Source organism: Botrytis sinoallii (genome assembly GCF_014898435.1).
Source record: "Botrytis sinoallii strain Bc 23 chromosome Unknown BSIN_013, whole genome shotgun sequence".
Classification (NCBI taxonomy): domain Eukaryota; kingdom Fungi; phylum Ascomycota; class Leotiomycetes; order Helotiales; family Sclerotiniaceae; genus Botrytis; species Botrytis sinoallii.
In genome coordinates this window covers 1732677-1804765 of record NW_024066040.1, presented here as the reverse complement: position 1 = coordinate 1804765, position 72089 = coordinate 1732677, and the positions used below count along the sequence as shown (strand labels likewise).

The following is a 72089-nucleotide window of genomic DNA, read 5'->3' as shown; positions in this document are numbered from 1 at the left end:
TATCTTCATCCTCATCTTTATCTTCGTTTTTAAAATAATGAATACACCTAGTTTGTTGTCTACAAAAAACGAAGTTCAAACACCCAACAATCTTAGAATAAATATTCGAACTATCTCTGCTGAATAACAATAACTTGCAAATAAACTTTCAAATATCTCCAACCCCGATCTTCGAAATTTAACACTCAATCTTTCTGAGAATAATAATTATATTTATATTATTTATATAATATTATTAATAATTTATTAGAGTTACTTTATAATATATAAATTAGGATGAATACAGATCTAAATAACAAGTATATAGTCCTAACCAATATACAAATCTATTTATAAACCCAAATACAACTAAATATAGTATTATAAAATCAACTTTTCCAATTATTATAAAATATATTAGTCTAAACCTTTAACTTATTTGTTAATGTTTGGTAATAAATCTTCAAAAACCTGAAAATCTTTAAAGGAAAAAAGACTAATATAATAGTATAATAAAATAAATATTTAACTTGAAAATAAGGATTACAAATCTACTGAATATCTGATACTATTGTATTTGATACTGAAAAAAAGAAACTTTTGCATATAGCCTTCCTTATCGAAGGATATACATACCAAAAACAAGTAAAAGATATTGATAATATTTTACAAAATAACTTAATTTATACAATTACTAATTCATTTCTCAAAAAGCTTGATAGCCTTTATATTATAATCGACTCCAAATGGAAAACAGTGATTTAGTTTGATAAATTTAAAATACTGGAAAAATAAGTCTTTATAATATTCTATAACGTGATTTATCACCGAGTGGGCCATATCACCGAGTGGGCCACTTTCACCTCAATTCACACCTTCAAACCTATATTATTCAACAACGATTGAATCAATTGATTAAAACTATTAAGAATCTAATAATCTAGGATCTATTATATTATTTTAACAGATTCTTATATTATAATCTGTCTTTCCGTATTTACTACAATACTGAATAGAAAGTGCTTCCCTATTAGAATTCCTTTCTTTTTGATACTCGTTGTATTAAATCTGAATATCAATTTCTTGCTGAAATAATATATCAAAAGCCTCTTGTTCAGTAAGTACTCCTCCTTAATATAATTAGATTTTTTTCATATATCAATGCTTGCTTAATACTTCATTTGCTTTTCGAAGTATACAAATCTCTATACTCAAAAGTATATTCTTATAAGCTAATTTCTTTATATCTTTAGTTAAAGTTAATATAATCTCGAATATAGGTATAGAAGAACTTGATTGATATCGAGTTATTTGAGATTTCATTAAAGTTGATTGAGAAAGAGCTTCAGTTGGATTATAAGGAATTTGAGAAATCCATTGATTTAAATCGAAAAGGGGGGGGGTAGGTATACGAATTCGAATATCCAATTTCGAAAGCATAGTATTAGAATCAAAGGGTATTAAACCTACTCCTCTGAATTCTGATTTCATTATTCTGAGAAGTGATTGATTCTTTGTATCAGCTTTAAAAAAGTTATAAGAATTCAACCCTTCAAAATATGATTAATATATATATCTTGATAAATTTATTAATTTGATTACTATATAAACATTTCAGATTTCTTAAAAAAGTTTAACATCAAGTAATTGAATTACATGATTTGACTACAGTGGTAGACTTAAGTAATATATATCATTCTCTTTATAATATATCTAAAAAGCTCTTGCTCCATAGCTTTCATACCCATCTAGTATCAATATTCGATATTGCCTTGTCTTCTTTTCTTCGATTCTTACTATACTTATCGAAATATTTCATTATTCTAAACCTATCTATTGTTTATTCCATCCATTAGATATAGATTTAATAGTTTAATCTGTAGGAAGATTGGTTTCGGTATATCAATTAAAGACATAAATTTATCCCTAAACTACTAGAAATAGGGAAATAGTTTCACTCTCTCTATTTCATATATTATTGCTATAGCCTATTCTCAATTGCCTGATTATATTGATTTACTTCTGCTACATCTTTCAGTATTATAACAACTATTGCTACAGATATAATCCCTATTATAAAGCCTGTTTTTGTCGAAATTGTAGAAATCGCTATCCAAAATACTGTATTTCATTTATATATTTATAACCACTCAAAATCAATCTTTAATAAGCTTAGAATCTTTATAGAAAGCTCTTTGGAAATTATAAATATAATTAAAAACGTATCTTTAATTCGATTCGATATTATATAAATTAATATACCTAAAGCTTTCCAATATATTTTGAATCTCTCGATTCAAGAATATAATTCGCCATATCTTCTATATTCTTGATATTGAATGAAAATCCTCTTAAATCCATATCAAGTATATATTCAATAATCACATCCTCTTCCAATTCTATAATTTTATAGCAATTCGCTCAAATCTCTATACATAGAGTTAAACCGTTCATTCTATAGCTAATCGTTGTGCAAAGTATATTATATAGCTTAGCAACCTTTCGAATACTTAATTTTTTATCTTTTGAAAAGCTTCGATGGCTAAAAGTAAACGTGCTTCTTTATTCGTAGATTCCTAATAAATGGTTAATAAAATGCATATTGAATATAAAGAGTACGAATTGAGGTGAAAGTGGCCCACTCGGTGATATAGCCCACTCGGTGATAACCACGTTATACAATTGAAATACTTAAATAATTAATGTCACAAGTTTGATTAAGAAATAATTCTTGTTTTAAAGCAAAAAGTCTTTAAAGAACTAAAATTTATGATTTGTATAGACGCAAGTCCCTATATACTAAATGATATGAAAAGTGAAAAAAGAAATTCACAATTTAAAGCTAGAATTACTGAGAGAATAATTATTATAATATAGGTTTATCAAAAAACAACTATAATCAATCTCGATTCAATATAACCCCTCTTATACTTACTACCACTCCATATAATAATTCTATAAAACTCAATACAATCAAATTCCAAAATAAGTATAATAATATAAGGAGGAGTATTATTTCGGCCTTTTATTATTACTATAAGAAACTAAATTATTCTGTTTGGAATTGTGATGTAAAAAAACAAACTGATATATAATAAATAGCTAGAGGATACAATATAGAACCTTCAAGAAAGTATTAGAATATAATTGCAATAATACCGGAAAAGGAAATCAACAATTCGGCCAAGACGAACAATATCGAAGTAATAGTAATTACAATCAGAATGACTTTCGGGAATATGGACTATCAACAATAGTCTTATACACAATAATAGTTTAATACAGTCTATAACTATATCGAGAATAATTCTTTAGCATCTTCAGAAAGTGCTTTTAATATCTCTTCACACAATAATATAACATTACCATTACCATTCAACAGTATATACAAGTTTCCGGGAAATGTATTATCTCTACAATAAATCGGCTGTGGAGATTATCAAGAAACAAGAAATGGATAAGATATACTATAGATAGTATTGAGCCATTACAATTCAATATAAAGATCTTCAAATCAAAAGAGTTATCGATACACTTATATCTATCATTATCCCTATAGATTTTCGAAAGATCAACAAGATAATGGCTCTGATTGCATTGATCATCGTCCTTGCAATTGGAACGATCAGAATGATTTCTATCCCTACCACCTCTATCACCACCTCTATCGCCATTACCGCCGCCTTTACCATTATTACCACCTCAACCGCCACCCCAATCGTCATCATTATCCGGATTATCACCATCACCAGGTGATCCTGCAGAAGTATCAATCAATGGAATTCTAGAGTCTGGTTCTGGTACTAGTAAAAATGCACATAGGACTCGTATATCCCCAGATTGGAATAAAGCTGGTTCTTTATGTATATCAAGAAGAATAATCGAATTACTTATAACTTTGCTGGATTTTGATAAAGTTAGGTAACCAGCTAGAATACTATTCTGAGATTCGATGAAGATTCGATTTGTAATCTCAAATCGAGTTTGATAGGAAAGTGGGCCCATTTTATAGATATGAATGATTATATTTCATTAATCTGATATTCCAGAAACTGATTTACAGTCCAATTGTAATACTCTTTGTAAAGAAATACTTCTATTAAAGTATTATCGAGATTTGTATTTATATTAATATAAACTTTATAATATCACAAGATCTTACAAAAGTTATATAATATTAATTTATCAATACTTCTGAATAAAGCTTATTGAATAAGCTCGAAATCGAATATAACTATATTCTGAAAAGATACATCAGTAATCCTTATATTCGAGTATACAGCTATTCGAAAAGAAAGTATTTGTTGATCTGATGCTTTATCCTTATCTTGAATATATATCCTTTATAGAACTGTTTAGCTTTATTGAGATCTTTTGGAAAGGAATAGTTTTGAGATTCTTTTTTTGAACTTCAAATTCTTAATAGTTTTTCTAAGTTTTTTCTTTTTTCAATTATTGCTTTATTAGGAATATAGAGATTGAAAAAAGCAGGAGAATAAAAGGAGTACTGGTTATATCTTTGTAGAGAGAAGTCTTGAACTCCTATTGTAAAGGATCAGTGTTGTTAGTTGTCATATCAATAAATCCTTCTATGCTGGTGAATTGATTGAATGGAACAGGTTTTTTGCTAGTATCGGGTTTCTTGCTAGCTTGCTTAAAGCTAATACTAGCGCTTATCCAGAATATTATAATACTGATAACAGGAAATAAAAGAAGTAAAAATAAAAAAGTATTTCGAATAAATAAGTTAAGTAATTTGTAATATCACTAATTAGTATTAATCAATAATGAGATCAGGAATACAAAAGATATAATTCCCACTATCATTAATAGGCCCCTAAATGTCTGTATTGTATTCTGTTTAAAAAGCTAGCTAATAAAAAAAAGTAATAGGCCTTATATAGGCACTACTGAAAGAGCTAGTCTCCTTCACATTCGCCTAAATACCTTTGATACAGTAGTCATTATATTGAAGTCATTCTTTTGAAGTGAATTCCCTTGTTCACACAATAAGAATACGGATATACAAGCATAGATGATACAAACCAGCCAAAGACATATTCAACAGTAATGAACAAGATTGCAGAACAAAGACAAAGAAAACCAAACCCAGTGAGAAAACCATTATTACCCCTTTCGGTATTATTATTAATAATTCGAGAATATAAAACAAGCCCAAACATAAAGGATATTTAATGATTATATACCTCGAGCTTTGTTTCTTTTTATTAACAAAATAACATTCGTGTAATGCAAATCATCTGGAACAAATTAGATTAGGCTATAGCACCCAAATATAAATTCGATTATATCTTTATAAATAACTTTATTAAAAATGAATAAAGTTATAAAAATATACTTTAGGGATATAATAACCTAACAGAAATACTTTTATAATATTATTATACTTACATAACTTTGTTTGAGATTACTATAAACCGACTTACCTATAAAGAATCTCTAAGGTTAATATATTAAAATTCTTAACAAGAAAACCAGACCTCAATAATAAAGAAATACAAAACATACTCCCTAATTAGCTTCGAAATAAATTACTAGCTTTCCTTCCTTGAAACACTGAGGTATTATTATTATAACAAGTTTGGGATTACAGAATCAAACTAATGTCAGGCAAAGAACCACCTTATTTCAAAAACTGATTATTATCACCATTAGAATTTAAAATAATTCAAAAGTAAATTAATAATAATCTTTTTAAAGGATTTATTCGGAAATCAAAATCTTGTAATACAGTACCATTCTTTTTGATAATAAAACCAAAAGATAGAATCTATATCTATCAAGACTATTGAGAATTAAATAATATTACAATAAAGAACCGCTATTTTCTATCTATTATATAAAAACTCTTAATACATTATACAACACTAAGGTTTACTCTAAATTAGATATTATATTATCTTCAACAAACTATATATTATAAAAAGAGATAAATAGAAAACAGCTTTTATTATACATTTTGAATTATTTGAATCCCTTATTATACCCTTCAGATTATACAATACATCAGTATCTTTCTAGTATTATATCAATTATATGCTTTTCAATAAACTCACACAAATATTATATAATATACCTTAATAATGTTCTTATTTATTCCAATAATAAAACAAAATACAGAGAGTATATACAAATAATTATTCAAAAACTCATTAATACAGGTTTATAGATCGATATCAATAAATACAAATTCGAAATAATATTCACACAATATTTAAGCCTGATTATTACTATAAATAATATTAAAATGAATATCAATAAAGTCAAAGCAATTATATCTTAAAAGTAATCCTTCTTGATAAAAAATCTACAGCGTTTTCTAGGATTTGTTAATTTCTATTAATAATTCATAAAAGACTTTTTAAAGATTTGTTATTCTTTAAATGATTTATTATATAAGGATATCTTTTGGGTATAAAATCAAATATATAAGAATACTTTTAAAACACTAAAATAGACTTTTATAATTATATCTATCCTTATGTATTTTGATTATAATAAATATACAATTTTAGAGACTAATATTTCGGATTAGGCTTTTAGGGGAGTGCTTTTTTAATATAATAATAAGAATGTTTTGCAATTAATAGTTTATTTCTTATTAAAATATTTAATAATAGAATATAATTACAAAATTTATAATAAAAAGCTTTTAGTAATAAATCAAATCAATAAAAAAATAATAATCTGAACTTTAGAGCTTATAATAGAAATTCGAGATTCTTATAGATTATAAGAATTTAGAATATTTTATTATAATAAAGACCCTCAATTAATAATAAGTTAGATAATTCAAGTTTCTATTTCAATACAATTTTCGTATTATATATAGACCAGATACTAAAGCTATTCGTCCGGATACCTTGAGCTGCAAACGGGAAGATAAACCAGATTTTTCGAATTCTGATAATAAGTGGCTGAAGAATAGAGAAAGAATAATCTTATTAGTATAAAGATTCAATATTGATTTATATAAAGAATTGATAGGGGAAATAATACTAGTATTTATAGATTTAATAATATCTATGGGAGATAAGCCTATTAACAAATTGATTAACAATGTCTATATGAAATCCGATATAGCACAATAATTGTTAGTAGCAATTAGAGATCTATATATACAAAAATAGCCAGCAGAATTCCAAAAGACTATAAGAATTGCTATGCAGAATTATGGAATATCCAATAATAGGATATATTATTGTAACAAGCTTTGAATACCGCCTAATAATGAGCTGAAAGTACAAATTATCTATAGAATATACTCTTCCAGTTTAGTTGGTTATCCTGGATGCATCAAGACTATTGATATTATCTTCTAAACCTATTAATAGCCAAATATATATTAGGAGATCAATATATATATATAAGCATATACATTGTATATTCATACTAAATCATCAAAATCAGCTCCACCAGGGTTCTTAAGGCCTTTCCCAGTCCTATTTCGAGTATAATCTGATATATCAATCGATTATATCATACCTCTTTCAAAGAGTAAATATTATAACTCAGTATATAAGTATATCCTAATAATGGTATTTATTTATTTATTTATTTATATTAATTAACGTCTGTTTTGGACCTCCCTAAGGGTATTTAGACGTGCTAAGATAAGGAACTATTTGAGCGGCGTGATCGTCGCGACCGAATTTAGCAATTTAACTTCAATGCCAGGGGCTATTCGCTCCTCTGCGGGTGCGATCCGCTTCTGTTTCCAGAAGGGAACGTCTGATCCGGGTTGTTGTTGAGGCAGAGCTTGGTTCCCGGGTGGATAGGCTCGTTGTGGGCTTCGATCCCTATGGTAGAGGAGGAGAAGCGAGAGTGGGTTGCTATTTGTTTAGCCGAGCAGCAGGGCTCTTGTGTTATATATTGGGTTTGCGGTTTTTAGGGTGTAGTGTATTCGAGTGATCAGTTGAGTGATGAGTTTATAAGGGATGGGCAGCAAGCTTTGTTGAAAAGCCTAATAATGGTATATAGATTAACAAAAATATATTATTTCATTAATATAAGAATCTTGATTACAGAAAAAACTGGTTAGTATATTTATTAGTCGGATATATATTCTACATAGCATACCAAATAATATTATCTCGAATCGAGGCATATAGTTCGTATCAGGATTCTGGATACAATTATCAGAAAGATTAATAGTGACTTTAAAACACTCTTCAGCCTTTTATCTGTAAATGGATAGGCAAACGAAGTGTATCAATTCAATTCTCGAGTAATATCTATACACTTTTATCAACTTTTATTAAAATGATTGAATAGAATAGTTACTATTAGTAAAGTTTGCTTCTAATAATATAGTTTCGAAAACTACAGAATATTCTCTATTCTTTACTAATTACAATTTTAACCCAAGTATTGATATAAAGTCAAACAAACCCTACTCACCAGAAATAACATTAACTCAAAAATGTGAATTCTTTAAGGATAATAAAACGATAAATAGAATAGAAAGGATTCTAAATCAATTTTAAGTACTTGCTAAGCAAGCTATAGATATATATGAGGAGTATGCAAATCGATACCGAATCGATTTGTTCTGATATTATATAGAACAGAAGGTATTCGTTAATTTAAAGAATATAAAGACCTCTTAAAAAACAAAGAAATTAGATAATAAATAAATCGGATCTTATGAAATTATTAAAGTTTATTTATGATTTTGTTTTATTCAATTATTAGAGAATATACAAATCTTCTCTGTTTTTTATTACTCTTTATTTTTATTAGTATATGATAATAAATGGTTCTCGATGCAATCCCAAATCAACAAAACAGAAACTGTTATTATACAGGATAGAGTTCTTGAAAGAAAAAACGGCAAAGAGGAGCCAATCTAGAAGTAGGTATTCAAAGGCATTTTAGATAATCATAATAGAATAAATATTATTACTTAATCAAATAAAGATATTATACTCCAATTTGATAATCAGCCTCAGATTTTAAAGGTAATGAAAAGATTATAGCTCATTATTATCATTTATACCCAGAGAAACTAGATTCACCGAAATGGGTACTGGAAAATCTGAAGGCTAAGGCAATTTTGATTCTTAAACAAGAAGCTATAAAAGAATTTGGGGAGCGAAGATATTTATTATGATAAAAGAAAGTATGATTTGTATAGTATACTTTCTTTCAGCTTGTTTAAAACAAGCAAGTTTTAAAAGGAAAGGTATTGTTATAGGTTCATTAGCGTAGTATATTAGCGTAGTGGATACTTAGTCATCTTTGCCATTATATGGCAAAGTTACATCGTATCACTTTCAACCTCTTTGTAGAATATCATATATCCAATCTAGTACCTATCCCTTGCACCGTAATAAGCAGATTATATTATAGTATATAGAGTTATAGGAACTCTATGGAACTAGATGTTATATATTATAAAAAGGGGAATGATAATCTAGAAAAGAAACAAAGATGAGAGAATAACTTATACTTTGAATATAGAAAAGTAGAATACCAAATAACAAACTATTAAAGCAAAAAGATAGGAGATAAATAGGGAAATTTCAAATCTAAGTTCAACAAGAACCAACTTAATACTATTTTCATAATTCAAGAAGATACAATCACACCTGATAATTCTGATACCTTTATTTTTGAAGAGTTCTAGCAATTATATTAAGAGTTATTACAAAACGAAGAGGGAGAAAATGCAGTAGATCTATGGGAACAAAAGTATTTATAAATCCTAACACTTTTTGTAATCAAAGAAATTCATCAAAGAAAAGCAGATAAGAATTTTAGGAAGAGATAGAAACCAATCACGCTATGCTATATTGGATTGTATGCTATAATGAATTCTACAGAATTCATTAATTAGATAAAGAAACAATTGAATGGTTTCCCAAGAAAAGAAAGATAAGGAACCAATAATCCAATGAAACAAATAAAAAACAAGTTATCCAGTAATTGAATACTATAGAACAAATAGGATAGATATATTGTAAAATCAAAATAAATAAATAAATATAGTAAGCTATAATAGATTTAGGGGCTACAGGAAACTTTATTATATTAGAAACTGCAAAATACTTGGGAGTTTTATTTTAAAAGAAATAACAACCCTATTAATTACAACTAGTTAATAGTCAATTAACAGAATCTAATAAGAATGTTTTATAGGAGATATAATTAGTATAAATGAATATAATCTAATACTTAGAGGTTATACAGTTTGATGTTATACTATTGGGCTAATAACAGATTATTTTAGGGATGCTATAATTGAAGGTACACAATTCTAGGATAGACTAATCACAAGAGATAATGATATTCAATTAGTGTAAGAACAATTATAAGGATATATTCAAGGTGTTCGCGAGATAGAATATATGCCAAAAGAAATTGAATATGAATAATCCCGGTGATATAGAATATCTAATCCAGGGTTCTTTATTAAGAGCAAAGGTTAATATACCTTCTCTATAAATATAAAAACCAACGATATAACAGGAAATTGTAATCAAGGTAGAAGAGCCTATAATATCAGAATAGTACAAAAAATATAAACATGTATTCAAAAAACCAGGAATCCATAAGACTTTACCAGAACACAAGCTATGGGATTATGAGATAATATTGAAGGAAGATAGAATGTCTGTATATATCTCAATTTATTTAATATCAGCTGATAAACTGAAGATGCTTAGGGAATATATCAATAACAATTTGGCTAAGGAATAGATTAAGGAATCTATATCCCAAATAGCAAATCTAATTATATGAGTACCCAAAAAGAATAATATTAAGAGACTAGTTGTAAACTATAGAAAGCTCAACACACTTACCAAAAAGGATCGATATCCACTTTCATTAGCTATAGAATTAAAAGATCAATTAGGCGGAGCTACCATATTCACTAAGATGAACCTGCGCAACGAATACCATTTGATCAGAATGAAGGAAGACAAAGAATGGAAAACCGCTTTCAAAACAAGATACAGATTATACGAATATCAAGTTATGCCGTTTAGGCTAATTAATGTATTAGCTATTTTCATAAAATTTATAAACAATATATTATTATTATACTTAAATACTTATTATATATGCTATTTAAACAATATCTTAATATATTCAAATAATGAAAATCAATATATTAAGAATATCAGTAGTATTCTTGAAAGCTTAGTCAAGATAGATTTGCTATATAAATCAAGCAAATGTGAATTTTATATTAAAGAAACAGAATTCTTAGGTTCATTATATCAAGCTAAGGGCTTAAGATAAGCAAAAATAAGATCAAGATAATACTTGAATAAAAACAGTTAAATATAATTAAGAAGTTATAGTTCTTTCTAGGATTTGTCAATTTTTATTAAAGGTTTATTAAAGATTATTTAGGGATTATAATATCCTTAATCAATTTAATCAAAAAAAATCAAGGAAGTTTTAAATAAATCGTTGATTTATTTATTTATTTATAGTGATTAATGTCTAATATCTGATCTCCCAAGGGGTATTCTAGATGTACTAAGGAGCGGGCCTACGGGCCGCTAGCGTTTCAGCTGCTTATTTATTTATTTATTTATTTATTTATATTAATTAACGTCTGTTTTGGACCTCCCTAAGGGTATTTAGATGTGCTAAGATAAGGAACTATTTGAACGGTGTGATTGTTGTGACTGAATTTAGCAATTTAACTTTAATGTCAGGGGCTATTCGCTTTTCTGCAGGTATGATCTGCTTTTGTTTTCAGAAGGGAATATCTGATTCGGGTTGTTGTTGAGGTAGAACTTAATTCCCGGGTAGATAGGCTCGTTGTGGGCTTCGATCTCTATGGTAGAGGAGAAGAAGTGAGAGTGGGTTGTTATTTGTTTAGTTGAGCAGCAGGGCTTTTGTATTATATATTGGGTTTGTGGTTTTTAGAGTGTAGTATATTCGAGTGATTAGTTGAGTGATAAGTTTATAAGGGATAGATAATAAGCTTTGTTGAAAAGATTATTGCTTTCTAAGAGTCCTTTAATAGTTAGAACAAATCTGAGTGTAGAATTCTGAGTTGGTGATCAGTTGAGTGAGCTTGTTAGGTGTGTGTAAGAGTTTCTTGATATATATGATCGCCTGTTTGTTAGATTGTATTTCTATAGGGGCAAGGGGCCAGTCTGAATGCTTTAGATTGTTTATAATGCATTTAAAGAAGTGATATAGTTCCTTAGTGCTACCATATAAGCAGTCTAGCTTGTTGTTTTGATGATCAAATCGCTGATGATAAATGGTGTAGTTGCTGTAGCCTGTTTTCATAGTTATCAATCGATGTAAGACTGCTTTTGGTAGAGTTAGTTCCTTTAGCTCCTTTATATTGTATCTAGGAGATTATTTTTTATAGCTAGCGGAAAGAAAAAAGTTCATCTTTTCTTACCAGGTAGATTCTGCGTGTAGATATTTTTGACGGATAATTGTTCGGACCCCACTGATTATTGGTAGCTTGTTGATTATCTGGTCTATAGGCCTAATTGTATCTACGTTTGCTAAGCGATCTGCTTTCTTATTACCTTCGATCTTCATATATCCAGATAACCACTTTATTCTAACATTGAATTATTTTATTACTTTATAATACTTATAGAAGGCCTATTGTATTGTGAGCAGTGCATTTCCGCATATATTTTAGATAACTGATGTACTGTCAATATATATCCAGATCCAGCTATTCAAGGGATCTTTAAGCATAGTGATTAGATACTCTAATCTGCGTTATACTTTTATTGCTTCTATATCGAATATATGTGAGTCGCTTTGGATCTGCTTAAATCCGGAGGTTATTTGAGTATTATTGTGATATATTGTATATCTGTAGTCAATACAATGTTTACAATCAATGATTTGTTTTGATCCGTTAGAGAAGATTGTGTAGTTTTCGGGTAAAAGTTGTCGTCATTATTCTTTGAAGGCTTGAGCTGCTTCTTCTTTGGTTAATCCTTCCGTTGGATCCGTTCTGCAGCCACTCGAGAAGTGCGGGCGGCAGAAATGAATTATATTATAACTACTTTCTAGAATATATTATAATACAAAGTAGGTTCGCTACACCTACAGACGCTTTCCTGGCTCACTTATAATAAAACCATTAGTACTAGGCTTTTGTAGAATCTTTTGACTACGTTAAACCACCTATTGCATGATTACCTTCGGAAGTTCCGGCCAGAACCAAAACCATTCCTTCACGTCTCCATTCCTGTTTGCTCCTTAAGCCTATCTAATATCTCTATCATACCCTTTGCCCTATAGTATCCGATTATAGACTAATACACACATCCGTTCTCTCGAACCATATAAACAGTATCGCTATCGCTGTCATTATATATTATACCTTACAGCTAATAACCGTTTCGCATTACCTTACCGGATCTCTCCTGTACAACAAGGCCGACTATGTCTCGCAGGCTTGTTATTTCAGATCCCTAGCCAGACAGCCCTTCTATAATGTTTCCAACCCATTAACCAAAACTCTGCTTGTAAAATCTACTCCCCTAATATATAATTTGTAGTCGAAAATAGAGTGCTAGAAGCGTATTGCATATATATATTGTAGAATTAGCCTCTGCCTGAAATCCTTTGCTACTATAATACCGATCGAGCATTATCAAATATAACTTGCTAAAAATATCCTTCCTATATCGAAACTTTTTTATCGCTATACCGCTCTTATATATTCGAAAATAAGATACTAAAAACATTCTTCCTCCTACTCTATATATACTCCCGTCAGCCCCAATAAACACTATCCTAGCCTTTGTATACTTCCTATTACTCCCCTTATCATTTATAAATATCCAATCCAATATATCCACAGATCATATATATTATTGGGTTATGAAAATTCTACACACTAATACCCTAAAAGTGTTCTATCGATTTTCGTTTATTAAATTAAGGATATCGGCCCTACTCCCAATACAGGCTTCAGTTAGACTCAGCTATATTATAAAAGCTTCATTATCCACTATTTCAAGAGCTAATTCCACTTTACAAATATTCTGCTACAATATACTCTGGCTCTGCTTTCTACATAGATTCGTAAAGACATAATTCTATATCAATCCCACTCTCATCTCCCTTCCACCGTCGAATAGTTTTCATTTCCGTTTTACTAGTAATCCTCTGTTCCAAGCATCTTCGCGATTACCCTCTAATAATCAGCTACACATACCTTCGCTCCTAATACAACCTTCGATTAATATACAACCACCACCCAGCTCAGCTGACTCTACTTAGCTCTCCGATCGCACGATCGAAGGTTCGTAGGATACACCACATACAGGTGAGAGTCATCGTATCCCTTTCAGCTGCTTATAGTAGTGTAATGTTAGCTAATCAGGGGCTTGTTGCCTTTGGTGTTCCCCTGCTCAGTATTGTTTATGGCGATCCTGTGGCTGTTCTGTCTAAGGGTTTGTAGTTCTGTTTTAGAGGGCCTTGTTTTATATACCATTAGGATATCAACGGATAATTAGGTCGATTATTGTTGATCGGGAGAGTGCTCGGAGCGCTTATGGCTAGTCGGTGTGGGTTTTAGATTAATTGGAGTAAAGAGCTTATCCTTAGGGTATTAGAATAGATTGGAATTTGTGTAGTTTTGTATAGTTTGAGTATATCCTAATATAGAATCTAGATCTAATAAGAAGGTCAATAAAGCTATATTGTGTTTATAGAACGCGATTGATATATACTATCGCATCCTATTCGAATCGAAGTTGATTTGATATAAATGGCTAATTGCTGTGTATTTGATTATTGATTAAATATTGAAAGAAATATAGTAGGTTTTTTTCAATCTTATATATATAGATATTCATGCTATTTTTGTGATTGAATTTGATATGATAGGCTGTAAAGTTACTGTATCCAGTCTGCATCGCTATAAGTCTGTGTAGTACCCCATAAGGGAGCTTGAGGCTTTCTGACTTTGAGATATCATATACCGGTTTCCATATATTGTATATTTCGGAGATCAGGCCTTTTTTTTCCTTTTATTATTTGCTTTCGAAACACTAACATTTGGTATATAGGATAAAGTGGGAGCTGCTAATTATAAGGAGATAGGATGGATCAGGGTTAAGTAGTTTAGTTATACTCTGATTAATGAAGTAATCGACTACCTCATTATTCTTAATCTCAATATGCCTAAGGGACTATTTGATTATAATATTGTAATATTGTATTGTTTGATAATATTTGTGATATGTTTATTGAGAGGAGACAATAGCGTTTCCTTATATTCCCTAGATTATTGAGATACTATTAATATATAACTATATTCGTTTTTAATAGGAATAATTAATAATGCTTAGGAAACATTCTAATCCCCATTATACACTAATCGCCTTAGTGTCAAAAATATGCGATTATTTGTGTATACAATCATAGCCACTATCAATCTGTTATTTGTTATGGTAGATTGCAAAGCTGTATTCTATACAATAATTGTGTTTGTTATATTATTCAGATCTATCTGAAAATATAGAATAGTCCTTTTTAGAGGATTAAATCCCATTATTTCTTGAATACTTTTGCGATATCCTTTTTGTTTATATTATTTGTTGGATTAATGTGATATTCGGGAGAGAAATGAGATTGTAAGAGTTTGGGGCATTCGATGGTAAGGATTGCTTGTTTTATTCTTTATAGTTTTATATTAGAATCTTTTAGAATATTTATATTTTATTCTTTCTTTTTAATATATAGCTTTAATCGATTTATAAATAGATATTATATATTTATTATCTAAAATTGAAATACAAATCTCAATTTGGCTTATTCTAATATAACAATTCCAGCTGGGAGATTAGCTTTTATAAAGAATGCGATTATCGGGATTGTCTTATAGATAAGTAAAGCTTCCTATATTATATTGTGAATCGTTTTGCTGACTAGATCGATATGTTTTTTGATCCTAATGCTGATCGGAATATAGTTTGCATTTGAGTGTTGTTTGTATAGCCCATCGAATTATATTTCGAAATCAAAAAGGGTGATGGGGAATACATAGGTAATGATTGCTTTTCGTAGGTAGGCTGCAGATAGTCTGTGGGCTGTATAAGCTATTAATCGGATATGGGATATAATACATATAGCTTTTGCAATATGCGTTTTGATATATTATAAAAATGTTAGATACCAATCAAAAAAGATATCAAGCTAGTATAAAATCAATTATACTTTGTTAATAAATTCTAAAAAAATCAGCATAATAACTAAATCCCGATTTATCCTTATAACTAGATTTGCAATTTTATATTTTCTTGATATATAAAGTAGCTCAAACTTTTCTAAAGCGAAAAAGACCTTATTCTGATTTTCCTATTATAGGATATATCAAATAGTTCAATAAAGTATATATATATTTGTAAATAGATTTTTAGATATATAATATATAGCTATATTATTAGTATATCCGAAGTACTATATTTTATCTTAATTAAAAAGCTTAGCAAGGTAAAAGGTATACAGAATAAGGGAAAGTGGTAATCCCTAAGGGATATTGTATATAATCGGGAAATCCTATATTGTGATTCCCTCAAGCTTTATATATATATATCTCTCAGTTAGGAATAAATCAACAAGTTGTAAGAATGCCATAAACCAATCCTGCTTCTTTATATATTATAGAAGCCGTCTTTTAAGGAATACATTATAAATGTCTTATACATCCATTATTATTAGTGTAATCATTTTGCCAACTGCTAAAGCAAGCTCGGCATTATGGATAAAGACAGCTGTAAGATTAATACTGGCTCTTTTCAACAATACTCTATAATACTAAGGGCTGATAATATTATATCTCATAGTTGTTTATACAATTTGATTAGCAATATATCTTTCTAGTTCTTTTCCAATATATAATATCAATATAATCAGTCTTTACGATCTTGAGAATATCCTATCCTTCTTATCAACCTTAGATAGTATAATTATTTCAGCAAGTTTCCATTTGTTAGAATAATAATTAAATCTGAGGTAGGCTATGAAAATCTTATGTATTATATTCTTTATACTAAACTAATATATCTTAAGAAAACAAATAATTACTCGATCAACTCCGGATGATATACTTCTAACTTCTATTATATATTTTTCTATTTCCTCCACAATAATCGTTTTTTTTTATAATAAGATTATTAGCAGTTCTATTTCTGTAAAGGATTATACTATAGATTGTCTAATGCTTTGAAGCGATCAAATATTATTATAAAAAATACTTCGGCTTTTTCTTTGGTATTAGTAATCTTTTGGTCTTCGATTATTAAAGGAGGGGCTTTGAGGTTTACTTTTAAAATCAGCTTATATTAGTTTATGACTTTATATAGTTCCTAATTATCCTATACATCATTTAAGTGTTTAATTCAATAGGCTCATTTCGATATTTGTACAACTCTTTGTAGATTCTGTTAAGTAATTGCTATTCCGTTAGTAGTTTCAGTTTTCCTGGTTTGTATATATATTCGGTATATTTCCTTACATTTGTCAGTTTATTATGGGGATGATCGATAGGATTTATGGCCTTTCTACCCTATAGCTATTATAAAGATGCTTAGTGTGCTTATGAGTCTAGCGATTAGTTTATCGATATTGTAGGTAAACCGGAGATCTGGGTTCTGGAGGTTCGCTAAGCGGTTGGCTATTATGCCTATCAGGCAGGGTAAATCTGAATTGTGTATTTGGATGTATGCTTGTTTGTATTTAGAGGTTCCTTTGTTTGAGATGATAGTGATTTGAGTGGTGTGGTTGGAGTTGTTGTGTAGATTGTTATTGATTATTGTTATAGCGATAGTCAGATTGGAAAAGGTTAGGTCTAGAATATGTTCCCTCGCATACATAAAGGCATCAGGAGTCCCGATATATTCTATTCTTTGTTCAATAGTTCATTATATAAGTGTATTATCTTGATTAGTAATTACTATTCTGAATTCTTATAGATTATATTTAATATTAAAGTTATTTCTAATAATTATACTAATCCCTAAAGCAATTTCTAATTTGAATATATATTTTATTATTAGCAGATCAAGCAGAATATAATAGATATTGAGAATCGAGTACTCATTAATATTGATCTAAAATAGGTCCCTACTTCCAGTCTACTTTATTTATTTAACCTTCAAATTGCCTTCTTTTCATATATAGATAATTACTTATAGCTTATACTTAAAACTATCAGCTACTCTTTAGATATTAATCGATTAATATTGATTATATATAATATGATTTTGGATTATCAAGTTATCATACAATCAGGGTTTTTGGATATAGATAATATTCATATCAGTTTTTTTAGTGATCTATAGAAAAGTAATATAATTGAAGTGTTTATACCCTATATTTGCTTATACAATTATAAGCCCCCTTTTTTTTGTTAAGTTTATATTAATTATATAACTTATACAGAGGTAGTAGCAACTTCGTTAGTATTTGATTTACTCCTTTTGTTTATTTCAGAATCGGAAGGTGAAAAGGCTTTTTCAATTATAATTATTATATTATAGTTTACCTTTTTGTTAATATAATACAAAGGGTTATGGCTTAAGGTATGAATCGGATTATTAAAGGGACTCTTCCCTGATCAAACCTGTTTAAATAATCAATCCACTAATTGCTATTTGTTTTTGTAGGCAATAATACAGATCCCTAGTATAGGGAATCTAGGAATAACCACTTAAGGCTGTTTAGCTAGTATTGGAATAGGTGCCTTTCTCTTGTATACTTTCTGAATCTCTCTTTAATCAGTAATCCTGACTTCTCTCACTTATCAATAAGTAAGCCTAATCAGTTTTCCATTGACTGATTATAATACTGTTGAATAATTATTGTATACGAATCAGAAGGGTTTTAGGCATTCTGTATATTGAGCATCGTTTTAGTATTATTTATAAATCTTTCTGTTGGTATATTTAGTAGTCAGTTCATTGTATTTAAAGCAGCAAGCTAGGTGATAATATATATACAGATTATAGTATAACTAGTATCTGTTGAAGTATTATTATAATTAAAGATATCACAATTTATCAAGAAGCTTTGAGTATTTATTGATATTAAATAGCCGGAATAGTTTTATTATCTTTTTAAAACTAATAATCCAATTAGCCTTTTTTGTGAAAGGGTTTATTCTGTATTTAGAGATTTTGTATTATATTGATTCCTCTCCTGTTTATACCTTAATCTCTTTTTGAATAATTATATCTAAGAGTGTTGTAAGTGTGTTCAGTGTATTGTGAAAGATCTGAGGTACAATATAATTATACTAGGTCTTTGTGGCTTGAGTATTATTTGTATCAAATATAATGATTAATTATATGCGATTTTCGTTTTATAAGAGATTCTTATATTTCTTTAGTATCTTGCATTCCAGAATCTACTTTGTCCTATTGCAATAGAGCGAGGGGATCAGTTCAAGTCTTAATTCAGGAACTACTTCTATAATCTTCAATCACAATTCGAAAAGGTTATTAGCGATTATCTATTGCCTACTTCCTATTTTTATAAGGATTGTGTGGTTATTTTGCTTTTATTATTCATATTCCTGTATCGTCTTTATCGTTTTGGGTATACTCGTTTTGGCGCCCTTCGGTGTTTGAGGCGCCCCCCCAGTTTTGAATATATCAGTATAGGATTTAGCAATTCTCTTTGGGATTGCTTTTGTAATTAATATAGGGATTCTCTGTATAGGCTTGGCTTATCTTATAGTCTTGATTATATTATCAATACATACAGATTTCAATATATCGATATAGTTTAGTTTTGTTTTGCTTAGGGTTTTAATATATATATCAATCACACTCGCGATTTTTAAGATTACTTATCGCTTTCCATTTTTCTTATAGAATTGATTGGTTATTGTTTTGTAAATAGACTATATATCATTATCTCTATTCGTTTCAATTATTGATATAATTGTTATTATTATTATTAGAGCGATTGGATTGCGATTCGATATGTTTGGCGGTGCGATAGATTGTTTACGACCATACATTGACGGTATTATGGTATTGTAAGATTCCTTTAATATGATTTATTATGTAGTAGGATATGATTGTATAAACAATTATATATCTTTAATATTGAGGTGTTGTTGTCTGATTGAATAAATCGTTGAAGTATAAAAAGTATTCGATATACTTAAACAAGTAGTAGCAAAGGAGCCAATATTATTGATATTCGATCCGGAGAAACCAATCATAGTAGAAACCGATTCCTCTGATTTCGCTATAGGAATAGTTCTGAGTTAACTGGATTAGAATGAGAAATAGTAATTAATTATATTCTATTCCCGAAAACTATTATTAGTCAAATTAAATTATGAGATATACAATAAAGAATTACTGGCAATAATAAATGTATTTAAAAAATGGTAAATATATTTAAAAGAATCGAAATATATAGTACAGGTATATATAAATCACAAGAATTTGATTTACTTTATTATAACAAAGTAATTAAATAGATAATAGGTTAGATAATCGGAGACTATGGCCAATTACAATTTTAAAATTTCATATGTCAAAGGATCAGAAAACACTAAAACTAACACTTTCAGCTGAAAACTAGAATATCAAGAGAATAAGTTATACGAATTATATATTATATTCAAGAAAGAAGGCGAATCACTAGTTTACAATATATTACAGCTTGCAGTTATATATATATTGGAAGACAATTATCTTAGGATTAAGATCCAATTATATTATAATAAGGATACTACAGCTATACGTATACGCAAGATAATAAAATCAGGATTCATAATAGAAAACGAGATTATATATTTTCATGGAAAAGTATATATTCTAAGTCAAATGATTAAGGAATTTGTAATGAAACAATATAGGTTGCTGGTATATGGATATTAAGGAATTGTAAGGATATTTGTAAGAATACAGGAAATCAGTTACTTTTCACGAATGAGAATGATAGTTGAAGAAGTTATTGGAAATTGTAATACCTGTATACAAAACAAGTTATCACAATATGTTCTGTATGGTTAGCTTTAGACTCTAGATATATTTTCTTAATTATGAAAGTCTATTATTTGGGACTTTGGGGTTAAACTGCTATTTTCAAAGGATTCTACTATAGGAATTGAGTATAACATGGTATTTAATATAATAAACAGATTAATGAAATTTGTTTATATAATATTATTCAAGGAAATATGAAATGCTGAGTAACTAATATATATATTCCTTAGAATTATAATAAGTATATATGGAGTACTAGATAAGATAATTTCAGATCGAGATAAGCTTTTTATCTCGAAATTCTGGATTATTTTGTTAGTACTTATGGGTATCAAAAGAAAGCTATTGATATTTTTTTATTTGCAAATAGATGGTTAAATAGAAAGAATCAATTAGATAATAGAAGTATATCTTAGATGCTATGTAAATTATCGATAAGACAATTAAATAGAACTATTATTTATGGCATAATTTACATATAATATATCAGAAACGGAAACTACGAAAATCACTCCAGTACAAGCTAATTTTGAATTTAATTCATAAGTATATAAAACCCTGATATTATAAGAAGTTACGCCCTAAAAGAAAGCGCCCAAATGAGGGCAGCCTGAATGAGAAGACGCTCTTCAACGCCGCACTATCGCAGCATACCGGTATGGATATCGATATCGACCTGAATAAGTAGCTACTCCTTTCGGTATCGCAACACCAGCCACCAAACAGCCACAGCCCAATCTATACAGATCGGCTGGGCAAATGTATAGAAGAAGATAGGAGTGTATATCGCAATACTGCAAATGGTATATAAATAAGACTTGGAGATTCTATATATACAGGAACCCTCTATATATTCTGGAACTCGAACCCAAAACCATTCGGGGTACAACCTCTTTGTATTAATGGATAGCTAGGATAGCCTGGATGGCCCCGAAAGAGAAAGGGAGAGATCAAGAATAATGATGTATGTGTGTAAAAGTAAGCGACTATATACTTAATAAAGATATATTCAATTATGCCGGGATTTTCTCTGGATAAAAGTGAATGGTGTGCAGATTATTAATATATATTGATAGCTAGGCATCAGGGAGATGGTGGATCTAATAGTCTTTATAATATTCCCTGATTGTATAGTAGTAGGTGGTGATTTTAATGCCAAGTATAATCTATTCGAACCTGGTATAGCTTTGGCCGGTCAAGGAGTTCTCCTTGCAGAATGGTTCATTTCGAATAAAATAGACTTTATCGGGACCCCAGGAGTCCCTACTCACGAAACAGGTCACATGATTGATTTGACCTTCTCTAATATCCTTTTCGCTAGTATTGTTATTGATACTAATCTGAAAAGCAGCTCCGACTACGAAATACAGGTAACTACAATCCCAAACCTTATTTCATCTACTACCAAGCCCTTTAGTTGTATAATTAGTAAGAAAGGCCTTTCAATCTTTTTAGAGATTATAAAAAACAGAGTTCCCCATTTTCCAAGCTCAGTGAATATGCCTGCTGGGTAGGTTAATGAATTAGTAGGAATGCTGAATTCTTTGTTTGAATCGGTGATTCGCTTAGCAAGAAAGGAGAAAAGCGTCTTCGGATACTCTACCTCCTGGTGGACAAGCAAATGCAGAACGGCACATCAAAACTATAGAACAGCCAAAGCTGAAGGCATCGACCAGGTGGAACAATGGCAGTGGGGATTGATAACTATAATCAGAAAAGCGAAATGCCAATACTAGCATAGGATTATTAACGGGGTAAACTGCAACAGAGATTTATACAAAGTAATCGGCTGGTACAAGCTTGTTATCAACCTTAGAGTGCTGCTTTTGGTTGTCGATGGTGTGGTGATTGAAGATATTGCGGAAAAAGCCTGGGTTTTATAAAAAGAGATCCTCAAGCGCTTCGATAACAGCAACAATCTCACAACAAACCTATTCCGGCTAGACTGTATATCTAACAAACTTCTATAAAACACGGAAATGTTCCTCGAAAAAGTAGAAAAAAGCGTTATAGGAGTTTCAAGCACCTTATCGGGGCCCAATCAGGTTACTGTTTGCTTTTTGAAGGTTTGTTGGGATTTTATTAGACTGGTGATCGCTGGGATCTTCAATAGATATCTGCAACTTAGTTATTTCCCAAATAGATGAAAATGGGCAAAGGTGATAATAATCCCTAAGACTGAAAAGAAAGATAAATTATCAGTACAATCCTAGCGACCAATAGCCCTACTCTTATATATCTCGAAGAGTTTGGAATGCATAATCGCTTAATGTATCTTATGGATTGCAATAATAGCAGACATACTCAGTCTCCAATACGGTGGAGCGTTCTCTAAACAAGCAGTAATGGATCTAGTCACTTCGTTTGTACATAATATCGAAAAGGCCTTTGCCTGCAAACAAGAAGTTATAATAATTATACTGAATGTACAAGACGCGTTCGACACACTCCTGCTGAACAGGTTACTGGAATGTATATGCTAGTAAGGGTGGCCCCACTCTCTTCTATAATTAGTTTAAGTCTTTCTGAGCAATCGTTTAGTAAGAGTTCGACTGGAAAACACAACCACAGAATATAGTCACATCAAATGCAATACCCTGTAGGGCTTTTTATTCTTATTTATATTATATATTCTGTATTTTACTAAGCTTTTAAATCAAGATACTAAACTACGCTTCGGGTATATTAACGATATCTATATCTACTATATATTCAAGAATGTTTGTAAGAATGTTGATTTTCTCAAATGCAATCTCTACCAGATTTTCCAGTAGGATAAACAAAACCGTATAGTGTTTGTATTGGAAAAGCTAGAGATAATATACCTCTTCCAAAGGAGAGAGGTATACACCCTGTATCTGGAGGTAAACAATAAAATAATAATCCGCCCAATTAGCAAGATGGACAACAAAACTGTTCAATCAGCTCTATGCTGGTTGGAAGTCTGGTTTGATCGGAAGCTTACCTTCAAAAGACATATAGCAAAACGAGAAGCGAAAGCTTGTAAGGTTGTAAAGCACATTAAAAGGCTCGTATAGATACGTTATAGCCCATTAGCTACAGTGCTATGTAAGGGGGTAATCACCTGCATCCTTCTCTCTACCCTCTATAGATTCGAGGTATAATATATAAACCGAACAAAGCTAAACCAAGTAGGGAAAGCTGTTTATAGTATAATAGTAAACACAAAACTGAGCAGTTACATTACCAAAATCGATCAAGCAATCATTCTAGCAATAAAAGGAGTTCTACCTGTTTAACACACGACTTTGATTATTACAATCCTGAGAGACTTTGGATTATTATCCGGCAAGCTAACATTTGAATAAGTATAAATAAGATTCGCACTCTGACTCTATAAGGTAAACGAAAATCACTCACTAATGATTTGTTTAATACAAACATTTTAATACAAAATAAACAACACTAATCTCTACAAACTAATCGAATTGATTCCAAAAGCATTAAGATTAATACTCTCCCTGTTACACTTTTCCATAGAAAGCCGTAACAATCCTATAGGAAATATAAAGAAAGAAATAGTCATACTTGAATTCATATAATAATAGAATTGTCTACCTAACAGTCATATCACAGTCTTCTCGAATAATACTGAATAGTACCACCAAGGGTAAAAGATAGTTGGTTATAACTACACAATCTACCAGGAACAATTTCCAGTAACATCCAGTCATAAGGCAATCAATCTGTTTTCACATATCTTTGATACTGAGGTAGTAAGTATTCTAAAAGGTTTGGAGTGCATTGTCCGATTGGAGCTGATTGAGCAGATCACTATATATATTGATAGTACTTCAATTATTTGGTATATCAAAGGCAATGTCTTCGACTTATCCTAATGGGCGTTTCTGTGCTATCATGAAATTATAAGAAATAGGCAAGTGGTAATCCAATGGTTGCTTGGATATACTGGAATCCTTGAAAACGAGAAGGCCGATCGCTTGCTAATCTGGGTGCTTACAGCGATCGTATCAAAAACGATAATTCATTATTCTTTACTATCAATAGAATAAGCTTAATAATCAGAATCTTCAGATAAGGGGCAAAACAAAAATAGTGAAAGCGAAATGAGGTTACCCTCGCCAATCGATATTATTGCTAACACCTTAGTTATCAAATCAAGAAACCTGAGAAACTTGTTTTCCCTCATTTTATTCTTTAGTGACTGGTAGTGCTCAGAATCGGATATAGGGATTTTGCATTCTACCATTGACACTTTCAGTACAATAATACTATTTCAGAATGCTCCTGCGGATATAGCAAAGAGCCTGAGTATCTAATACTCTGTTAACATTCTTATATCCAATTCGATAATTGGCCGAACAAATCCAACTCAATTCTACAAAACACAAAAAGTACAATCGACTATCTCTTTTTTCTTCTGAAAACCCTAACAAACTTCGCAATCTTCTTAACAATTACCAATCACTTCGAGCAACTACATTCAATCTTTTCAGAAATCCTTTGATCTTCCACTTTCATATTGCCAATCAAGATTGCACTTCCTTCTAAAACCATTTTCCCCTTTCTATTACTGTATACAAACTGTATCAAACAAAAACTAATAATATAGGGCCCTCTAATCAATCACAAATCTAAACTATCTAGTATAAAGTAGATTGAACAACACTAATATTATAAACAGAAGACAAACAGCAAGAACGTATACAACACTCCTGACCACTTCTCCCCCAACCTGCATTACAGCTGTAAAAGAACGGAACGCGTAGCTATACCGGCACCCCCGCTAGCATAGTCCATCCCTAATACCCCCTGGGAGGTTGTAGCGAGCCCCTGCAGCTTGCCCCCTGGATGTAAATTAAAATAAATAAATAAATAAATAAATTATAAGAAGTTAATGCCGAATTAGTAATAATACAAGTCAAATAGCTAAAAGATCTTTAAAAGCAATTGGCTTTTAATTTAAGATTTATATCTTTCAGAATAATAATATATTATAATACAAAATATAATATAGAATCTATGCTTAAAGAGGGAAATAAAGTTTATTTATTATAACGAAATATCGAAATCAAGAGATCAAGCAATAAACTCAATTATAGGAAATTAGGATTATTCAAGATTAATAAAGTAATAGGAATAGTTAATTATTGATTGAAATTGTTAGAGTAGATAATAGCAATGAATCAACTAGGCGTAATGTAGCACAAAGACTTTTCATTAATTTCTCTAAACTATGAAAATTCTACAATTTATAATTGTACGCGGGTTGGCGTCAGCCCGGGGTAGGCCCGTAGGGTTACTCACATGTCCTCGCCAGCCCTTACACGGATTGACTGTAACAGAGCCCTCTATTTTGCATGTTGCACCCCGAGATGTGTATATTTACCTCCCGAAATCGGTTTGTATAATACAAGAAAATGAGGCGTTGTATGATTGTGTTTGGGATGTATTTCAAAAGAAAATAAAAACGTTATGAAGTTACAAATAATCAATAAATAATATTTCAATGCGTTTATTGCTCTCATCAATAAATCATTAAAGGTCCTATAAGTTTCCTTTACTTTTCTGAGTACATTTTCCCTTTTAATAGGTTATTCTTTACCCGTTATCTTTCCGATCCTTGTCTCATTATGGCCGCTCCTTAATCTGTCGGTCCCTAGACAATTGTAGCTCGGTTTACAGCAGGCCCTGTTAATCTAATTATTCCCATATGTCTTTATTGCTCTAAGCGTATTGCGATCTCTGTCCCTAAAGATTTCTATCATTACGATAAGGATCCTAATTCTCTTTATAGTTATTGCCGTGTCCAAAAGAAAGTCTGCCAACCGATACCTCCGCAATATATTCCCGATGTCAATCTTATATATCAAACTCAAGCTTTTTGGCTAATTACTCCTACCAGTAATCAAAAGGAACAGAATGCTGAAAATGTGCTGAGGCACCGAAGTGAACACTACGTCAAGAGTGTAGAGGCCTTTTTGTGGAAGGAAAATAAGCAGGGTGGTATTAAAAAGCTAGAGTTAGTAGAGGCACTATCTCTACTTGTCGTAAAGAAACTAGATCAAATAGATAATCTCATAAAGCGTTTTGTGAACTCCTATCGAGTTATTATCAATTACCCCTTATTCCTTTATAGAGTTGTTTTTTACTGACATCCTGGATTCTAGAATAATTTGTTTGTATTGGATACTGTTGTTTTGGGTTCTATTCTGAAACTAATGTCCACAGTAGATTCGGATAATAAGGGCGAATTCCTTGCTCCAATTGTTCACCCCCACGCTCTCATCACTCCCCACCCCGTCCCCTACTCCCATAAAGGATAAGGCTTTGGATGCTATAAACATAATAATTGGTTCGGAAGGCTGTTGATTCTTTTATACCGATACTAAATTATTGTTTTGTTCTTGTTTCCGTGTTTGTTCCTCGATGTACAAAAAAGATCGAATTAGATACCCCGAGAATTCCCTTTCCAATCCTAATAAAAACAATAAGGATAATATCGATAATAGTAATAGCACTGCTTTTCTTCACCAGACCACCAATACCCCTCAACACTTCGACGTTCCCCGTATCTCCCAAAGCAACATCGATATTATTATTCCTTAGGTAAAGAAGTATGTTTCTGGAGGTTCAATAGCTTCCACCCGTCGATCTACAACCGGGAGATTGATCTTTCAAGTTATCCTTCCTTCTTATAAAGCTTCCCAAATAGTTTTGAAACAAAAGGCAGCATCGGCTGCTGCCGATTCTCTATTTGATTCTTGATATTAGGGTCATAGTGTTTTATAAAAGTCTAAGGTTCCCCTTATGAATCGTAACGTCTATACTAAAGAGTCTGACACCCATACAGGTTCTCCTGAAAATATTCAATCCCATAAGCACCAGCAGGTTACCGACAACCAGCCAACGGAAGGTCGATTGCTTAGTGAAGCCCCTATAAAAGTAGAGGAGAAGAAAAGTGAGGATGAGAATGAAATTGATATACCTTCAGCGGAAAAGGGTAAGCACAACAATAGCGATATAAATAATACTATCTTCAGTACTCTTCTTCCTATACCAAATCCTTTCAATACATAAAATAAGAAGATTAATTCTTGCTATAGGACCCTCTCAACACATTAATGTAATGATATCTTTACAACAACGTCCCCATACTAGTTAAAGACATACCCTTACAAGGAACAAGGTTTTATAAAAGAAATAGCGACAATCCCATATGCTGAATATCAACAAGGATTTAGTTAATATTAATTCTGATACCACAAGTTGAAGCCTAAAGCATTTAAGAAACATTAGGATGAGTTGGTACACTTAACAGTAGCATGCGGTATGCTGGTGAGTAAAGGGTTGTGTCCTTATTCTTGTTAGGGTAGGAAACAATAAAGGAAGGAACATTGTGAACAACTTCGATTTGCTAGTAGTTCGCTTGTAGATACACAGTATAACCCTATTGTTTTGTAGCTTTTTTCCTTTTTTCTTTCGAATTCTGTATTAATAGTTTTCCCTTTTTATTATATTCCTCTAATACTTCTTTTGTATTATCCAAATCACGGAATACTTCCCACATATCTTCCACTAGCTGATAGCCCTTCCATCGAATTAGATACTGAATACCTCTACCCTTCTTTCTATATACTATGATTTTCTCTACTTCGTATTCCAAATGATTGTCTATCTCCTCTAATAGCAATAGGTTAGCAGTACCCTGTTGTTTATATTATAATTCTAGTAAGGAAATATAAAAAACATTGTGAATCTTATAAATAGATGATAGCTTAAATTCATATACTTAACCACTGATTTTTATATCTATTATTCGAAAGGGACCTATAAATCTATTCGAAAACTTCTTTTTAGATCGAAGTTGCTTGATATTTCGGATGCTTAATATTACTTTATCCTTGATATTATATCGCTGAGGTACTGTGCTCTCTGTATTCTTCGATTTTCGGTTTATAGCTGCTTACCATAGTTCTCTCAATTTATCCCTTTCTTTATTAAAGGAGGCAATTCGCTTGTGTATAGCTAGTGTTCTTCCTGTGGTATTAGTGTTCTTGCTGATATAATGGAATGTTGATAGGAATCTGTATATCGCTTAGAATGGATTTGTATTTATTGTACTATACCATATAGTATTATAAGTGAACTCTACAAGTGATAATAGTAAAGCCTAATCGTTCTGCTAATAATTAGAATAACAACTGATATAATGAATTAGATTCTGGTTTTGCCATTCCGTTTGCCCGTTGGTTTGAGAATGAAACGCGATAGAGAGCTTGTATTGTATTCTAAAGTAAAATAGGAAGCTACTCTAGAACTTGCTCGTGAATTGCAGTTCCCTATCCGAAACAATACTCTCTAATACTCCGAAGTCTTTGAATACATTCTGCATCAGTGTTTGTGCGAATTCCGGCGAAGTGATCGCTTTATTAACAGATATATATCGGGTAATTTTCGTGAATCTATTGATAACTACTAGAACCGCATTGTAAACATTCTTGCCTAATTTCGATAGAGATAAATCTGTAATAAAATCCATAGTTATCTCTTTCCAAGGTCTATGGGGTATGGAAAGGGTTTGCAACTCGTTGTAGGGTTTATGCCTTTTAATAACAATCCGCTGGTATATCACACATATTTTAATATATATTTTTACATCTTTTCTTATTAAAGGCTAAAAGTATTTAGATCTCAAGATTTCTAGAGTTTTAGAAACACTCTAATATCTCCCTGTAGGATTATCGTAATGGGCTTCTAGGATCTCTGTTTTCAAAACAGAATCTGGCGGTATATAGGCGTTCCTATTGTATCTAAGAAGCCTATTGGCGCTTATTTGCTAAGGTAAGGCGATTCCAGCGAAGTGTAGTTTTTGATTCAGATATTCTTTATTCTTTATAAAATTATTATTCGCTTAAAACCGTAATAAAGCATTTCTTATTATCTCCGATATTGGCTCAAATATTATTTCGTCTTTTATTAAAACACAAGCTATCCGATATGGTATCAACTATTTACAATCAGCTTCAACTAGTAAACTTGATTGTTTATGGAATGGTAGGCCACACTCTTCTCTTTATAAAAAGCTTATAATGTTATATAGGGGCTTTGTTTTCTTGACAAGGAAATTTTGAAACAATTTTATAATCATCAATCTATTCCTCAGTTTATTCTAAAGAATTGGAAATATATCATTAATACTCTCTATATCGATAGCATAATCGGGGCGGCGCGACGGTCTATCTATAGGATTCAATTTTCCCGCTCTGTATATTATCTCGAAATCGTATATAGCCAAAATCTCCGTTTACCTTGTTTATCGATTATTCAGGCTTTTCTTTGTTATAAAGTACTGGAGGCTGTTATGGTCCAACTTAACTACGATAGTATATCGACTCCTTATCACATAGTGGCGTTACTATACAAAAGCAATATATATTGCTAATAATTCTTAATTATAAATGAAATATCGCTACTCCGCTGAATTTAGCTTTCTCGAATAGAATGTAATAGAATGCCACTGTTGAACCGGTGTATCTTTGATCCCTTCCGAGAAAAGCTGTAACAATACGCAACTCAATACAAAGATCGAAGTATTGGTTTCAATCATCATACAAAGTAAGAAATCGAAATGCCGAAGAATAGATACCAATGTAAAAGCTCTCTTCAATACTTCGAATGCCTTTTATACTTCGTCAATCCACTTGAACTCGATTACCATTTTCCCTTTCTGTATTCCTTTTATCAATACAGTCATACCGTGGGCCATTGCCAAATAGGCTCTGATAAACTGTTGATAAAAGTTCGTGAAGCCAAGGAATACTTATATATTCCTTAGGCTATTAGATATTAGCCATTCGTAATAGTTTGAATATATCCAGATTCCATTGTAACCCCCTTAGTTAAGATAACGAATCCTAGGAATTCGATTTCGTTGGTATAGAAAACACATTTCTTTAACTTCGCGAGAGCTTATATTCAATAAGACATGCGAATACCTATCGGATATCCACTATATATATAATTCTATCTTTGGAATAGATTAGAATGTTGTCGAGATATATTATATATATATTATCTGCTAATCCTATTAACGCTTGATTAATATATATCTGAAATATTACAAGAGTATTAGTAAACCAAAGGCATTACCTTATACTTATACTAGCCGTATCGTATACAAAACGCTATCTTCTATTCATTGCCTGCTTTTATACAGATACGATGGTATGTATCTCTCAGATCTAATTTAGTGAATATAGCATCTTATCGAAATCGGTCTAAAGATTCACTAATAAGGGTAAAGGAGTTCAATCCTTTTTTGTAATCCGATTAAGCCCTCGATAATCAATATATAATTAATAGTCTCCCCTTTTCTTTGAAACAAATATAATAAAAGCTCTTGCCAAGCTAATGAATCTTTTTATCTATCCTTTCTTTTGATATTCATTTAAATAGTCTTATAGTATTACTAACTCTTTCTTTAATAGAAATAGATTAAGCTTTATGGAGGGATTGAATCAGGCTTGAGGTTAATACAGTACTCTATAGAATAATATTTAAATAAAAGGACTACTTTCTTCTTTAAAAAAAGCTTTCTTATATTCTTGAAATTCCTCTGATATCTTATATAAGGTTAATACAAGTATCAAACAGTTCCCTTTTATTTTTGGGTGTGATACTATCTTATTCAGAAAGATTGTGAAGATCGCTTTGCTTTCTTTTATTTTCCAATAAAATCTTTTATAGAAATGATTTCAAGCTTGTTCAAGGTACAGTAATATCAGAATGATATCGATTTCCAATCGATATCGGGATTGACTGTTTATAACCACGGAAAACCTAGGATAATATCTATCCATAATAGATTCAGCACCGCTGATATAAAACTATAAGTATAGATTCTCCTTTCCCCTTTTTTATCTTTTACTTCAACAAGGAATTTGTGATCTCTATACAATATAATTACAGTATTATTCGCTGATACAAGGAAAGTGCTTTTCTTGATAGAAATCCAATCCCACTCAATATACTTGCTTTACTATATAATATTAGCTTGCACTCCCGAGTCAATAAGGTACTAAAACACTATCGATTTACTATTGTTATTAAAGATTGTTGTGATTGTGAAGATTATCCGCCCTTCCTTGTATAAACCCAGCATCAATGAAATGCTTATTATAATTACTAAGTCTAGATATTTCCTATACGGATAGTTTCAAATAGATATTTTGACAATTAGATTCTTTATACCTCCTTTTACAATATCTGTATACAACATTGTTTTAATAGGTCATAGCGTAATACCCCTTTTATTAGTATTTATAATATATAGCATTCCGAATGCGATCTGTATATAATATCTCAATGGGATATTTCAGAGTCTTAGAGGATTTTCTTTGAAAGGATTGGTTGAATTCTTAAGCCTCTAATTTAGCAGTTAGGATCAGATTGTTTTCTAGGTAAAGTATTTAAAAGGGTTTCGATATCGAAAGAGTAATTGGTTATATTTACAGGATTGCTATGGCTCCCCTGTATCTTTTCCTCGGAACAATTTCTTTATACTTTCTAATTTACAGATTTGTTTTATAAGCTTACTGTGCGATTTAGATTGTTATAAGGATTTCGAGATTTTTCTAGCTATATTGAATAATAGATCTGCTAAAAGCCTCTCGACCCGAATACTCTCCGCTTCCTACTCGATATCTTCTTCAAGGCCTTCTAGATAGATTACAAATACATTCACAATTTCTCCTTCCCTTTGCCTTGTATACACGATCTTTTGGATTGCTTATCACTACCTAGTCCCTTTGTCTATAATAGCATTATATATATACTCCCTAAAGTTTTCCCAGTTTATTTCTTTATAACTCGACTCGCTTATATATCAATGCCAAATCACCAGAGGCTGTTTTTCGAAATATTGGATAATATATTCTATCTTCTTCATATCAATAAAGAAATGATATCCATTATTATTTTAAATATAATTTCTACCTAGAAAAAGAAAGTTCTTAGCTTCCTCGATATTCTTTCCTTCATATGTTTTAATCTCTACAATTTCGATAATTTTCCTGAATTGAGATTGGTAACCTGGTAGGTTGCATTCGGTATGATTACAGATCGGTTATACTCGACCGGAGTAATTATATATAAGATATAGTCCATAGCCACTCTGTGAGTTTCTCTCATAGCTGCCATTTCTTTTTTTATTTCTTGAAATTGTTGAGTCAACAATATATCCTCACTATTACTAAAAAAGTATAATAGAATCAAATAGGCATTACTGCTGATACCCTACAGAAATTGATTGACAATTTCATCGGATTAGTCTTGAGTTGTACTGCAGACGTTCCGCTTTCCCCTTAGGACAGGTATTCTTCTTGTTAAAATTATAATAATACTGATAGTTATTTGATTAAGAAATAGTTGATGGATTATTCTATATATAAAATGAAAAGAATTGTTAGAATAGATTAATAGCAATGAATCAACTAGGCATAATATAGCACAAAGACTTTCATTAATTTCTCTAAACTATGAAATTCTACAATTTATAATGTGCGCGGGTTGGCGTCGGCCCGGGGTAGGCCCGCAGGGCTACTCACGTGTCCTCGCCAGCCCTTACGCGGAGTGACCGTGACAGAAATTATTAGATATAAACAAATATCCATTTAGTATTCTATATATCCTTACTCGAACCAATACTATTAGAAATACTAAATACATTATTTACAGAAATTAAATTAATCAACCCAAATACTATATACAATGTTGAAATAATATTAGACTACAAATACATCAAAAACAAGATCAAGTATTTGATTAAATGATTAGATTATCTATATTCAGAAAACATATGGAAACTTACGAAAAATCTCAGTTGCTTTGAGAAGGTTATAGGCATTTCATCTGAAGTATCTATATTTGCTAATAAAACCTCAAAATCCGCTTTAAATAATTTAGATAAAAAAGAATTAAAGAAATTGAAGGAAAAGGAATCAATAAAAGCAGATATAATATCAATATTTACTATTTCTTTTTCAATATACTTTTTTTCAATCTTTTCCTTTTTTAGTTTTTCTTTTTTCTTTGTTTCTATTAGTTTATCAAGAGTTTGTAAATTACAACAAAGCATTTCAGATTTATATTTCAATAGGAAACATTTCTGCTTTTACAATCACAGGATTTTAGTTATAGCTTTTTTTCTCTTCTTGATCCAACCTTTTTTTCTATCAAAACAAACTTTTCCAATCACTTTCAGATAGACCTTGAACATTGTATTTTTTGCTATTACAAATGTATTTATTGTATCACAAAGAATCAAAAAGCGAAACAATATATTTATAACTAGTATGCTCGTATAATGAGTATAAAGACATTTCGAAACCTTTTTATTCAATAAAACAAGCAAAACGGATTTATTCTTTTCTTTTATCAATATTTAGAGAAGGTATAATAAAGAAAGGAAATACTATAATTATTAAAGTATATAAAAGGGAAAACATATTAATATAAATACTTGGGATAAGTATTAAACTAAAAAGGGAATAGTGTTACAACGGATAATAATAGGCTGTAGAATCACCAATTTATAGGCTATAATGGTATTATAAGTCTCAGTAATTCAGTTGCAGTATATTAGGGGACACTAGTCATTTAAGGAAAGCCTTAAGCATATATATAGTATTAGTTATAGGAGCAACAGGACGGGGTGGACCCTGGGATGCAAGACGCCAGAGGAATGCAAAAACCTCTTGCGAAACGAAAATCGCATACGGCTGATCATCGCGTTTGGTGTGGATGATACTCAAGCCGTGGAGATCTGGTACAATTATGTTGTATCTCAGGTTCCTCATAATATACTAGGCATGTTCACAACACTTCCAGACACGATTATCCGAGAAGAGATTAAGATGTAGGCAGGAGAGGAACCAATGCAATATAGAGTCTCTAAGTATGGGGTAAACCCTTTTACAGGGAAAGCCAATTGGATTGTTAGTTTCAAGAAGATAGTAAAATCATTTTGGTTATTTAATGTTAGTGAATACTCAAAGCCTTTTGATAGGTTGCAATACCCTCAATTATAATAGTACTTTAATGGGTGCTAATTATATTGTAATCTGTATGTGTGTTATTGTTTGGTTCGCTGTTTTAGGTGTAGTAAACTGATTGCTAAATACATTAACAGAAAAATTTATAAGCAATACCAAAATAATACTCAATGTGCGGGATACCTAAAATCCTTTTAATTTGTGTATAGCAATTGCTCAGTGGTATTACGATTAATTAATAAAAAACTGATCAGGTTTATTTACTGATAAGTGAGAGAAGTCAGAATTACTAGTTGAAAGGAGACTTAGGAAGTATACAAGGGAAAGGTATCTATTCTAATACTAGTCAAACAACCTCAAGTGGTTATTCTTAGACTCCCTGTATCAGAGGCTTGTATTACTATTTATAAAAACGAATAGCAATTAATAAATCAATCATTCAAACAAACCTGATTAGGGGAAGGCCCCTTCAACAGTCCAATTTATATCCTAGGCCATAATCCTCCGTATTGTGTTAACAAAGGGGTAAACTATAATGTAGCAATTATAGCTAAAAAGCCTTCTCACCTTTCGATTCTGAAATGAGCGAAAGGAGTGAGTCAAATGTCAACGAAGTTGTTATTATTTCTGTATAAGTTGTACAATTAGTGTGAATTCAATAGGGGGAAGGGGGCTTATAATCACATAAGCAAATGTGGGGTGTGGATATTTCAATCATATTATCTTTTTACAGGTCGCTGGAGAGGCTAATATAGATATCATTTGTGTCCAAGAACCCTGATTGTATGATAACTTGGTAATCCAAAATCATACTATATATGACTGATACCAACTAATCGATATCTGGGGGGTGACTGATGGCCCTAAGCGTGGGTCACAAGTGATTACCTATATACAAAAAGGAAGCAATTTGAAGGTCAGATAAATGAAGCAGATCGGAAGCAGGAATCTATTTTGGATTAATGTTAATAGGTACTCAATCCTCAATGCTTATTGTGCTTTACTTAATCCACTAATAATAGAATATATACTTAAATTAGAAATCGCTTCAGAGATTAGTATAATTATCAAAGGTGACTTCAATACTAAATATAATCTGTAAAAACCCGGAGTAGTAATTGTTAATCAAGGTAATATATTTGTATAATAAACTATCGAATAGGGAATAAAATATATTAGAATCCCTGGTACCCCTATGTATACAAAAGAACATGTTCTGGATCTGACCTTTTCCAATCTGATTATTGTTATAATGGTAATCGATAATAATCTATATAGCGGTTTCAATTATATTATTTAAATCATTATCATCTTGAACAAAGAAATCTCTAAATACGAATAAGCATATATCCAGATTTACAATTCAGATTTACTCTACCTAACAGGTATAATAGCTAACTGCTTAACAAATCTCCAGAACCCAGATTTCTGGTTTATCTATGATATTGATAGACTAATTACCAAACTCACAAGCACACTGAGCATTTTTATAGTAGTTATAGAGCAGAAAGGCCGTAAACCCTATCGATTATTCCTATAATGGATCGATGAGTGTAAGGAGACATATTGAATATATACATAAACCAGGAGAATTGGAATTGCTAACAGAATAGCAATTGCTCAATAGAATCTATAAAGGGTTATGTAAGTATTGAAACGAGTCTATTGAATTAAGTGTTTGGACAATATACAGAATAATCAGGAATTATACAAAGTTATAAACTGGTACAAGCTGATCCCAAAAGCAGGTCTCAAGGCCCCTCCTCTAGTAATTAAAGACCAAAAGATTACTAATACCAGAAAAAAAGCCAAAGTACTCTTTGCAACAATACTCGATCACTTCAAAGCATTGAATGATCTATAATACAACCCTTTATAGAAATAGGGCTACCAGATAACCTTACCATAAAAAAGAACAATTACCACAAAGAAAGTAGAAAAATATATAATAGAAATCAGGAGCATATCACCCAGAATCGATTGAACAACCGTTTGTCTCCTCAAGGCATACTGGCCTAACACAAAGAATGTAATACATAAGATTTTCGCGGTTTGCTTTAGACTCAGCTATTACCCTAATAAGTAGAAACTTATTGAAGTAATTATACTGCTCAAGGTTAATAAGAAGGATAGAATATCCTTGAGATTGTGAAGGCCGATTGTATTGATATTATATATTAGAAAAGGATTAGAAAGGTATATCGCTAATCAAATTATATGGATAGCTATAAGATATAATATTATCAGTCCTCAATATTGCAAAGCGTTGCTGAAAAGAGCTAGTATTAATCTCATAGCTGTCTTTATTTATAATACTGAGCTTGTTTTAATAACTAACAAAATAATTATATTAATAATAATGAATATACAAGGCGTTTATAATGTATTTCTTAAAAAACGGCTCTTATAATGTATGAAAAAGCAGGGTTAGTCTATAATATTCTTATAATTTATTGATTTATTCCTAACTGAAAAATGTGTGTGTGTAAAGCTTAAAGAGATTATAATACAGGATTTCCCAGTTATATACAATATCCCCTAAAAATTGCTACTTTCCTTTATTCTATATATCTTTTATCTTACTAAGTTTTTCAATTAAGATAAAACATAGTGTTTCAAATATACTAACGATATAGCTATATATCATATATCTAAGGACCTATTTATAAATATATATATACTCCGCTGAACCGTTCAATATATTCTATGATGGGGAGATTAGAATAAAATCTTTTTCGCTCCGGAAAAGTTTGAGCTACTTTATATATTGAGGAAATATGAAATTACAAATCCAGCTATAAGAATAAATTGGAATCTAGTTATTACACTAATCCTTTTAGGGTTTATCAATGGAGTATAACCAACCTTACACTAGCTTAACATCTTTTTTGATCGGTACCTAATGTTTCTATAGTATATCAAAACGCGTATTGCAAAAGCTATATATATTGTGTTCCATATTCGATTAATAGCTTATATAATCTATGAACCATTTACAGCCTACTTGTGAAAAGCAATCATTATCTATATATTCTTCGTTGTCCTCTTTAGCTCCGAAGTATAATTCGATAGGCTATACAAACAACTCCTAAATGCAGGCCATATTCCGGTTGGCACTAGGATTAAGAAATATATTGATTTAATCAGTAAAACGATTCATAATGCAGTATGGGGAGCTTTATCCATCTACAAAACAATCTCGATAACTATACTCCTTGTAGAAGCTGGTTTCCCAACTGGAATTATTGCACTAAAGCAAACCAAACTGAGGTTTGCATTTCAGCTTCAGATAGTGGATACACAATACCTACTTATAAATCAATTGAAGCTGTACATCAGGAAAAGAGAATAAGGTATAAATACTTTGAAAGGTTCTAATACAAAATTGCAAAGAATAAGATGAGCGATTTCTGTCATTGAGCGCTTTAGACTCTTACAGCCTTACTTTTCTCCCAAGTATTGCACCGATTCAACGAATGGTATAGATAAAGAGGATGCTGTGAAAGCATTCAAGGAATGGTGGGATTTAATCCCTTAAAAGACTATTCTGTATTTTTAGATAGATCTGAACAATACGATAAATATAATCATCGTATAAGGTACAGCTTTGTAATCTATTATGATAAATAACAGATTGTTAGTGGCTACAGCCGTATATACAAATAGTCATATATTTTTGATACTGAGGTGATCGGTATGTGGTGGGGACTAGAATATCTTCTGAGTATCATTGATTGTTCCTATCAGAAACGAATATAGTTATGTATTGATAGTACCTCAGTAATCTGGGGAATGTGAGGAAGCACTACTGCCTTCTCTTAATAGGTATACTATAAATGCCATCAAGCAATGCAATACTACAATATTACAATTAAGTAGTCCCCTAGATATATGAGATTAAGAATAACGAGGCAGCCGATTGCCTTGCTGATTAGAGTACAACTGGGCTGCTTGATTCTAGCCCATCCTGCCTCCTTATAGTCAGCAGTTCCCGCTTTATTCTATATACCAAATATTAGTGTTCTGAAAGCAGATAGTAAAAGGAAAAAAGAGGCCTAATCTCCGAAATGTATAATATATGAAAACTAGTATATAATACCTCGAAGCTGGAAAGCCTCAAGTTCCCTTGTGGGGTATTACACAGACTTATAGCGATACGGATTGGATATGATGATTTTGCAGTTTATTATATCAAATTCAATTATGAAAATAGTATAAATATTTATAAATACAGGATTGAGAAAAGCTTACTATATTTCTTTTAATATTCAATTAATAATCAAATATACGGCGATTAGTCGCTTACACCAAATCAACTTTGATTTGAATAGAATGTGATAGTATATATCAATTATATTTTGCGAATACAATATAGCTTTATTGATCTTCTCGCTAAATCCAGATTTTATACTAGGATATACTCAAACTATATGAAACTATACAAATTCCAATTTGCTTCAATACCCGAGGATAAGCTCTCCACCCTAATTAATTTAAGATTTGCATTGAACAGCTATAAACGCTTCGAGTGCTTTCCCGATCAATAGCGATTGACCTAATTATCCGTTAATATCTGGATAGTATATAAAACAAGGTCCTTTGAAGTAGGACTACAAATCCTTAGACAAAACAGCCGCAGGATTGTCATAAGCAGTACTAAACGGGGGAATATCAGAGGCAATAAGCTCCTGATTAGCTAATATTACATTACTATAAGCAGCTGGAATACTAGCGGCCTGTAGGCCCGCTCCTTAGTACGTCTAGAATACCCCTTGGGAGGTCAGATATTAGACGTTAATCACTATAAATAAAATAAATAATAAATATTAGTTATAGGATACCCTAGAAACCTAAAATATAGTTCCTAGGATAGTAGATTTTAGAAAAGATAGAATATAATAAATAAGAAGGCTTTATTAGAATTAATAATATTCTAGGGGATTAGTCCTAGAATAAAAGAATAAGTTAGAATATTAAGAATTACGGGATTAGTATTCCATAATGGACAGCTCAAGAATGATAGTGCTTTAGGAGTGACTAGCTGTTCCAGCTGTCTAAGTAAGATAAAGATCTATATAAGAGAATGGGTTTCATTATAATATAAAGCTTTATACTCAAGAATAATTATTAGTTTTATCATTATAGTTATAAGAATTGCAATTAGTTATAATCTTATTGAATTCCTATTTGAAGTTTAGTCTAAACCATTTCGAGAGATCTCTAGCCACTTCCACGTGACCCTAGAGGCAGCTCCCGTAACAAATAAATAAAACTATTAAATCAAAAGCTATTAGAATTTGAAAGCCACTCTTTATTTAAAGCTTATTATAAAGAAGTGGATAATAGAGGCATTTTATTATTTTCCTTTTTGTATTATTCTTTAAGCTTTTTACAAATCTTATCCACAAACTCTATTTGAAATAGGTTTATATATATAAATATCAGCAGCTTATCATAAGATTGGCAAATACTAGACATCGAATATTGTAGAAAATCAACAAGCTTGAAAGTAATATCAGTTTTTAGAGATTTATATTTGCTAGGATAGTTTTATATAATTATATAGTATACTTGGTATTAAAAGAATAGTAGATTATTGATTTGAGTATATAAGATATTAGAATGGTTTTTTTGATTTATTAAAATCTTTTAAAGATTTATTAATATAAATAAACTATTTGCAATTTCAGAAGAGATAGTTTTTCAAGACCTTTTTGATAATATATAGTTTATAATAGATTGTTTATATTATTCTATTTCTAATTATAAATTAGTTAATAATAAAATATATCTCAAAATATGAATTTCTTATTTTATATATTCCAGAGCTATATTTATTTTACCTTTTAGTGTTTTTATTTGAGAAAGGTATAGAGTATATTGAATTAGTAAGATTATTCTCTTTATTCGACAAAAAAATATAACATCTTCAAGCTTTATTGCAACAATGATATTATAAATTACTTTAACAAAAAGCATCAATTTCATGATATATATATATGGACTCGATTCAATCTTACAATACCATGATACCGTCAATGTGCGGTCGTGAGCGACCTGTCGCGCCGCCGAGCGCGTCGGGTCGCGACCCAATCGCTCCAACGACGACGACGACGACCACATCGACAACTGAAGCGAGTGGAGATGGCGACACACGGTCTATCTACAAAGCAATAACCGATCAATTCTATAAGGAGGACGGAAAGCGACGAGTAACCCTAAAGATCGCGAGCGCGATCGACGCGTGCATTAAAACCCTGAGCAAGACGGAACTGAGCCACGCCGACGCGCTGAGGTCTGCGTGCATCGATGGCATGATCAAGACTATAAGACAAGCCGGGCCTACACAGAGAACCCCTACACCAATCACAAGAGCAACCCCAGAGGGAACTGCTAAATCCTATACTGATGCGCTCAAGACTGGGGGGGCGCCTCAGGCACCGAAGGGCGCCAAGGCGAGCACGCCCAAAACGACGGAGACGATACAGGAGCGCGAACGACGGGAGCGAAACAGCCGCACGATCCTTATAAAGATGGGAAGTGGGCAACAGATGATCGCCAATAACCCCTTCGAACTGCGACTGAAGATTATAGAAGCAGTTCCTGGATTAAGGCTCGAACTGATCCCCTCGCTCCATCGCAACAGGACGGGGTGGACCCTGGGATGCAAGACGCCAGAGGAATGCAAGAACCTCTTGCGAGACGAAAATCGCATACGGCTGATCACCGCGCTTGGTGCGGATGATGCTCAAGCCGCGGAGACCTGGTACAACTATGTTGTGCCTCAGGTCCCTCACAACACGCTGGGCGCGCTCACAACACTCCCAGGACACGATCATCCGAGAAGAGATCAAGGCGCAGGCAGGAGAGGAACCAATGCAATACAGAGTCTCTAAGTACGGGGTGAACCCTTTCACAGGGAGGGCCAACTGGATTGTTAGTTTCAAGAAGACAGTAAAACCATTCCGGCTATTTAATGTCAGTGAATACTCGAAGCCCCTTGACAGGTCGCGACCGCCCTCAACCACAACAGCACTCCAACGGGTGCCAGCTATACTGTAACCCGTATGTGTGTTATCGCCCGGCTCGCTGCTCTAGGTGCAGCGAACTGACTGCTAAACACACCGACGGAAAGATCCATGAGCAATGCCAAAACGATGCTCAATGTGCGGGATGCCTAGGACCCTTCCGATCCGCGCACAGCAACTGCCCAGCGGCACCACGATCAGTCAATGGAAAACTGATCAGGCTCACCCACCGACAAGTGAGAGAAGTCAGGACCGCTGGCCGAAGGGAGACTCAGAAACACGCAAGGGAAAGGCACCTGCTCCAACGCCAGCCAAACAGCCTCAAGTGGTCATCCCCAGACCCCCTGTACCGGGGGCCCGCATCACTGCCTACGAGAACGAATGGCAACTGGTGGACCGATCACCCCAAACGGGCCCGATCAGGGGAGGGCCCCTCCAACAGTCCGATTCACAACCCCGGGCCGTAACCCTCCGCGCCGTGCTAACAAAGGGGTAAACTATAATGTAGCAGCTATAGCTGAAAAAGCCTTCTCACCTCCCGACTCTGAAATGAGCGAGGGGAGTGAGTCAAACGCCGACGAAACCGCCACCACCCCTGTATGAGTCGCACAACCAGTGCGAACTCAACGGGGGAAGGGGGCTCACGATCGCGTGGGCGAATGTGGGGCGCGGACACTCAATCATATTACCCTCCTACAGGTCGCTGGAGAGGCTGATATGGATATCATCTGTGTCCAAGAACCCCGACTGTACGATAACTCGGCAACCCAAAATCATGCCGCATATGACCGATACCAGCCGATCGACACCTGGGGAGCGGCTGATGGCCCTGAGCATGGGCCACGAGTGATCACCTACGTACGAAAAGGAGGCAACTTGAAGGTCAGACAAATGAGGCAGACCGGAAGCAGGGACCTACTTTGGATCAATGTTAACGGGTACTCGATCCTCAATGCCTACCGCGCCCCGCTTGATCCGCTGACAATAGAATACATACTCGGACTAGAGATCGCCCCAGGGACTGGTACGGTCATCGGAGGTGACTTCAATGCTAAGTATGATCTGTGGGAACCCGGAAGTAGCAACTGCCAACCAAGTGACACGCTTGCACAATGGGCTGCCGAACAGGGAATGGAGTATATCGGGACTCCTGGTGCCCCTACGCATGCGAGGGGACACGTTCTGGACCTGACCTTTTCCAACCTGATCACCGCTACGACGGTGATCGATAACGACCTGCACAGCGGCTCCGATCACGCCACTCAAGTCACTACCATCTCGGACAGAGGAACCTCTGAATACGAGCAAGCGCACATCCGGATACGCGATTCAGATTTACCCTGCCTGGCAGGCATAATGGCCAACCGCTTAGCGAACCTCCAGAACCCGGACCTCCGATCTACCTACGATGTCGACAGACTGATCGCCAGACTCACAAGCGCACTGAGCGCCTCTGTAGTAGCTGTGGGGCAGAAAGGCCGCAAACCCTACCGATCATCCCCGTGGTGGACCGACGAGTGTAAGGAGGCACACCGAACATACACACAAGCCAGGAGAACTGGAACTGCTGACGGAATGGCAACTGCCCAGCAGGACCTACAGAGGGTCGTGCGAGCATCGAAACGAGCCTATTGGACTAAGCGCTTGGACGATGTACAGGACGATCAGGAACTATACAAAGTCATGAACTGGCACAGCTGACCCCAGAAGCAGGCCTCAAGGCCCCTCCTCTGGTGATCGAAGGCCAGGAGATCACTGATACCAGGGAAAAAGCCGAAGCACTCTTTACAACGGTACTCGACCGCTTCAAAGCATCGGACGATCTACAGCACGACCCTCTACAGGAACAGGGCTGCCAGACGACCTTACCATGGAAAAGAACGATCACCGCGGAGGAAGTGGAAAAACATGTAATAGGAGTCAGGAGCACGTCACCCGGAGTCGATCGGGCAACCGTTCGCCTCCTCAAGGCGTGCTGGCCTAGCAACGAAGAGTGTAATACATGAGATTTTCGCGGCCTGCCTCAGGCTCAGCTACTACCCTAACGAGTGGAAACTCGCTGAAGTAGTCATGCTGCCCAAGGTTGGTAAGAAGGACAGGACGTCCCCGAGATCGTGGAGGCCGATTGCGTTGATATCGTGTATTGGAAAGGACTAGAAAGGTACATCGCCAGTCAAATTGCATGGACGGCCATGAGATACAACGTTATCAGCCCTCAGCATTGCGGAGCGCTGCCGAAAAGAGCCGGTATTGATCTCACAGCTGCCTTCACTCATGATGCTGAGCTTGCTTTAGCAGCTGGCAAAGTGGTCACACTAGTAACAATGGATGTACAAGGCGCCTATGATGCACTCCTTAAAAGACGGCTCCTACAACGTATGAAGAAGCAGGGTTGGCCTATGGCGCTCTTGCGACTCGTTGATTCATTCCTGACTGGGAGACGTGTGCGTGTAAGGCTTGAGGGGATCACAACACAGGATTTCCCGGTCGCATGCGGTACCCCCCAGGGATCGCCACTCTCCCCTATCCTGTATACCCTCTATCTTGCTGAGCTTCTCAATCAAGATAGAGCACAGCGCTTCGGATATGCTGACGATATAGCTATATATCACACATCTAAGGACCTATCCACGAATACACGTATGCTCCGCCGAACCGTTCGACGCATCCTACGATGGGGAGATCAGAATAAGGTCTTTTTCGCTCCGGAAAAGTTTGAGCTACTTCACATATCGAGGAAGCATGAATTGCAAACCCGGCTATGAGGATTAAGTCGGGACCTAGTCATCACGCCGACCCCTCTAGGGCTCACCAACGGAGCACAACCGACCTTACGCTGGCTTGGCGTCTTTTTTGATCGGCGCCTAACGTTCCTACAGCATGTCAAAACGCGCACCGCGAAAGCTATGCGTGTTGCATCCCACATCCGATCAATAGCTCATACAGCCCACGGACCATCTGCAGCCTGCTTGCGAAAAGCGATCATTACCTGTGTACTCCCTGTCGCCCTCTTCGGCTCCGAAGTATGGTTCGATGGGCTATACAAACAACGCCCAAATGCAGGCCATGTTCCGGTCGGCACCGGGATCAAGAACACACGTCGACCTAGTCAGCAAGGACGATTCACAGTGCGGCCACGGGGAGCTTTACCCGTCTACAAGACGACCCCGACGACCGCACTCCTCGTAGAAGCTGGTCTCCCAGCTGGAATTGTTGCACTAGAGCAAGCCAGACTGAGGTTCGCGTTTCGGCTTCAGACAGTGGATGCACAACACCTACTTGTAAACCGATTGAAGCTGTGCATCAGGAAGAGAGGACGAGGCACAGGTACTCTGAAAGGTCCCAATACAAAACTGCAAAGAATGGGACGGGCGATCCCTGCCACCGAGCGCCCCAGACTCTTACGGCCTCACTTCTCTCCCGAGTGCCGCACCGATCCAACGAATGGTATGGACAAAGAGGACGCCGCGAAAGCATTCAAGGAATGGTGGGACTTAATCCCCCAAGAAGACTACTCTGTGTTTTCAGACGGGTCTGAACAATACGACGAACACGGTCACCGCGTGGGGTACGGCTTTGCAATCTACCGCGGCAAGCAACAGATCGATAGCGGCTACGGCCGTGTACGCGAACAGTCGCATGTTTTGACGCTGAGGCGATCGGCGCGTGGCGGGGACTAGAACGCCTCCTGAGCATCATTGATCGCCCCTACCAGGGACGAATATGGTTATGCATTGATAGCACCTCAGTAATCTGGGGAATGCGAGGAAGCGCCGCTGCCTCCTCTCAATGGGCATACACAAGTGCCATCAAGCGATGCAACACTACAATATTGTAATCAAGTGGTCCCCTGGGCATACTGAGATTGAGGGCAACGAGGCAGCCGATCGCCTCGCTGATCAGGGCACGGCTGGGCCGCTTGACCCTGGCCATCCTGCCTCCCCACAGTCAGCAGCTCCCGCTCTGTCCTACGTGCCAAATGTCGGCGCTCCGAGAGCAGATGGTGGAAGGAAAAAAGGGGCCTGATCTCCGAAACGTACAATGCATGGAAACCGGTATATGATACCTCGGAGCCGGAAAGCCTCAAGCTCCCTCGCGGGGGTACTACACAGACTCATAGCGATGCGGACCGGACACGGTGACTTTGCAGCCTATCACATCAGATTCAATCATGAAAATAGCACGAACACCTGTACATGCGGGATTGAGAAAAGCCCACTGCATTTCTTTCAATGTTCAATCAATAATCAGACGCGCGGCGACTGGCCGCTTGCACCAAATCGACTTCGATCCGAATGGGACGCGATAGCATATGTCAACCGCGTCCTGCGAACACAATATAGCTTTACTGACCTTCTCGCTAGATCCAGATTCTATACTAGGATATGCTCAAACTACGCGAAACTACGCGAATTCCAACCTGCTCCAATACCCCGAGGATGAGCTCTCCACCCCAATCAACCTAAGACCCGCACCGAACAGCCATAAGCGCTCCGAGCGCTCTCCCGATCGACAGCGATCGACCTGATCATCCGCCGACACCCGGATGGCATACGAACAAGGCCCTCTGAAACAGGACCACAAACCCTTAGACAGAACAGCCGCAGGATCGCCATGAGCGGTACTGAGCGGGGGAATACCAGAGGCAACAAGCCCCTGATTAGCTAACATTACACTACTATGAGCGGCTGAACGCTAGCGGCCCGTAGGCCCGCTCCTTAGTACGTCTAGAATACCCCTTGGGAGGTCAGATATTAGACGTTAATCACTATAAATAATAAATAAATAAATTCTCTTTATTCGAAGAAATGATTGTTTGTTATATTAAAGCTGTAGGGTAATATGCAAATTTACTATTAGCTGTATAAGTTTCGAATAGAAATTGAAGAATCGATTAGCTTTTATATAGTGATTTTAATGCCAATAATATTTTTGATTATTAGTTTTGCTTGTTTATAGAAGTGTTTTTTATAGATAATTAGGTATATAAAGCTGTATAGTATTGTTCTTTTTATTGAATCTAATATTCTAATTAGATAGATTAAGAAAATACTGATATTCTATATAATATTCCTTAATCTAAATCAAATTAATTAGATCAAATAAATAATAAAAAAAGAGGATATTTATATCAAATTGATTTTCTTTTTAATTTGATTATTAATTAGATTCTTATTATTATTAGTATATATCTTGTACTCTAAAGCAATAGTTTATACAAATTGATTATAATAAAGTGTTTTTTATTTAGTAAATTAATCTGATTATTGACTAATCTTTTATAAATAACTTTGTATTAAATTTAAAAGAAACTTTTTATAAGTTTTTATTTGAACTGATTTATAGATTTCTTTGAAATATTTTCAATTTCAGTTTCCGGATCCACTGATTTATCCTTTCTTTTAATAATATCAGTAAAGAGATTCTTTTCACTTTCTAAATTATTATAGATATTATATTTTAGATTTTAATTGATATTATAGCTATTATCAATATTTTTCTTATTATTATCATTCTCATTACTATCTATATCGATATTTGTTGAGAGCTTTTTATCAATTTCGGAATCCTATTATATATTATAAATTAATATAATTAAAATAAGCTTTATTTGAATCAAATATCTATATATAGCTTTTCTTTTTTATAAAGAATATTTTTTTTTGATTGAAGATAGTATTATTATTATAAAAGGAGCTGGATAGTGAATCTTTAATAAAAGAAGAGGAGAAGGTATTATAATCTCAAAGTTGGTTTTGAGATTTGGTTGTTTTTGTTGTAGATTTAGGCTTTTATTTGAAAATAATGAATTAGGGGAAAGGGACTTCGAGTTTAAGATTTTCTATCTCTTTTTTATATAAATATAAATCTTCAATTACCATTATTATTAATAATTTTGATTTTCTAAATACTTTTAAGGTGTTTTGAATAATGATTATATTATTAGCTATTGAAATAATTTTATATATAAAAAATAACTTCAAAATACTTCAAAAAAAGATTCTTTTTTTGAAAAGAAAAGAAAAAAAAAAAGATAAAATCAAAATATATTTCTTTTTCAATTCTAAATACTTTTTCAAGATTATTACTCTATTAAAGCTTTTATATGATTCTCAATTTTAAATATAGGGTTTTTAATATCGAATTGAAGTTTAAATTAAATATTCTAGAAAAACCATGAATTATTTAATGGATTTGATATTCAAATTATAAAATTATAGATTAATAATCCACTCTTTTTAAAGCAGATTGACAAAAAGACCATTGTCCTCCGCAAGGAGCCCGGCTGGTTCAGTGGTAAAGTGATCGGGCCACTCTCCCACTGTTTTACGACATAAGGCTATAGCGACGAAATTTTCGTATATATGGGCCAATCCCTATCTTTGGGATTCACATAGATTCACTTTATATGTCGTCTCATAGGTCATCTTAATGTGGACCTTATAACACAGCTTCTCTAAGCTTCAATAATCTACCGCTAACCTTGATAGAGCTTCTCTATTATAGGTTGTAAAAGCAATCGATCGAGTACTGAGAAGGAATTAGTAATCCCCCCTCCAGCCACCACCATTATGTCTATACGCCACTCCACTATTAAGCAGAACCACTGTTCCGGTTGTTTCTCTTGAGCAGCCTAATAGCCGAATCCTTCACTTCTCTGGAGTATTATTATATATATATCCGTTTCTTTAAAGTAATATACCTGTATATATTGCTTCTATTTATAAAACATAATTCTATAATAAAAATAATTGTATAATCAGAGCGTTCCTTTTTATAAGTAGAAGGAAGTGCTAGGAATATGGGGCTAATCAAATGGCTCTATTTGTAATCATTACACTGGCTTGTTTAGAATATATAAAAGGAACTGGGTTTATTCTATAAGGTTTTATTAGTATATATATTAGTGTCTTTTTATATTTATAACTCTAGATCTAGTCACATCTTTCATATCCCTCGGGAGATTCTTCACAAGACGTTAATCACTATAAATAAATAAATAAATAAAATTTTTGAAGCAGATTAATATCATTACGGAATCTGCGATAACACAAAGTGTAGATTATTTCAATAGATTCAGCACGGATTTTATATCCAAACTAGCCCTAAGTCTTTCATTCGTTGGTACCTTAGGCACTGCATAGTTGAACCGATTTTGTGTACGTACAACTGTTTATACTTATCGTATGTTCTCCTAGTTAAGTAAGTGCTTCCTGGTCTCTTCAGCATCCAGGGTAACCACCCATCCGATTGGGGTTTCCGAAATGGTCGGGATATTCTTCAGGGCGAGGTCAGTCACCTTAGTGCAGAGCTCTTTGCGGAACACATACGGGCCTTGTCGGTTGAGTATGGGTAAGGGGAAGGAGAACAATTGCTTAATAAACGTTCATTCTTCTAGAGGAGTAACTGGGCCGGAGATTTGAGAGTAAGATGAGATGCTAGATTCACATTAAGAGGGGGGATGGGGGATGGGGAATGGAATGATATAAGCTAGAGGTAATCTCTCTTATCGTAGAGAAAAATAGGAAAATATTCGGATACTCAATATGTAGTATTGAATATATTGCGTATTACTATAGTGGGATGTATATGAAGTATCTCGCATACTACTCGTACTCCCATCACTGGACTAGTCAAATGTTGTTTGAGGAGTATGAAATGTGATGATGAGGGGGTTAAAGAAGAAGGTGTGTTGAAATTGGTATTCTGCTTTGTTTGCGGAGGATATGGGGGTATGGGTGTTTGGGGAGGTGTAATAAGAACGAAGCGGCTGATTTTTAAAGAGTCAACTATCAATTAGAGCAGAAATGATATGGTTCGGGATAGTCAAGCTTTGATAATATTCATCACGATGTCACTGCAGGGCGTCAATATTTTATCCGAGTATAGTAAAATATTAAACTGAGATCTCGCAAACTTTAATAATGCAAAAGAATGACCACAAACTTTGAACTGAAATCCCCTCTTCATCAAAACTCCCTGCAACTCATTTGTAAACCACCCATCTCGAAAAATCAAAAGGAACAAAAAGAAGTCCAATAAACCAAACAGTAAAAGAAAGCATCGAAAACAACATCAAACGACCATCTCCACAGCTCTGTAGAATCCCAGATGATCGGTTGCTCTTTGCAGCCAATCCAGAAGTTACATAGCCGCTTTAGCAAGGTTGTTGGCAAAGTTCTCGTCGTTGAAAGGACAGATTGCAGCTCCAAAAAGGCCTTTAACGTTCAAAGCCTTCTTGCTAACCTCTGGCAAGAACCCCCACCACATCATGGGTAGATCTACACCCGGAGTATTGGTGAACTGCAATGCATGGTTCTTTGGGATCTGAACAAAATACTCGACTTTGGGTCTAGTGCCCTGGCGTGGGGGATCGGTAGTTTTCTGCACTCCTCCGTGGCCCGATGCCGCGGCGCCGATGAGGACGGGTCTGGCGACCTCGGGATTGTTGAACCAGACGATGACATGCTCCCAGTCGTGACGATGACCGCCGATGAGGTTTCCGGCAGCGGGATGGTCTTTGGGCCAATCTGGGGGTGTGTTAGATGGGCAGAGGGATTGGATAGAGGGGAGAGGGAGAGAGGGAGAAAGGAGAAGACTTACACCAAGCGTACATGATTCCATAGTGGCCTCCGGACCAGCCACCTCGAACATAGGTTTGGCCATACTGGGGATCATTGCAGAAACCGGTTGGGTCGCCAGTATCTTGAAGCCCACCACTGAAAGCTGTGTTAGCCAGCTTCCATCAGGAGAGAAGGGAAGGGAAGAGAGAGTTTTCATACCTTGTGTTACCGTAGCCATCGACAGCGCTGTAGGGTTTACATCCATGAGCAATGTGAATGTATGGCTCGAATTCCCTCAAGGTATTGCCTAATGCACCACCGGGCACATTTTCTGGCCATGGATGGATGGAATTATGGGGAACGACAGCGCGAGCTGTGATGTTGCTTTCCTCGATGGGAGCGCCTTTGACGGCTGCTGCTGCGGCGAGGAGGTAAAGAAGTTTGGTATTGAAGAAGAACATTTTTGAGTGGGAAAGATTGACTTTAGTTGGAGGACTGATATTGTGTGAAGATATGTTATGAGGGAGAAGAGATGATGCTGATGAGAGGGATGATGTTTTTGCAAAGGAATCTACAGTACTCATAGATTCTTCGAGTACCACTTGGTACACTTAACGACTGACAGTGAGGATGTGTAGTATGCTGCTGATCTAGGCAATCCCTAGTAAATTGTTCCTCCATTTCCTTAATTCTTTCTCCCAAGAAATTTCGAATTCGAAAACTACCTAGTAATTGTGAGTTCTAAAATTACTTCTCAGAGAAATTCTCTTGATGTTATCAGCATTGAAAGCCTAGACAACGGCCAATAGACCATGGCAGTCTTAGCCCGCGAACTCTCTTTCGAAAAATGTTATCCGATATTGAAAGTGACAGTCTTGACCTTTCCTCGATACGAGATACTGAAGACTGCTATATTTCAGCCTCTCAGGTCATCAGATGGAATAACTATCAGAAGTTATGGAATAGGTGAACTGATTGACTGATTGATTTTAAACGTCCATCTTCAGTCCAACACTTGAAGATGGACGTTAATAGAATCAATCAATCAATCAATCAGTCCAAGACTATATAGGACAGCTAGGCTGTAAGAGCCTAACAGGTAACATTTTAGTTTACAATATTGGATACGATCTAATTGGGGAAGTGAAAACAAATGCTGGGCACCAATGCCCTCTTACCGCATTGCAGATAATAAGAAAACTTGACTTTTATGATATAATAGGGAGATTAATCCCTTCTCTTTCCTCCATTACTGATTCTTCCTCGCTTACACTTATTCCTTCCTCTACTACTACTTCTCCTTCCTCTATTTCTTCTTTTTCGAGAGCTCTTATCAAACGCCAAGCTCTTGTAGCAATTTTAGTAGTATTAATAAGCTTGATAGCCAACTCGATTCCTATCTTTGTGTAAAGTAGGAACTTTATAGTGATCTTAGATATTAATATGTTCTTGAATATCTCTTTTCTTTCTGATTTATATATAGAATAAGTAATGAGGAGGTAGTATGGGGCTTCAATATTACCATATATGTATTTATTATTGGTGAATTTAAACCGATATGAGTAAGATTTAATATATCCATGTCCTAATTTGAGTTGAAAGAATGCGCTAGCAGTATATCGATTGGTTCCGCTTGATAGATTGATTTTGGAACCTTTTTTCCATGGGAATAGCTTCGAGCAAGTTGACAAGGATTAGTCTGGTCTGAGTTCGTATTGATTGAGGATAGAAAGCCATTGATCTGAATCATCTCCCTTAATAATCATACTCAAACGTCCGAAGCTTGTTTCGTTCGAGGTGGGCTGATGATATGTGAACTGAGTCTGATGTGAAAAACCTAATACCTATGACTCGCTTGACAATAGTGGATACGCTCATCTCCTTCAAGCGTCCCGAGTATTTTAAACTTTTTTAAGCTTCTTTTAAGTTTTCATGCATAAACGTTAGTTAACTCCACGAACACCACGAACATGGCTCCTTCTTTATTCCTGATCCAGAGGACTCTGCTGAGTCTAAGTGGTAGTGCAAGTCTCAGCGAACCTAACATTCAGAATCTATTCGAAATGGATAGATCGCTACTTAGAATTCATTGTTTTGACAATGGCCCTACCGCCAACAAATACTTGTCTCTTCATGCGATTAATGAAGCTTTCGACGCGGCGATCTCGAGATGTTGGATTGGGTTCAAATTTCAGGTGGCGGCAGTGGGGGGTGGTGGTGGTAGTGGAGAAAAGTCGGGTTGGTAATCCATTCTATGCGTACCCGACGGCATACTCCTGATGACCAACACAAGAATGGAAGGTCGTTCGGCCCTTTATCACACAAAAGGTCGAGCCATAAGGTTACAATGATTCTACCAAGAGTTATAACTTATAAAGCAGAGCCCCCGGTACTTGCAACTTTTCTCGGAGCATTATAGTTCCATTAAAGAAGTTGCCTTTAATCAACGCACTCTATAAGCTTGAATTGTCCACCTCGGATCAACAGCCTAAAGTCAGATCAGTCTAATAATCCAATATAAAGATTTTCTTTAATTATATCTGCTACATTCATCAGAGTTGTTGAATTCATGGTTAAACTTGTTTCTAGTGTCATTGTTGAGTCTATATTTAATAACTAACTGAGAACCGGTGTTGCACTTCTACTCCCTCTTTCGAAGAAGCTTATATTCTCCCTCAAAGCAACATACTCACTATCTGCATAGCCTAACAATCCATGTATTTCACTACTTCTCACACCTTTAATCCTAGTTATCTCCATCGCACTGTAGTTTACTAACGCCCTACCCACTTCGACTCCTGACCCTGCCACAATCCTTGCATCTGGCGATCCTGGGCGCTCGACAACTACTAGACGCACGGCTTCTTGCTGGGCAAAGCTGCCCTCTACATCTACAATCCCGGCAGGAAGCAGACCAGCTTTGGCCGCCAATGCTCGATGAGCACCAGCATCAATATAGATCGTTCCATGTGGAGAGAGGCCATGTAGAAGCCAGAAATAGCGGTCCCTAATCGGCTGATGCGATGGAAGGAACCTGGTATGTAGAGGTGGCTCCACAAGCGACGATGTTACACCAGTAAGAGATAGTGTGGAATTGGATCTCGTGAGAGTTTCTGGTGTCTGTGATTGCGAAATAATATCACCGCTTCTACCGCCCAAAGCGGAATTTTTGAGGGATTGAACATAGCTCACAATACTTGCGATGTTTCCTGGGCTAGAGGACCGTGTTATGACAGTTGTTACACCTGCGGAGGTGGCTAGACGGGCAGCAACTATTTTGGTGGACATTCCCCCTGTACCTAGGCTAGAGCCAGCACTTGATACTGAAGATGGAGAGTTAGTGCATTTATTTCGAGAGGGCATAAGAACTGAACGGGGAACGACTACCATCGGCCTGTAATGCGGAGATGTCTTCAACAACCTCAATTGCTTGTGCATCTGGATGCGTTCGAGGGTTTTTATCATAGAGACAATCGACATCAGTCATCAGGAATAAGTAATCCGCATGGAGCATAGCTGCAGTGATTGCAGATAGAGTATCATTGTCTCCGAATTTGATTTCAGCGACAGCTAGGGTATCGTTTTCGTTAACGATAGGGATGACGCCCATCTCGAGAAGCTCGTGCAAGGTGTTTTGTGCATTTCGGTATTGGGTTCGCTACAAAGTGTAAGTCGTGTAGTGATTCACGTTTACATGGTGAGCTTACATCTGCAATATCATTTCTCGTGAGCAAAATTTGTGCAACAGGTTGTTGTAAGTGAGCGAACAAGCTATCCCATAGACTTATAAGACGACATTGTCCGATTGCTGCTAAAGCCTACACCCACCAATATTAGTCAAACATCCACTGACTAGCTGCTTTGAACGAGACATACTTGTACTCGGGGAAGATGTTTTGGCCTCTTATCCAAGTCCATTCTTCGAAGTCCAACTCCAATAGCTCCGGAGGATACAATAATAACTTTGTGTCCATCTTTGTGTAGTCTCACAGCAGTCTCAACAATCAAACTCAAAATACTCAATAACGGCTCATGAGTTTTCTCATCCACGATGGAACTGGTCCCTATAATGTCCCGTGACTCAGCTTCTGGCCTTTGAAAAGATGAGGTTTGTAAGTACCTAACTTTATAACTATAGTCAAAGATTTCGGGGTCTTCATCTTGCCAACGTTCATCTTGTTATGTAGAATACGTTTGACAAGATATCAGAGACCGTCGTGTAATGTGTGTGTATACTTAGCAAATCATCAAAGAAATGAATGTTGTCTTGGGTTGTTTTATATCAATCCCATGCCGGCAGAATTTTCCCACCGCCCACCAAAAGTTATTTTAGTGAACAATCGTTGTATCAACAAACAGCGCTCTACTTGGTACATCGCAAAGCGTAAGTGTTGTAGCTACTTATCTATAATGTCATCCTCGGACGGAAACAAGCCTCCGCTTGTCCCCGACTCTGCGAAGGAGTCAGAACCGCAATTCGACCCAACTGCTCGAACACGCAATTGGTTCTCTATCCTACTTGGCACAATGCCTCCATCCCACCAGATACTCTATCGCGAAGATCAATACGCTCGCCATGAGAAGCGCGACTGCGACCGATGTGAAGAATGGCGAGACTATAACTTAAAATACTCACCAATCGTTATATTTATGCAAAAAAACATACGAGATCTCAATGGGAAGCTTGATGCAGATAATATACGTTGTAGGAGATGTCCCACACGAATCACAGAAGATGGGAAAACGGTGAGGCAAGGTGGGGGTTTTAGCCCCGAGCATGGCATTCAGTTATGTGCGAATGAGATGAGGGATAGTAAACATGTGGAGGATACGTTGGCACATGAAATGGTGCACGCTTGGGATCATCTAAGATGGAAGGTGGACTGGAGAGATCTGCGACATGCAGCTTGTTCGGAGGTTTGTCTGCCCTGGCCTAGTACGAGTACAGACAAAACAGCTAAACGATAACATAGATCAGAGCAGCAAGTCTGAGTGGAGAATGTAGATGGGCAAGAGAGTTCTGGACGAGAAATAACTACAGGGTAACACAACAACATCAGGACTGCGTGCGCAGGAGAGCAGTCAAGTCGGTATTGGCTAGACCTTGGTGTAAAGACGATGTTCAAGCCGTAAAGGTAGTTAACGAAGTTTGGGATTCGTGTTACTCGGATACTCGACCCTTTGACGAGATCTACAAGTGAGGTCGTTTCATGAGATACGCCCATGTAATAATAGAAAGTTTGCTTTGTTAAATAATCGTATTCAGTACTTAGGTACTCGGGTATAGAAATGTATATCAAGATAGGCGCCAGTGTAATGGAAACATTAGATGCAAATCCCAAACTCTTACTCAACTTGTTCTCCCCAAGAATCATCTCAATCATTCTACTCCTTAAACGCCAATGCTCAAAACAAAACAGAATTCGTCAAATCATTCCTCACGGGTCTCTACGGTGGTTTTGCTACTCTCCGGCGGAGACTTGTTACCAGTGGATTTTGAATCCCGCATACTAGCTCGCTCACCCTTCACACAGTGCTTAATAATCCAGGGGTGCTTCTCAACCTGTTCGAGGGGAATTCGTTTCTCGGGATCGAGTACCAGTAGCTATGACAATAATTAGTTTGAGACGAATGTTGAGATGAAATCGAACATACCCTCTTGATCAGATCCTTTGCCTCTGAGGAAACAAAGCCTGGAATAGTCATTTCACACCTTGCTATCCTCCTGTGTGTCATGACTACAGTGTCCTCGAAAGGAGCCTCGCCAACTAAAAACTCGTACATCAATACACCCAGACTCCACAAATCGACCTTCTCGTTGTAGTAGTTGCTGTTGCTCTGCAACATCTCAGGTGGTAGATAATCTAAAGTTCCACACATAGTATTTCTTCTGCCGTTAGGGGCATGGACACTCCAGCCAAAATCTGCGATTTTGAGCTCGCCATGGATACCCACCAGGATGTTTTCTGGTTTAATATCCCGATGCATGACATGCTTCTTGTGGAGATACTTCAGAGCGGCAGCCATTTGCGCAATGTAGTGAGCTGCTTTCCATTCCGGAAATTTTGTCTCTCTACGAAGATGCTTGTAAAGTTCTCCTTTGCCAGCAAATTCTAGAATTAAGAAGACTCGCTTGCTGTCATGAAAGTGGCCATACAATTGGAGGATATTCGGGTGCCGTAGATTACTTTGAATTTCGATTTCCCGTCGGACCTGCTTCTCTACTTTGCCCTTTTGTATCTCGTTTTTGTGTAAAACTTTCAAGGCACAAACAAATCCAGTACTACGTTCTCTTGCCAGATATACACGGCCGAATTTGCCTTTACCAAGAGGTCTACCAATTTCGAACATGCCGAGATGAAACTGTTTCACTGGAGCTGGCTCCTGATACATAGGGTTCGATTTGCGCTCGATTCTGGCAACTTGTTCAGAATCTCGGTATGTTGTAGTTGGTTTCCTCGAAGGGGAAGCTGACTCCTGTGATGAAGCTGTGACTGTTGTGATTGTGTTTACTGTATTCTTATTTTGCAAAGCCATCTTGAGAAGGTTTGCTCTATTGGCATTTTGTGATAATTGTGTGCTGGAAGATGTAGTAGATGCGATCTGCTCGGTATCAATTAGCTACGATGTATTTGATCTTTGGTATGGAAGTCATTCACCTTGGAAATGTATTTCTTTCCTTCCCCTGGATCGTTCTCATCATTTACAGACATCCGCTCAAAGCGCGATTCAAGGGCATGGGCAGCCATTGCGAGATATCCGAGATAAAGGGCAAGAATTGAAGAAAATGTTGAAAGGATCTTGGTCGATTGAAGGAGTTTGAAGGAGTCTGAAGGAGTTTGACTACTAGGTTAGTAAAATAGTGGATGATAACGAAAGTATTATTGATATATTCGAGAGATCATTGGAAATCCAAGGTGACGGACGAGACGAGAGGTTATTATTTAGAAAAGCTGGAAAAGGTAGCGGCTAAAAAGTCAATGCTTGTTGACACAGCAACACACGAAACCGATCCGAGAAATGCCCAGTGAGAAGTGAGATTTCGGAAGAGGATTGGCTGGAGAGAAGAGGAAAGCGTTCCCCACTCACCACGTGCCCACCAAAACAACTAAAGCAGCCTTGTTTCGTCTCACCCCACCAAACAGGCATAGGTAGCACACACTGACAATTGTGCATCTTCTGCGCCATACCTAGGTAGTCATACTCCCTACAGATTAAACCATCGTCACATCACTCTTGGAATCGAATAAGGAGCAATCTTCAACTCGAATTCGAACTGGAACTGGAAGTGGAAGTGGGACTTGAACTCGAACCTAAGCTTTTACTGAACAGAGCTTGAATTAGAGCTCTGCCTCTACCTTGTCTCGCATTTCATATCCGCCAAAGACGCAATCGAAAAGAGTCATCTTGAACTTGATCAGTGCTTGAATCGAACTCAGACCAGATCAATCATTCATTATTCCACACGTCGTTCATATCCAATCTACAACTCACAATCTACAATCTACAATCATGGCATTCAACGGTCCTATCAATGAGCCTTACCCAATGCCCAGTGCGGCAGATACCGCTACTGTGTCGCATGTTCAGAAAGGCTTCAAAATCAGTGCACGTAAACTCCCAATCTCGAAATCAGGTCCAATAGATCAGATGTCAGAGAAGCTCGGCATACCGGTTCCAGAGATGATCTTTGGTGATAATATGGTTGCGATCGAGCACGTAGCGAGTGGATGGCGCATGGAATTCAATGCATACGATGCCCTGGATCGCGTGGACAAGACGGACAAAAATATGTTAAAAGTAGCCTATTCAAAAGAGTGGTCAAGTAGCAGGTAGGGAGCCGGAATTCTTGGGTTTCAACATGTCAAAGCTAACATGATATAGGGAGAAAACCCATGAAGGCATCAAAGAAATCGTCAAGCCTTTCGACTGGTCATATACAACAGATTACAAGGGCACTATCACCAACGAGAAATTGTTTACGTTGGATAACTCCGATCCGATACCTATTGCCCTTCTTAAGCGTCAAGATCCCATTCTGTTCTTCGAAGAAGTTGTTTTATATGAGAGTGAGCTAGACGACAACGGAATATCTGTGTTTTCTTGCAAATTGCGGGTTATGCCTGACCGAATGCTTCTCTTGTGCAGATTGTTCATGAGACTCGATAATGTTCTTGTTAGGATCAGAGATACTAGGATCTATGTCGATTTCAACACAAGAAAGGTAATTCGCGACTATACCGAGAGAGAAGATACATTTGACACTGTCAAAAAAGTGAGTAAAATCATCAATTTCTTCAAAAAATCCACTAATCTGTAGTAGAATCTTCTTTACTCTGGTACACTCCCAGACGATCTTACTATAGCCATGCGTGATCCAAATCAGATTGCCCACCTAGTACCTGAAGTTACACATACGATCGAGAATCTGACGCTTCCTTAAGCTCTACCCCAAATATAGATTCGCATACTATTTGAAAATAAGATAGATAAAATGAATGAGGACCTAAGGTCGCAACTCATTGGCGTCATAGTGCAAAAGATGAACTAACATGATACCAAAATCACAACGCTATCTTGCTGGGGAAAACCGCAGCCTATCGAAAAATCATAGGTGTAACTCACAGTTGCCGTAAGTGGACAAAATCGAAGGCTTTGGAAGTCGGAGGCCATCCAAGAATCGCTGTCGATGATTTGGTCATAACTTCTTGGAAACAGGCGTATAACTAATGATTTCTGTTGCGCTAGAAGACTGGGCATAAAGTTTCTAAGCAAAGGATGTACATCTCTCGGAGCTCAGAATGGTCAATTGCACAAGGCAGAGGTTAATCTGCATGAACGCAATACGTACACTTATCAAAGTTTATGTTTCTTACCATTTCAATCTTCACCCAAAACTTGATATCAATGAAGTATTAACCTGATATTCAAATTCTATTTCCAGGCGAATTGAATTTCGAGAATCCCAGGCAATGGCAGCATAATAGCGTCACATTCTGCCTCGAAAGAATCGGTAAATTGTCCTGCTCTATGCAATGACAGATACAGGTATGGACACACAACAAATTTCGAAGAAAACTTTTTCTTCGAAATACAACCCTTTCGCAATCGATTTAGATTATAGCTATTAAATCAAATTGATTGCAATTGTCCCCAAGTGATTCTGATCAGTAATTGTTGTGATATTGTTATTGATATTTTAAATATAAAACTTATACGAAAATTTGTATAAAATTTTCATTCTAAATCTCCAAAATAAGAATATAACTCCCAATATAGATTATCTTAATAATCTATCAACACTTCGGGATATAGCTATGATGAAGACTTCTTCTGAAGCCTTTATTATACTAAACACTTATTCTATTATTATTCTAGGTGTTATGGCGCCAACTACATAATCTGTAGTTGCCTTTATGCCTCAGGTATAGAATACTAGTACGCCCTATTTCCTATAAATAGAGCTTCACTTTTTCATAGCTTTTCTATCCTTATAGTATAATATAAGTCTTTATCTGTATTATAACAATTTGTACCATTATTAAATAAACTATTATAGTTTTATTTCCTATTTTATTTCCAAAGCTTTATCAACACTTTGTTTTGATTATACCAATTATATCTACCATTGATCTATTGTATACCCTATTGCTAATATTTTAAGCCTCAAAAAGTACCAAAGATAGATGAACAAATACTTATATCAGAAGTGCTTGTATCTGGTTTACCTTTGTAATTCCTTTTTTTGAATTACATTCTCAATTCCATCGAAATCAATATCTCTCCTTTTACAAATCTATTTAATAATCTAAATGCTATACACTTTATTATTGCTCAAGTTATATTTGAATCAATCGAATCAATCACAAGCTTATTACAAGCCCAAACTATTATTGCTCAAGTTTAAACCATTAATGCTTAATCAAAGATTGTTAAATTGAAAGATATAATTGAAATATTGAAGATTGCTATTCGCAATAATTCGTAAGCTTTACTTTATTACAAATATTTTATCATCCTCAAAAAGTTCAATAATGATAAATAAGATATTATAAAGCATTAAGATTAGTATATAACTTTTTATAATATAGTTAATTGCTATTTAACCACAGATTACAAAAATAAATTAGAGTTTCAGAAAATCATATTTCTTATTAACCTACTTTCTGGCCCTGTTTATATAAACAATCAGATACATTTTGATATAATTATAGACAACATATATAATTCCAACCTTTGGCTTTTTGGATAGCATATTATAATAGACATCTAGTATAAATTAAACAAGTAATACCAGATTCTAAATCTCTTATACAAAGCTTCCATAGATTATAATAAATATAAAATAAAGAAGATTCTATTTAATAATTTTATTATCGAATTCAAATAATTTGTTATTAAATGCAAGAAGACTACTGAACAATAAGTCGCTGATCTTAAATTCAAAATCTTATAAGAATTAATCGATACTTCAGTTAACTATTCCAATAAACCTTCTGCTATCGATATCGATGTGTAAATAATTTAGTGGTAAGGCATTTATGATAATTTAGAGGAAAAGATTTATCTTGATAATCAATGTAAGAATCAAGGCATCAATTTCAGTGATCAGAAAAAACCTAATAAAAAGAAGCCTACTATTACTACTATAATATCTATGCTTGATCTTTCTAAAGATTTTATACAACTGGATGCTATTCACCAAGGCCAACAACCCTTATTACATTACAATAGAAAACAATATCTAGATTTTGGTTTTTGCCTTTATTACAAAAAGTTTGGTTATATTAAATTCAATTATGAAGAAAAGCGATATAATGATACAAAATATAATACCAATTTAGGAATTATACAATATCCCGATCGTCTTCCTGCTACGAATCAATACGCTTCGAATGTTCATTGTTTTCCTGTTATCGATCATTATTATAATCTTGGACCTTATTGTAATGTTTATAGCCTTATTTACTAGAATATATTCCTGCCTGCTAATCGTTTTTCGATTGCTGTGGTACCATTTCGATACGCCTCTCCAATCCCTATTGATAGCAGAGATCTGGGTGGATTTGTTGAAGGCTCTGTATATTTGGATGATAGTGGAAATTCAATTTCTTAGTTAAGTATGTTAAAAGATTAATCTCGATTTATAGTTGCGAATTGAGGTTTTTTGTGGAAAGTTTGTCTTTATAGATTAAAAAATCAATTATATTTAAAGATCCTTTGTATTTTAGAACAATAAATAGCAAATCTTTTAAAATCTTAATGGAAATTTTCCTTGTGTCTAACATAATCATCCCACTCATTGGCTTAATAGATAATAGAGTCGCGAGATATAGATTTATAAATAGAATTCTTATATCTAAGCTTGGTATTCTTATATGTCCCTTTCCTATTACTTATAATCTGTTATTTGCAGATAAAAGGATTTTTGATATCCTATTTTAGTATGTATTGTTAGATCTATGGATTAACAATTATAAAGAAATTAGCTTATTTTATATTATCAATCTTTTCAATGCGGACCCTATAATCCTCGATCTTCTATAGCTTCAGCGCTATAACCCTATCATTAATTGGGCAATAATAACTTTTAAGTTCACGTTTATGTATTATTTTAGATATTACTGTTTAGTTAACTTTGCTGCAATTATTGTTCCCGATCGTAATGATGTGCTGATTCTAGTAGATATAGTGTTTAATCCAATATTATGTATACTCATTAGAAAGTCTATTTTGAAATCTATTTTGAAGAAATCTATTTCAATCTTATATTGTGTTTTGTTGAAGAAGTTATTGACAAAAATCTCCAGACTCCTTCCTTCTTATCTCAAGACCAGTCGATATTTTTGGAATACGATTTTCTGATTTTAGTTGTGAAGAAGAATATTGATAGAAACCTTTACAATATAGATCCTGCTGATTTAATACCATCCAACTCAAATCGCTGCTATATTCATCAAATTAATAGAAAAACAGAGACCCGCACTAAGATGATACCAAACCGGCCGATCCTGAAACCGGCTCCAGTACGGATCATCGCAGGCTTTAGGATATACAAAAGATTGCTACAAAACCAAAACGTTTTATCTCTATTGAATCTCCTATTGTTATAGAAGCCCTTTAAGGAACCAATTGATGCCTTACAAAATATCCGATAGAAAATGAACGATATAAAGTTCCTCACAGTTAATAGCTTTATTCAATTCTGTAAAGATTAGGAAGTTTATATTATAAAAGTAATTTGGAATAAATTAGATAGAGCTTGCGAGTTATATTGTATAGTAATAAACGATTCTATTTAATTATATTGTAATATTATAGAAAGCGATATCAAGAAGTTTATGGAAAAGATTGATTAATCTGTATTATTTATAATAGAGATTCAAAGCAAGCTATTACTTTAGCTTTGTAATCTATTCGCTAGGTTTTTATTCTTCCTCACTAACAAGCTCCTATCACAATACTCTTGGGATTATAAGATCGAGATTATATCAAACAAAGAACCCTCATATAATAAAGGTCATCTAATATCCCTAGCCAAACTCCAAATCATTTGCAAATAACTTAATAATAACCTAAATAAAGGATTTATCTGCAAATCCCACTCCCAATCAACTATCCCATTCCTTTTAATTACAAAATTCAAAAGAAATATTCGAATTTGTTAGAATTACTGTGAACTAAATAATATTATTATTAAAAACCATTATCCATTATTATTAATCAAAAAAACCCTCAATACCTTATATTATATTAAAGTTTATATCAAATTGAATATTATTATTATATTTAATAAACTACAAATCATAGAAAATCACAAATAGAAGATTACTTTTATAATTCGTTTCAATTTATTCGAATCTCTAATAATATCTTTCAGCCTTTGTAATGCTTTTATCTCGTTTCAGAATTATATCAATCATATTCTTTTTAATCTTTTGGATAAAAATTGTATAATATATCTAAACAATATCTTAATCTATTCTGAAAATATTATAAATTATCGAAAGCAAGTTTATAAAGTCATTTAGAGATTTATTAATACTAGATTACAAATTGATATTGATAAATACAAATTCGAAACAAGAAAAACAAAATACCTCGGCCTGATTATTATTTCTAATAATATCGAAATGGATTTCGATAAGATTAAAACTATCCTCGAATAGAAATTGTTAATTAAATTAAAAAACCTTTAATATTTTTTAAGATTCGTTAACTTTTATTAACACTTTATTTACAATTTTTCTAAAATTACGGAATTTTTAAATTGTTTATTAAAAAAAGAGAATATATAAAATTAGATTGTTAATCAAGAAAATGTTTTTGAAAATCTGAAGTATACCTTTACCTCTACTCCAGTTTTTATAATATTTGATTATTATTGCTGTATAGTTATTAAAACAAACATTTTAGATTGGGTTGTAGGTGGAATACTCTCTTAATATAATGATAAGGGTTGATTATACCTGTCACGGGTTCACTAGCGTAGTATATTAGCGTAGTGGATGCTTAGTCATCTTTGCCATTATATAGCAAAATTACATCGTACCACTTTCAATCTCTTTATAGAATATTATATATCTAATCTAATACCTATCCCTTATATTGTGATAGTATATTCTATCTTCTTAAAGGTCCTGTTGTTATATATCAATAGCAATTCGATCTTGATAATAATATTCTGATAGAGATTTTGTTTTTGTTTTCGTTTTTGTTTTCGTCTTCGTTTTTGTTTTTGTCTTTATCTTTGTTTTCATCTTTGTCTTCGCTTTTAAAATGATGAATATACTTGATTTGTTGTTTATAGAAAACAGAGTTTAAATATTTGATAATCTTAAAACAAGTATTCGAATTGTTTTTGTTGAATGGCAATAGTTTGTAAATAAACTTTCAAGCGTTTTCGATCTCGATCTTTAAATCTAATACTTAGTTTTTCTAAGGATAAATAATTATATTTATATTATTTATATAGTATTATTAATAATTTATTAGAATTACTTTATAATATATAAACTAGGATGAATGTAGATCTGAATAATGAATATATAATCCTGGCTGATATATAAATCTATTTATAAATCTAGATATAATTGAATGTAATATTACAAACCAGTTTTCCTAATTATTGTAAAACATATTAGTTCAGACTTTTAATTTATTTGCTAATATTTAATAACAAATCTTCAAAATCTGGAAATCTTTAAAGAAGAGAAGATTGGTGTAATAATATAATAAAATAAGTATTTAGTTTGAAAATAAAGATTATAAATTTATTGAATATCTAATATTATTATATTTAATATTGAGAAAAAGAAACTTTTGTATATAGTTTCCTTTATTGGAGGATATATATATTAAGAATAATTAAAAAATTTTAATAATATTTTACAAAATAACTTGATTTATATAATTGCTGATTTGTTCTTTAAAAAGCTTGATAGTCTTTATATTATAATCGATTCTAAACGGGAAACAGCGATTCAGTTCGATAAATTCAAAATATTGAAGAAATAGGTCTTTGCAATATTTTATATATAATTAGAACATTTAGGTAATCAATATTATAAATCTGATCGAAAAAATGATTTTTGTTTTAAAATAAAAAGTCTCTAAAAAACTAAAACTTATAATTCGTATAAACTTAAGCCTTTATATATTAAATGATATTGAAGGGTAAAGAAAGAAATTCACAATTTGAAGCCAGAATTGCTGGGAGAATGATTATTATAATATAGGTTTATCAAAAAAACAATTATAATCAATCTTGATTTAATATAACCCTTTCTATATTTGTTATTGCTTTATATAATAATTCTATAGAGTTTGATATAGTCAAATTCCAAAATAAGGTATAATAATACAAGAAGGAGTGTTATCTTAGTCTTTATTATTATTGTAAGAAATCAGATTACTTTATTTAAAATTGTAATATAAAAAAACAAGCTAATATATAATAAATAATCAGAGGATACAATATAGGATCTTTAAGAGGGGTGTTAGGATATAGTTATAGTAATGTTGGAAGAGGAAATCAATAATTTGGTTGAGGCGGATAATATTAAAGCAATAATAATTACAATTAAAATGACTTTTAGGAATATAGCTATCAATAATAACTCTATACACAATAATAGTTTAATACAATTTATAAACTATATCGAGAATAATTCTTTAATATTTTGAAAAATATTTTTAATATCTTTTTATATAATAGTATAATATTATTATTATTATTTAATAATATATACAAGTTCCTAGGAAATATATTACCTCTACAATAAGTCGGCTGTGGAGGTTATCAAGAAATAAGGAATGGATAAGATATACTGTAGATAGTATTGAGCTGTTACAATTCAACTCTATAAATAGCAAATCTTTATTTATTCAAATTATTATATTTCCAATATACACTTTTCCCTTTAATATAATTAGTTTGATTGATAGCAAATACTCTGATAAAGTATTCACTGATTGATTATTTGTTAATCAATATAAAATTCATATCTAACTTTTATTCTATTATTAATAGCTTTATTTAGTTAACAACAATGTAGCAAATATTATTATGGAATACTTTATTATACCTATAACAATAGGATTATATTTAAAAACCTAAATATTCTTTATTACAAACTCTTTTCTGATATACTAATCATTTTTGGCTTGTTATAGTTATAATACCACAACCCGCATATAAATTAGGCGAATATAACACTTTCTTTTACTTCTCGATATTGTGTAATGTAGTGTTATTGTAAGGGGAGCTTGTGCCCTCAAGTATCTATAATCAAATCGATCTAGCAACAATCTAATAATACCTCAACTCTTTAAAGTATTGATTTAAAAACCAAAAGGGTTTTGGATATGTTATTGTTATTAAAGGTTATTTCTCAAAAAGCTTATAAGACAAAAGATTATCGATTATTATATATAGAGGACGATAACGAACTTGATAGTGGTTATATATCTGAAGACGCTGATATAGAACAAGACATATCTATTAAAGTAATGCTTACCTTTGGTGCAAACTATTATTATACAAAGGTCTGTAATAGGAATACAGATATACAAGCACAAATGATACAAAACTAGCCGAAGATATACTTAATAATAATAAACAAGATTGCAGAACAAAAATAAAGAAAACCAAATCTAATAAAGGAACCATTATCATTTCTTTCGATACCATTACTAATAGTTCGAGAATACAAAACAAGTTTAAATATAAAGAACATTCGATGGTTATATACCTCGAGCTTTGTTTCTTTCTATCAACAAAACAATATTCATATAATATGAATTATCTGGGATGAGTTAGATTAGGCTATAGCATTCAAACATAAGCTCGATTATGTTTCTATAAACAACTTTATCAAAAATGAATAAAGTTATAAAAACATACTTCAGGGATATAGTAGCTTGATGAAAGCATTTTCTATAACATTATTATATTTATATGACTTTGTTTAAGATTATTATAAATCGGCTTATTTATAAAGGATCTCTAAGATTGATATATCAAAATTCTTAGTAGGAAAACTAGACCTTAATAATAAAGAAATACAAAATATATTTTCTAGTTAACTTTAAAACAAATTATTAGTTTTTCTTTCTTGAAATGTTAAGGTATTATTATTATGATAAGCTTGGGATTACAGAATCGAATTAATGTTAGGCAAAGAATTATTTTATTTCAAAAACCAGCCATTATTATTATTAAAACTTGAGGTAATTCGGAAGTGGATTGATGACAATCTTTTTAAAGGATTTATTCGGGAATCAAGATCTTGTAGTGCAGTATTACTTCTTTTGGTAGCAAAGCCAGGAGGTGGAGTTTGTATTTGTTAAGACTATTGAGGATTAAATAATGTTATAATAAAGAATCGCTATTCTTTATTTATTATATGAGAGATTCTTGATGTATTGTGTAATATTAAGGTTTATTCCAAACTAGATATTATCGCTACCTTCAATAAATTGTGTATTGCAGAAGGAGATAAATGGAAAACAGTTTTCATTATACGTTTTGGATTGTTTGAATCTCTTATTATGTCCTTTAGGTTATATAATGTGCTAGTATCTTTTTAGTATTATATTAATTATATGTTTTTCAATGAAGTCGATAAATATTGTATAGTATATCTTGATAATATTCTTATTTATTTTAATAATAAGATGGAATATAGGGAGCATGTACAAATAATTGTCCAAAAACTTGTTGATGCAGGTTTACAGATTGATATTAGTAAATGCGAATTCGAGATAATATCTATATAATATTTAGGTTTGATTATTATTATAGATAGTATCAAAATGGATGTTGATAAAGTCAAAGCGATTATATCTTGGGAGTAACCTTTCTCAGTGAAGGATCTATAGTGTTTTTTAGGATTTGCTAATTTCTATTAATGATTTATAAAGACTTCTCGAAGATTTGTTATCTTTTAAACGACTTATTATGTAAGGATATCTTCTGGGTATAGAATCAAATGTATAAGGATGTTTTTGAAATATTAAAACAGGTTTTTATAATTATATTTGTTCTTGTATATTTTGATTATAATAAATATATAGTTTTAGAAACTAATACTTTGGATTGAGTTTCTAGGAGAATGCTTTCTCAATACAACAATGAAAATGTTTTGCAACCAATAGCCTACTTCTCATCGAAACACTCAACAGTAAAATATAATTACAAAATCTATAATAAAGAGTTTCTAACAATAATCAAATCAATAAAAGAATAACAACCTGAACTTCAAAACTCGCAATAGGAATTCGAGATTCTTATAGATTATAAGAACTTAGAATATTTTATTATAACAAAGGCCCTCAATCAACAACAAATTAGATAATCCGAATTCTATTTCAATACAACTTCCGTATTGTATACAAATCAGATACTAAAACCATTTATCCGAATACCTTAAACCACAAATAAAAAGACAGACCAGATCTTTCGAATCCTGATGACGAGTGGCTAAAGAACAAAGAAAGAATAATCTTATCAATATAAAGGTTCGATAATGATCTGTACAAAGAATTGACAGGGAAAGTAACGCTAGTACTTATAGATTTGACAATATCTATAGAAAACAAGTCTATCGATAAATTGATTAACAATGCCTATACGAAATCCGATATGGCATAACAATTGTTAACAATAATTAGAGATCTATATATACGAAAATAGCCAGCAGAATTCCAAAAGATTATGAGAATCGCTATACAGGATTATAGAATATCCAATAATAGGATATATTATCGTAACAAGCTTTGGATACTGTTTGATAATAAACTGAAAGTACAAATTATCTACAGGATACACTCTTCCAGTCCGATTAATCATCCTAAATATACCAAGACTATCGACATCATCTCCCGAACCTATTGATGGCCAAACATGTATCAGGAGATTGGTGTATATGTGTAGGCATATATGTTGTATACTTGTACTAAATCATTAAAGTTAGCTCCACCAAAATTCTTAAGGCCTCTCCCAGTTTTATTTCGAGTATAATCTGATATATCAATCAACTATATTATACCTTTTCCAAAAAGTAAACACTACAACTCAATATATAAGCACATCCTAATAGTAATATATAGATTAACAAAGATGCGTCATTTTATTAGTATAAGAACCTTGATTATAAAAGAACTGATTAGTATATTTATTAATCGGATATATATCCTATATAGTATATTAGACAATATTATCTCGGATTGAGGCATACAGTTTGTATCAGGATTCTGGGTGTAGTTATTGGAAAAACTAATAGTAACTTTAAAACACTCTTTAGTCTTTTACCTATAAACAAATAAGCAAACAAAATATATCAACTTAGTTTTCGAGTAATACCTATATGCTTTTGTTAACTTCCATTAAGATAATTAAATAGAATAATTATTATTAGCAGAGTTTGTTTCTAATAATATGGTTTCGGAAACTACAGGATATTTTTATTCTTTGTTAATTATAATTTTAATTCAAGTATTGATATGAAGCCAAGCAAACCCTATTTACCAAAAATGATATTAACTCAAAAACGTGAATTCTTTAAGGGTAATAAAACGGCGGATAGGATGGAGAGGATTCTGAATCAACTTCAAGTACTCACTAGGCAAGTTATAAATATATATGAGGAGCATGCAAATCGATACCAAACCGATTCGCTCCGATATTATATAAAACAAAAATATTCGTTAATACAAAGAATATGAAGACCTTTTAAAAAGCAAAAAAAACTAAATAATAAATGGATTGGATCTTACAAAATCATTAAAGTTTATTTACAATCTTGTCTTATTCAATTATTAGAAAATATACAAATCTTCCCTATCTTTCATCACTCTTTACTCCTATCAGTATATAACAACAAACGATTCCCGATATAATCCCAAATCAATGAAACAAAAGCTATTACTATACAGGATAGAGTTCTTGAAAGGGAAGACGACAAAGAGGAGCCAATCCAAAAGTAGATATTCGAAGGCATTTTAGATAATCATAATGAGGATGGATATTATTACTTAATTAAATGGAGATATTATATTTCAATTTAACAACCAACCTTAGATTTTAAGGGTAATGAAAAGATTATAGTTCATTACTATCGCTTATATCTAGAGAAACCAGGTCCACCGAAATAGGTATTGAAAAACCCGGAGGCTAAGGCAATTTTGATCCCTAAACAAAAAGCTACAAAAGAACTTGAAGAATGAAGGTATTCATTATAACAAAAGAAAATATGATTTGCATAATATACTTTCTCTTAATTCACTTGGAATAAGTAAGTCTTAAAAAGGGGAGTACTGTTACGAGTTCACTAGCGTAATATATTAGCGTAGTGAATGCTTAGTCATCTTTGCCATTATATAGCAAAGTTACATCGTACCACTTTCAACCTCTTTGTAGAATATCATATATCCAATCTAGTACCTATCCCTTGCACCGTGATAATACCTGGTTATATATTTCTTCTTGAAATATAGCACAGCCAAATACAACTATGAGATTTATAATAAGAAATTATTAGTTATTATTAAATCTTTAGAAAAATAAAAACCCGAACTATATAGAATCCAGAAGTTATTCGAAATCATTACTGATTATAAGAATCTAGAGTACTTCACATCAACAAAAATACTAAATCAAAGATAAACTAGATAAACTGAATTTCTATCTAGCTTTAATTTTTATATGATAGAGCACAGCGCTTCGGATATGCTGACGATATAGCTATATATCACACGTCTAAGGACCTATCTACGAATACATGTATGCTCCGCCGAACCGTTCGATGTATTCTATGATGGGGAGATTAGAATAAGGTTTTTTTCGCTTCGGAAAAGTTTGAGCTACTTTACATATCGAGGAAACATGAAATTGCAAACCCGGCTATGAGGATAAGTTGGGACCTAGTCATTACGCCAACCCCTTTAGAGCTTACCAACAGAGTACAATCAATCTTACACTGGTTTGGCCGTCTTTTTTGATTGGTATTTAATGTTTCTATAGTATATCAAAATGTGTATTGGCAAAAGCTATGCGTGTTGTGTCTTATATCCGATCAATAGCTCATACAGCCCACGGACTATCTGCAGTCTGCTTGTGAAAAGCAATCATTACCTGTATACTCCCCGTTGCCCTTTTCGACTCCGAAGTATGGTTTGATGAGCTATACAAATAATGCCCAAATGTAGATTATATTCCGATCGGTATTGGGATCAAGAAATATGTTGATCTAGTTAACAAAATGATTTACAATACAGTATAGGGAGCTTTACCTGTTTACAAGACAACCCCAACAACTATACTCCTTGTAGAAGTTGGTTTCCCAATTGGAATTGTTGCATTAGAGCAAGCCAGATTGAGATTTGCGTTTCGGCTTCAGATAATAGATATACAATATCTACTTGTAAATCGATTGAAACTATATACCAAAAAGAAAAGACGAGGTATAGATATTCTGAAAGATCCCAATACAAAACTGCAAAGAATAGGACAGGCAATCCCTGTCACCGAGTATCCCAAACTCTTACAATCTCACTTCTCTTTCGAGTATTATATTGATCCAATAAATAATATAGACAAAAAGGATTGCCGCAAAAGCATTCAAGAAATAGTGGGACTTAATTCCCCAAGAAGACTATTCTGTATTTTCAAACGAGTTTGAACAATATGATAAATATAGTTATTGCATAGGGTACAGCTTTGCAATCTATTGCAGTAAGCAACAGATCATTAGCGGCTATAATTGTGTATACAAATAGTCGCATATTTTTGATACTAAAGCAATCGGTGTATGACAGGGACTAAAACACCTTCTAAATATTATTGATTGTTTCTATCAGGGATGAATATGGTTATATATTGATAGTATTTCAGTAATCTAGGGAATACAAGGAAATACCGTTATCTTTTTTCAATGGGTATACCACAAATATTATCAAGCAATGTAATACTACAATATTGTAATTAAGTGGTTTCCTAGA

At 33.6% G+C, this 72089-nt stretch overlaps 6 protein-coding genes across 6 annotated transcripts; 3 read left to right on the top strand and 3 right to left on the bottom strand.

Annotated features, from left to right (window-relative positions):
* Positions 1-50169: 50169 nt before the first annotated feature.
* On the bottom strand, positions 50170-51049 carry EAF02_007797 (uncharacterized protein; the record flags this gene model as incomplete). Its single annotated transcript, XM_038903845.1, has 3 exons — positions 50170-50555; positions 50629-50744; positions 50808-51049. The coding sequence occupies 3 exons, from the start codon at positions 51047-51049 to the stop codon at positions 50170-50172; spliced, it is 744 nt and encodes a 247-aa protein (XP_038756659.1).
* Positions 51050-52558: 1509 nt separating this feature from the next.
* Positions 52559-52834, top strand: EAF02_007796 (uncharacterized protein; the record flags this gene model as incomplete). Its single annotated transcript, XM_038903844.1, has 1 exon — positions 52559-52834. One exon carries the CDS (start codon positions 52559-52561, stop codon positions 52832-52834), a length of 276 nt encoding a protein of 91 aa, XP_038756658.1.
* Positions 52835-53204: 370 nt separating this feature from the next.
* On the bottom strand, positions 53205-54763 carry EAF02_007795 (uncharacterized protein; the record flags this gene model as incomplete). Its single annotated transcript, XM_038903843.1, has 5 exons — positions 53205-53911; positions 53976-54246; positions 54296-54406; positions 54465-54652; positions 54709-54763. 5 exons carry the CDS (start codon positions 54761-54763, stop codon positions 53205-53207), a joined length of 1332 nt encoding a protein of 443 aa, XP_038756657.1.
* A 235-nt stretch (positions 54764-54998) lies between these two features.
* Positions 54999-55789, top strand: EAF02_007794 (uncharacterized protein; the record flags this gene model as incomplete). Its single annotated transcript, XM_038903842.1, has 2 exons — positions 54999-55505; positions 55562-55789. The coding sequence occupies 2 exons, from the start codon at positions 54999-55001 to the stop codon at positions 55787-55789; spliced, it is 735 nt and encodes a 244-aa protein (XP_038756656.1).
* Positions 55790-56019: 230 nt separating this feature from the next.
* On the bottom strand, positions 56020-57337 carry EAF02_007793 (uncharacterized protein; the record flags this gene model as incomplete). Its single annotated transcript, XM_038903841.1, has 3 exons — positions 56020-56193; positions 56244-57191; positions 57248-57337. The coding sequence occupies 3 exons, from the start codon at positions 57335-57337 to the stop codon at positions 56020-56022; spliced, it is 1212 nt and encodes a 403-aa protein (XP_038756655.1).
* A 763-nt stretch (positions 57338-58100) lies between these two features.
* EAF02_007792 (uncharacterized protein) lies at positions 58101-59031 on the top strand (the record flags this gene model as incomplete). Its single annotated transcript, XM_038903840.1, has 3 exons — positions 58101-58420; positions 58473-58863; positions 58912-59031. 3 exons carry the CDS (start codon positions 58101-58103, stop codon positions 59029-59031), a joined length of 831 nt encoding a protein of 276 aa, XP_038756654.1.
* Between the last annotated feature and the right edge of the window lie 13058 nt (positions 59032-72089).